This window comes from Scyliorhinus canicula, chromosome 15 (genome assembly GCF_902713615.1).
Source record: "Scyliorhinus canicula chromosome 15, sScyCan1.1, whole genome shotgun sequence".
Lineage (NCBI taxonomy): Eukaryota > Metazoa > Chordata > Chondrichthyes > Carcharhiniformes > Scyliorhinidae > Scyliorhinus > Scyliorhinus canicula.
The window spans coordinates 65,240,313-65,312,401 of record NC_052160.1 but is presented as its reverse complement, the minus strand read 5'-3'; the positions used below and the strand labels follow the sequence as shown (position 1 = coordinate 65,312,401).

The 72,089-nt window shown below is 48.8% G+C and overlaps 1 protein-coding gene across 1 annotated transcript; it reads right to left on the bottom strand.

The window, feature by feature from the left end:
• Window positions 1-17,649: 17,649 nt before the first annotated feature.
• On the bottom strand, window positions 17,650-59,201 carry gfer (growth factor, augmenter of liver regeneration (ERV1 homolog, S. cerevisiae)). Its single transcript, XM_038819627.1, has 4 exons — window positions 59,008-59,201; window positions 52,347-52,558; window positions 50,875-50,907; window positions 17,650-18,254 (listed from the first exon to the last, which is right to left on the bottom strand). Exons 1-4 carry the CDS (start codon window positions 59,164-59,166, stop codon window positions 18,236-18,238), a joined length of 423 nt encoding a protein of 140 aa, XP_038675555.1. The 5' UTR covers window positions 59,167-59,201; the 3' UTR covers window positions 17,650-18,235.
• Window positions 59,202-72,089: the final 12,888 nt, after the last annotated feature.

The following is a 72,089-nucleotide window of genomic DNA, read 5'->3' as shown; positions in this document are numbered from 1 at the left end:
GAAGGGGTCATTGAGGCCAGCAACAGTCCCTGGAGAGCTCAAGTGGTGGTAGTGAATCCTGGGGAGAAGCTCAGGATGGTCGTTGACTACAGTCAGACCATCAATCAGTACACGCAGCTCGACGCGTACCCCCTCCCGCGTGTATCTGACATGGTCAATCAGATTGTGCAGTATCGAATCTTTTCCACAGTGGACTTGAAGTCCGCCTACCACCAGCTCCCCATCCGCCCGGAGGACCACAAATACACTGTGTTCAAAGCAGATGGTCGCCTCTATCACTTCCTTAGAGTTCCCTTCGGCGTCACCAACGGGGTCTCGGTCTTCCAGCAAGAGATGGACCAAATGGTTGACTGGTGCGGACTGCGGGCCACCTGCAGCCACGATCAGCAGGACCATGACACAGACCTCCAAAAATTTCTCCAGACCGCCAAACTCCTTAATCTCACATACAATAAGGAAAAATGCGTGTTCCACACCAAACGCTTAGCCATCCTTGGCTATGTCATGGAAAATGGAGTCCTAGGGCCCGACCCCGACTGCATATGCCCCCTCCTGGAACACCCTCTTCCCCACTGCCCCAAGGCCCTGAAACAATGCCTGGGAATTTTCTCCTATCAAGCCCAGTGGGTCCCTAATTATCAGGCCAAGGCCTGCCCACTCATTTCCCCCTGGTGGCTGAAGCCCGCCAGGGTTTCAACCGCATCAACGCAGACATCGCCAAGGCCACGATGCACGCGGTCGACGAGTCCCTCCCCTTTCAGGTCGAAAGCGATGCATCGGACATAGCTCTGGCTGCCTCCCTCAAAAATGACAAGATCTTGAGGTGGAGGATCGAGCTCTCCCCCTATAATTATGAAATCTTGTATCACCCGGGTAAGCTCAACGAGCCCCCTGATGCCCTATCCCGCGGTACATTTGCCAGCGCACAAGTGGATTGAATGTGGGTTCTCCACTATGATCTCTGCGAAACGGGGGTCACCCGGTTCTTTCATTTTATCAAGGTCCGCAACCTGCCCTACTCCATTGAGGAGGTCAGGAACGTCACCAGAGACTGCCAAGTCTGCGCAGAGTGCAAGCCGCACTTCTACCGGCCAGATCGAGCGCACCTGGTCAAGGCCTCCCGCCCCTTTGAACGCCTCAGCGTGGACTTCAAAGGGCCCCTCCCCTCCACCGACCGCAACACGTACTTTGTGAACGTGATTGATGAGTACTCCCGGTTACCTTTCGCCATCCCATGCCCCGATATGACTTCTGCCACGGTAATCAAAGCTCTGCACAGCATCTTCACTCTGTTCGGTTTCCACACCTAAATCCACAGCGATCAGGGATCCTCTTTCATGAGCGATGAGCTGCGCCAGTACCTGCTCAGCAAGGGCATTGCCTCGAGCAGGACGATCAGCTACAACCCCCGAGGAAACGGGCAGGTGGAGAGGGAGAATGGGATGGAAGGCTGTCCTACTGGCCCTGCGGTCTAAAAATCTTGCGGTCTCCCGCTGGCAGGAGGTCCTCCCCGATGCGCTCCACTCCATCCTGTCACTCCTCTGCTCCGTGTGAACGTGTGTTTACCTTCCCCAGGAAACCCACCTCCGGGGTCTCGCTCCCAACGTGGCTGACAGTTCCTGGACCCGTCCTCCTCCGGAAGCATGTGCGGACCCATAAGTCGGACCCCTTGGTCGAAAGGTTCCACCTCTTACATGCAAACCGGCAGTATGCCTACTGCGGGTTTCCTTCCGGAACCTAGCACCTGCTGGATCCCCACCCACGACCCCCAACCTGACACTGCCCCCCCCCCCACCCCGGATGCCTCATTCACCCCTGCGCCACTCATCCTCCCTCCAGCGAACCTCACCGCAGCCCCCACCCCAGGAGGATCCGTCCTCACACTGGATCCACTCAGAGGTGGCGAAGACGAGGACAACACGCTCCCGGAGTCGCAGGTGACCAAGTCGGCGCCCACATCACCACCAGGGCTGAGGCGATCACAGAGGAGGATCAAGGCCCCCGACAGATTGACCTTGTAAAATTATTCCACCACGCCCCGCTGGACACTTTTTTTTAAACAGGGGATGAATATGATAGTCGCCACTAGTGGCAGATTATATGTATTACGGTACTGCCCGTATATTAAGGGTACAATGGTACATCACTGCCTGCTGGCTCCGCCCAGCAGGCGGCCTATAAAAGTGTGTGCTCTCCGATGCTGTAGCCATTCTGGTTCCAGCTACAGGAGGCACAACACCTTGCTCAATAAAGCCTCGATTGTTCCACCATTCTCGTCTTGTGGCAATTGATGGTGCATCAAGACTGAGCTGAGGAGAAATGCCTTGACATATTCCTTCATGTATGCCATGGAAGGCAGGTCTGTGGCTCATTGTATGGTGATGCTTCATTCTGAGCTATTATCTTTGGCAGTTTTTCAGCACTGGTTTGTCACTGCCGCCCCTGAAAGAGGTAAAGGTAAGAAATACCTACCTGATTGCACTCACCAATCAGCTCCCACCGCTGCCACATGTTGCTTTCTAAATAGTGACATCGCTTCAACCTCTGCCGCCATCTACCCACTGTTTTTGTTCTGGAGCACTCTGTTCCACTCCGCTGCTTCCTCACATGTCAGCTCCCAATTGTGATAGAACATAGAACATAGAATGATACAGCGCAGTACAGGTCGATGTTGCACCGACATGGAAAAAAACTAAAGGCCATCTAACCTACACTATGCCCTTATCATCCATATGCTTATCCAATAAACTTTTAAATGCCCTCAATGTTGGCGAGTTCACTACTGTTGCAGGTAGGGCATTCCACGGCCTCACCACTCTTTGCGTAAAAAACCCACCTCTGACCTCTGTCCTATATCTATTACCCCTCAATTTAAGGCTATATCCCCTCGTGCTAGCCACCTCCATCCGCGGGAGAAGGCTCTCGCTGTCCACCCTATCTAACCCTCTGATCATTTTGTATGCCTCTATTAAGTCACCTCTTAACCTTCTTCTCTCTAACGAAAACAACCTCAAGTCCATCAGCCTTTCCTCATAAGATTTTCCCTCCATACCAGGCAACATCCTGGTAAATCTCCTCTGCACCCGTTCCAAAGCTTCCACGTCCTTCCTATAATGAGGCGACCAGAACTGTACGCAATACTCCAAATGCGGCCGTACTAGAGTTTTGTACAACTGCAACATGACCTCATGGCTCCGGAACTCAATCCCTCTACCAATAAAGGCCAACACACCATAGGCCTTCTTCACAACCCTATCAACCTGGGTGGCAACTTTCAGGGATCTATGTACATGGACACCGAGATCCCTCTGCTCATCCACACTACCAAGAATTTTACCATTAGCCAAATATTCCGCATTCCTGTTATTCTTTCCAAAGTGAATCACCTCACACTTCTCCACATTAAACTCCATTTGCCACCTCTCAGCCCAGCTCTGCAGCTTATCTATGTCCCTCTGTAACCTGCAACATCCTTCCACACTGTCTACAACTCCACCGACTTTAGTGTCGTCTGCAAATTTACTCACCCATCCTTCTGCTCCCTCTTCTAGGTCATTTATAAAAATGACAAACAGCAACGGCCCCAGAACAGATCCTTGTGGTACGCCACTCGTAACTGAACTCCATTCTGAACATTTCCCATCAACTACCACTCTCTGTCTTCTTTCAACTAGCCAATTTCTGATCCACATCTCTAAATCACCCTCAATCCCCAGCCTCCGTATTTTCTGCAATAGCCGACCGTGGGGAACCTTATCAAACGCTTTACTGAAATCCATATACACCACATCAACTGCTCTACCCTCGTCTACCTGTTCAGTCACCTTCTCAAAGAACTCGATAAGGTTTGTGAGGCATGACCTACCCTTCACAAAACCATGCTGACTATCCCTAATCATATTATTCCTATCTGGATGATTATAAATCGTATCTTTTATAATCCTCTCCAAGACTTTACCCACCACAGACGTTAGGCTCACCGGCCTATAGTTACCGGGGTTATCTCTACTCCCCTTCTTGAACAAAGGGACCACATTTGCTATCCTCCAGTCCTCTGGCACTATTCCTGTAGCCAATGATGACCTAAAAATCAAAGCCAAAGGCTCAGCAATCTCTTCCCTGGCTTCCCAGAGAATCCTAGGATAAATCCCATCAGGCCCCGGGGACTTATCTATTTTCACCTTGTCCAGAATTGCCAACACTTCTTCCCTACACACCTCAATGCCATCTATTCTAATAGCCTGGGTCTCAGCATTCTCCTCCACAATATTATCTTTTTCCTGAGTGAATACTGACGAAAAGTATTCATTTAGTATCTCGCTTATCTCCTCAGCCTCCACACACAACTTCCCACCACTGTCCTTGACTTGCCCTACTCTTACCCTAGTCATTCTTTTATTCCTGACATACCTATAGAAAGCTTTTGGGTTTTCCTTGATCCTACCTGCTAAAGAATTCTCATGTCCCCTCCTTGCTCGTCTTAGCTCTCTCTTTAGATCCTTCCTCGCTTCCTTGTAACTATCAAACGCCCCAACTGAAACTTCACGCCTCATCTTCACATAGGCCTCCTTCTTCCTCTTAACAAGAGATTCCACTTCTTTGGTAAACCACGGTTCCCTCGCTCGACCCCTTCCTCCCTGCCTGACTGGTACGTACTTATCAAGAACATGCAATAGCTGTTCCTTGAACAAGCTCCACATATCCAGTGTGCCCAACCCTTGCAGCCTACTTCTCCAACCTACACATCCTAAGTCATGTCTAATGGCATCATAATTGCCCTTCCCCCAGCTATAACTCTTGCCCTGCGGGGTATACTTATCCCTTTCCATCACTAACGTAAAGGTCACCGAATTGTGGTCACTGTTTCCAAAGTGCTCACCTACCTCCAGATCTAACACCTGGCCTGGTTCATTACCCAAAACCAAATCCAATGTGGCCTCGCCTCTTGTTGGCCTGTCAACATATTGTGTCAGGAAACCCTCCTGCACACATTGTACAAAGAACGACCCATCTAATGTACTCGAACTATATCTTTTCCAGTCAATATTCGGAAAGTTAAAGTCTCCCATAACAACTACCCTGTTACTTTCGCTCTTTTCCAGAATCATCTTCGCCATCCTTTCCGCTACATCCCTAGAACTATTAGGTGGCATATAGAAAACTCCCAACAAGGTGACCTCTCCTTTCCTGTTTCTAACCTCAGCCCATACTACCTCGGAAGAAGATCTTACCAACTACAAGCAAGCATCTAGTAACAATGACTCAACCTTACCCACTACTCACTAAACCCCTCCCCCACTCTCTCTCTCAGTGTTTATGAAGCTCTGCTTCAGCCCAGACTGATCCAGAGCTCAGCACTCAAGTCTTTTTAACTTAATCCATCTCCTAGTTTTCATCCAACTCTAAAGCACTTTCATTTAGCCAAGCAGCACTCACAGTGCAGCCACTCTCAAACAAAAGATAGCACCTCCAACCGTGCAGCATTCCCTTGGTACTGCATAGGAGCATCAGCTTTATTTTTGTACTCAAGCTCTGGAATGGGAATTGAACCATGGCTTTGTGACTCAGAGATGCAAGTGTTGCCAACTGAGCCATGGCTGGTTATCGCGTGCTAGTTAAAGACAGAACAATGCGTACTAATATCCTCACTAACAGCAATCGCATGCAAACACAATCTTCCAGAAGACCGATCCCCCTTCCCACCTCACTTCCAGACCCCACGTAACACTACATCCCTTTAGGATATTTTTCTCTTTTACATCCTGAGATAACCTCAATCACGACACAGGAGAGAAGATAGATGATTCAAAGGCTTTAATCATCTGAGAACTGTACAGCAGCCGAGAATTGTGCTCATCACATGTGGCCTGAGTGAGTCTTATCTTATATACCGTTTCCTGGGGGCGGAGCCAGAGGCGGAGTCCCCCAGGGTTCCAAGCCCTGTCTTAAAGGGCCAATGCATTAAAGGTAAGGTACCATTACATCAGTTACTGATAACATTCATCACATTCACCCCCTGTTTTAAAAAAAACACATGGTCCATCGGGGTGAAGTGGAGTTACAAGTTCAGTCTTGCGGGTGGTTTGACCGTCTGTGCTGACTTTCTCTGCTCTGGTGGTGGTGCCGTGGATCCGGTTGGTATTGATGGTGGTACATCCGGGAGCACGATTGACTGAGCCTTTGCCCGCCTTGGAGCGGGGTGGGGGGGGTATCCGGGATGACTAGGGTGATCGGTGCCGGCGACGGCTGGGGGGCAGGGGGCGCTATGGGAGGGGGGGCGCTGTCAGGGTCGGCGGTCGGTGCGGGGAGGGGAGCGTCGTTAGGAGGGGGGGTCGGTGGGGATAGCGTCAGGGTCGGTGGGCGAGCTAGCGGGGTCGGTGGGAGTGCCAGCGGGTGCCAGGTCTCGCAGGGAGACGGTGTCCTGCCTGCCGTCGGGGTGCTCGACGTAGGCGTATTGAGGGTTTGCGTGTAGCAGTTGGACCCTCTTGACTACGGGGTCGGATTTATGGCTCCTCACGTGCCTCCGGAGTAGAACTGGTCCCGGAGTCATCAGCCAACGTGGAAGCGAGACCCCAGAGGTGGACTTCCTGGGGAAGACAAACAAACGATTGTGAGGGGTCTTGTTCGTGGCCGTATAGAGGAGCGACCTAATGGAATGTAGGGCATCGGGTAGAACCTCCTGCCAGTGGGCAATTGGGAGACTCCTTGACCGTAAGGCTAGGAGGACGGCCTTCCAAACTGTTGCGTTCTCCCTCTCCACTCCCCCTTTTCCCCGCGGGTTATAGCTCGTCGTTCTGCTCGAGGCGATGCCCTTGGTGAGCAGATATCGACGCAGCTCATCGCTCATGAACGATGTACCCCGGTCGCTGTGGATATAAGCGGGGAAACCAAACAGCGTGAAGATGCTGTGCAGTGCCTTGATCACGGAGGCCGAGGTCATATCGGGACAGGGGACAGAGGTCACACCGGGACACGGTGAGGAAATAGATGTTGTGGTTGGTGGATGGGAGGGGCCCTTTGAAGTACACACTTAGTTGCTCAAAGGGCCCAGAGGCCTTTATCAGGTGGGCCCTGTCTGGTCGATAGAATTGCGGTTTGCATTCCGCACAGATCTGGCATGCCTTAGTCATGGCCTTGACCTCCTCTGTGGAGTAGGGCAGGTTGCGGGACTTGATGAAGTGGGCAAGCCGGGTGACCCCCGGGTGGCAGAGGTCATCGTGGATGGCTCTCAGGCGGTCTTTGTGCGCGTTGGCGCACGTGCTGCGGGACAGGGCATCTGAGGGCTTGTTGAGCTTCCCCGGGCGATATTTAATATCGTATGTGTAGGTGGAGAGCTCTATCCTCCACCTCAGAACTTTGTCATTCTTTATTTTGCCCCGTTGTGCGTTATCGAACATAAAGGCGACCGACCGTTGGTCGGTGGCGAGTGTGAACCTCCTACCGGCTAGGTAGTGCCTCCAGTGCCGCACGGCCTCCACTATGTCTTGTGCCTCCTTCTCGACTGCGGAGTGCCGAATTTCCGAGTCGGTGAGGGTTCGGGAGAAGAACGCTACTGGCCTGCCCACCTGGTTGAGGGTAGCAGCCAGGGCGGCATCTGATGCGTCGCTTTCTACTTGGAAGGGAATGGCTTTGTCCACCGCGTGCATGGCGGCCTTGATGATGTCGGCCTTGATATGGTTGAAAGCCGACTGGGCCTCAGCTGTCAGGGGAAAAACTGCAGTCTTAATGAGTGGTCGGGCTTTGTCCGCATATCTGGGGACCCATTGGGCGTAATAGGAGGAAAGCCCCAAGCACCGTTTGAGTGCCTTGAGGCTACGGGGGACGGGGATTTCCTTAAGGGGACGCATGCGGTCGGGGTCTGGGCCCAGGAACCCGTTTTCCACGACGTAGCCGAGGCTGGCTAGCCGGGGTGTGGAGAACACGCATTTCTCTTTGTTGTACGTGAGGTTGAGGGCCCGGGCAGTCTGGAGGAACTTCCTCAGGTTTGCGTCATGGTCCTGCTGGTCATGGCCGCAGATGGGGACATTGTCCAAGTACGGGAAGGTCGCCCGTAAGCCGTACTGGTCCACCATTTGATCCATCGCCCTCTGGAAAATGGAGATTCCGTTTGTAACACCAAAAGGGACCCTGAGGATGTGAAACAGCCGACCGGCTGCTTCAAAAGCCGTGTAGGGGCAGTCCTCTGGGCGGATAGGGAGTTGATGATAGGCCAATTTTAGGTCGACCGTGGAGAATACCCGATACTGGGCGATGTGGGTCACCATTTCTGCTATGCGGGGGAATGGGTAAGCATCGAGTTGCGTAAAGCTGTTTATGGTCTGGCTATAGTCCACTACCATTCGTTGCTTTTCCCCAGAGCGGACTACCAATACTTGAGCCCTCCAAGGGCTGTTGCTAGCCTCTATGACCCCCTCTTTTAGTAGCCGCTGAACCTCTGACTTGATAAAAGTCATGTCTTGGATACTGTACCGGCGACTCCTGGTGGCGACGGGCTTACAGTCGGGAGTGAGGTTCGCGAAGAGTGGGGGGTGGCGCAACTTTGAGTGTCGCCAGGCTGCATACCGTGAGTGGGGGCAGGGGTCCGCCGAACTTCAGTGTCAGGCTCCGGTGGCTGCACTGAAAGTCCAGACCGAGCAGCAGGGGGGCGCAGAGTTGAGGAAAGATGTAAAGTTTAAAATGGGTGTATTCAGCGCCTTGAATTGCGAGGTCAGCGACACAATACTCCGTGATTTGGACAAAATGGGACCCAGAGGCGAGGGCGATAGTTTGGGAGGCGGGGTGGGTGCGCAGGGAGCAGCATCTTACCGTGTCTGGATGGATAAAGCTTTCCGTGCTCCCGGAGTCGAATAGGCAGGGAGTGTCGTGGCCGTTGATTCGCACCCGCATCATCGAGTTATGCAGGGAAGAGGCGAGTGTTACCGTGCCTTGTAGATCCTTCGCCCCGTCTTCTAGGAGCCGCTGCCGGATGTACGAGGACCTGATACCGGACACAAAGGCATCGCGAATATGCAAGTTCATGTGGGTTTCTGCCGTCACTGCTTTATGGTTGCAGTTCCTCGCGAGCACAGTGAGTCTCTCCACGTACTCGTCCAGAGTTTCCCCGAAACGCTGGCTGCAGGTTGAGAGCAAATGTCTGGCGTGTACCTCATTAATCGACTTCACAAAGCGTTTTGTCAGTATCTCAACGCAGCTTCGTAATTTGCAGCGTTTTTGATCGCGGAGGAGAGTCAGTGGCCCACCTGGGCATGTAGTAAACGCAGCTTGTGAGCGCCGTCGACCTCAGTCGCTGAGGAGTCAATATAGTCCACAAAACACCGCAGCCAATATTTAAAAATTTCCGGGGCTTCTGGAAACCGAGCGTCCATGTTGAGTTTCTCCGGCTTTAGAGCGCTGTCTATCTTGATGTATCAGATGATTAAATTGAGATACACAGGAGAGAAGATAGATGTTTCAAAGGCTTTAATTGTCCGAGAACTGTACAGCAGCCGAGAAGTGTGCTCATCACATGTGGCCTGAGTGAGCCTGATCTTTTATACCGTTTCCTGGGGGCGGAGCCAGAGGCGGAGTCCCCCAGGGTTCCAAGCCCGGTCTTAAAGGGCCAATGCATTAAAGGTAAGGTACCATTATATCAGCTACTGATAACATTCATCACACATCCCAACAATTAACCCTTCTTTTTAGACATGCGGGGCGGGATTCTCTTAGCCCACGCCGGGCCGGAGGATCGCCGGGCCAGGCGCGAATCGCATGACGCAGCTCCGACACCAGTCCGTCGATTCTCCAGAGAGTGGAGAATCACCGCCATTGACGCCGGCGCAGTCAGTGCGGCATCGGTTGGGGGCCGCTCAACGCGGCTCCCCCCGGCGATTCTCCACCCAGGATGGGCCGAGCGGCCACACAAAAGATCCGAAAGGTGCCGTCCGCGTGTGGTCTTACCTGGTGGGACCTCGTCAATCATGCATCCGGAGGCGGCCTGGTTGGGGGGGAGGAGGGGGGGGGCGGGGTCTGACCCCAGGCGGGGCCTCTGCTGTGGCCTGGCCTGCGATTGGGGTCTACTGATCGGCAGGCTGGCCTCTCAGGCTGGGGGCCTCTTTTGCTCCGCGCCGGCCCCTGAAGCCCTACGCCATGTTGCGTCGGGGCCGGTGCGGAGAAGGGAGCCACTGCACATGCGCGCATTGGCGCCAGTCGTAGTGTGCATGTGCAGACCCGCGACACCCATTTGACGCTCCAGTGCCATGTTGGCCCCCTGTAGGGGTCAGAATCGCTGCTCTTGAGGGCATGTTGATGCCGTCATGAAACGCGACGGCGTTTATGACGGCGTCAACACTTGGCCTCAGGATCAGAGAATCCCGCCTGCCATTTCTCTCTCTCATTCAAGTTATCCTTTACCATACAGTAGCACAGTGGTTAGCACTGCTGCCTCACAGTGCCAGAGAACCGGGTTCTAATCTGGCCTTGGGTGACACTCTGTTCTCCCCGTGTCTGAATGGGTTTCCTCTGGGTGCTCTGGTTTCCTCCCACAGACCTAAGATCGCAGGTTAGGTGGATTGGCCATGATTGATGGTCGTGGTTATGGGGATAGGGTGGGGGAGTAGGCCTAGGTAGTGTACTCTTTCAGAGGGTCGGTGCCCAATTGGTGAGTCGAATGGCCTCCTTCTGCACTGCAAGGATTCTATAGATATTGATAACTCTTCCTCAGTTAGGGCAGCAAGGTTGCAGAGTGGATTGCACTGTTGCTTCACAGCGCCAGGGTCCCAGGTTCGATTCCTGGCTTGGGTCACTGTCTGTGCGGAATCTGCCCATTCTCCCCATGTCTGCGTGGGTTTCCTCCGGATGCTCCAGTTTTCTTCCACAAGTCCCGAAAAATGTGCTTGTTAGGTGAATTGGACATTCTGAATTCTCCGTCTGTGTACTCGAACAGGCGCCGAATGTGGTGACTCAGGGCTTTTCACAGTAACTTCAATGCAGGGTTAATGTAAGTCTACCTGTGACAATAAAGATTATTATAATAATACATCACCTTGGTCTCCTATTTCCTGAAGCTTCACTTACTGGAGTTAATCTATCAAATCATGCTCCTATCTTCCCTCATATGTCCACTTGTCAACCAACCAGGAAGACTCCTGCTCTTACTAACAGGTCCCTCCATCTCCTTCTGCAATGTCCACTCCCTCTCTGAGTCAGGAACCTTACCATCCATTACCTCATCGTAACAAGCCAACTTGTCTAAATTGCCCCCTAGTGTCCAACGGTTAGGTGGGGTTACACAGATATGGTGGGGGGTGGTCCTAGGTAGGGTGCTCTTTCAGAGGATTGGTGTAGACTCATCGGGCTGAATGGCCTCCTTCTGCACTGGAGTGATTCTATGATTCCATGAAACATAGATCACGGATTGTGCCTCAGTTCCTCTCAGTGAGGGTCAGCTGTCTGTCTTAGACTATAAGACATAGGAGTAGAAGTAGGCCATTGTGCCCATCGAGTCTGCTCTGCCATTCAATGAGGTCATGACTGATCTTAAATGATAATCCTCATGTCCCACACATTTCCTTCACCTCACACTCTTTCCCCTAATTGAACCAACTCCTTATCAACATTCAAACACTGAATCCTCCTCCACACCTCACTTCTTTCCTTCAAGAACTTTGTTCCCGAATGCTCGCCAACACTTTCTTACTGAATCTGCCAATCTGTCACCAGTCTCTATACACTTTGGCCCTGCCATAATGTGGTCTGCTATATATATGTATATATGTGGGTTGGCTAGCTCAGTTGCTGGATGGCTGGTTTCTGATGCAGAGCGAGGCCAACAGCATGGGTTCAATTCCTGTACTGGCTGAGGTTATTCATGAAGGCCTCACAATCTCAACCTTGCCCCTCACCTGAGATACGATGACCCTCAGATTAAATCAGCAGCAGTCAGCTCTCCCCCTCAAAGGGGAAAGCAGCCTATGGGATTGTGGTGACATTTTTATATATCCGTGATCCGGGTGTAACACAGACCCCAAATGTTTCATTCTGCAAATGCAGCCTCAACAGACTAGGAACGCAGGAAACCACTTAAAAAATAAACATTTAAAGCAGCCATTTATTAATTTTGTTGATTTTACGCAGCACCTTATTCATTCATTTTGGTGCACGAGGACTGGAAACTGTAAGTATGTGCGCACAATATTGGTCCTGACATTGGTGGGACCAAATTGAGTGTTAGGCACCAATGATGAAACAATGTTGCCTTCACTTACAATGTGCTCTTGAGATATACAGCACACGCATTACATTATAACAGGATCTCAGGTCGCCACATTACCAGAAGGATGTGGATGCCTTAGAGAGGGTGCAGAGGAGGTTCACCAGGATGCTGCCTGGTATGGAGGGTGCTAGCTATGAATAAAGGTTGAGTAGATTAGGATTGTTTTCGTTGGAAAGACAGAGGTTGAGGGGGGACCTGATTGAGGTCTACAAAATTATGAGAGGTATGGACAGGGTGGATAGCAACAAGCTTTTTCCAAGAGTGGGGGTGTCAATTACAAGGGGTCACGATTTCAAGGTGAGAGGGGGAAAGTTTAAGGGAGATGTGCGTGGAAAGTTTTTTACGCAGAGGGTGGTGGGTGCCTGGAACGCTTTGCCAGCGGAGGTGGTAGAGGCGGGCACGATAGCATCATTTAAGATGCATCTAGACAGATATATGATCGGGCGGGAAACAGAGGGAAGTAGATCCTTGGAAAATAGGCGACAGGTTTAGAAAAAGGATCTGGATCGGCGCAGGCTGAGAGGGCCGAAGGGCCTGTTCCTGTGCTATAATTTTCTTTGTTCTTTAAAAGAATCACTATACTTAATAATGAAATGTCACCCAAATTCATGCTGCTCTCCGCATGCCCTATCTGTCTCAGCACTCATATACCAGACCATTCCTTGACAACACATGAGGTTTCGATGGCCACATGGCTCTCCTTCAGTTCCTAGTCTCTATGTTCCCTTATGTACCCTCTACCATCATCTCATATCCCTGGAAAAAGCAACTGTCTATTTCTTGCATAAGTCTTCTCACGCACCAACCCAAAATCAGTGGAGTAAAAATCAGATGGATGTAGAAAGAGTGAGTGTTACACACTGCTGGTCTGACACTCTGGAAATGAAGAGATGAAAGTGCCACCCCCAACCCTTTCATTTCAAGTAATTAAACAACATGTCATTTCCATCCTTAGAATCATAGAATCCCAACAGTGCAGAAGGCGACCGTTCAAACCCATCGAGTCTGCACCGACCTTCCGAAAGAGCATCCTCCCGAGGCCCACCCTATCCCCATAACCCAGTCACCCCACCTAACCTTTTGAACATTAAGGGGCAATTTAGCACGGTCAATCCACCTAATTTGCTGTCAGGCAGCAGTGTTAACCACTGTGCCACCGTGTAGTAAAACAATAGGAAGAACAAGAATATCTATTTATACTGTGTACTGTGGAGATATAATTGTCATTAAGTGTCAATAGAGGACCACTTCCTCACTGAAAAAAGCATTATGGGCAAATGGAGACATTAGGGATGCTTGACTCCTTGTCACAAACTAATTGGAAAATAAATTATTTCAAGAGCAACTTAGAAGGCTGCTGGCACAGTTGCCAAATGACACAACCATGAGAAATAACATTAAAAAATTAAATGGAATGTATAATCAGTCTTTGCCAATTTTGGTATCCATTTTATGTGGGCAATTTTCCTGATTTATTTTTGAAGTAATTCAACTAAAATATTTCCAGTGTCTGACATCTCGCAAAGATGCAAATACCAGAGAATGTTCAAGCATGCATTCTCATAAATTCAGTTTAAGATTGGTGTGGTATTTTGTATTATAGCCTAATGCTGTTTCAGTTGAAGATGATCCAGGCAAGTGGCAAGTGAGTGAGATTTGCAAGTTTGCTGTTGCTGGCAGTGCTTGAATGAGTGTCATGTCAAATCTCTGAGTCTTGCCAAATCGGCTGACTAAAGATAGAAAGGTTAAAATGAGTCAGGGATGTGGAGGTTTATGACAATTGGCTGTGGGTCTGGAGCTACATATAGGCCAGACCAACTGAGGATGGCAGATGGCCTTCCCGAAAGGACAGTAGTGAACCGGATGTTTTTTTATGATGGTGTCTTGATCACCATTAATGAAACTAGATTTATATTCCACATTTATGAACTGAGTTTAAATTCTACCAGTTACCATATATGGTGGGATTTGAACCTGTGTCCTCAGCGCATAAGCATGGGCCTCAGGATTACCAGGCTAGTGATTCATTAGGAGCAGGAGTAGGCCATTCGGCCCCTCGAGTCTGCTCCTCATTTATTAAGATCATGGCTGATCTGATGGCGGCCTCAACTCCACCTTCTGCCTCTCCCTGATAACCTTTGACTCCCTTGTTAGCCAAGAATCTATCTACCTCTGCCTTAAAAAAAATCAATGACCCTTCATCCGCCAAAAAAGATCGCCTCACCTCCATCTTAAATGGGAGACCCCTCCCCCGTTTATTTTTAAAGTGTCCCCCAGTTCTAGTCTACCACAAGGGGAAACATCCTCTCAGCATCAGCCAAGTTCCCTCAGGACTTTTATGTTTCAATAAGATCACCTCTCATTTTCTAAACTCCAATTGATACAGGCCCAACCTATACAACTTTTTCTGAATAGAATACACCCACCCATCCCAGGTATCGATCAGCCATTATGTCCACCCTTGTGACGCTCGGCCTTCCAAAAAGGCTCAATGCCCATGTGGTAAACACCACTGGTAACACATTGAATATATTATGGTACTGCCACTGTATGGGGGCAGCAGGGTAGCATGGTGGTTAGCATAAATGCTTCACAGCTCCAGGGTCCCAGGTTCGATTCCCGGCTGGGTCACTGTCTGTGTGGAGTCTGCACGTCCTCCCCCTGTGTGCGTGGGTTTCCTCCGGGTGCTCCGGTTTCCTCCCACAGTCCAAAGATGTGCGGGTTAGGTGGATTGGCCATGCTAAATTGCCCGTAGTGTCCTAATAAAAGTAAGGTTAAGGGGGGGGGTTGTTGGGTTACGGGTATAGGGTGGATACGTGGGTTTGAGTAGGGTGATCATGGCTCGGCACAACATTGAGGGCCGAAGGGCCTGTTCTGTGCTGTACTGTTCTATGTTCTATGTTCTATTACAGGTAACACAGTAAATCCCAGCCTGCTGGCTCCTCCCAGCAGGTGGTGTATAAAAGTGTGTGCTCTCCTGCGCTGCTCCCATTCTGGTTCCAGCTGTAGGAGGCACATCTTGTGCAATAAAGCCTCGATTGTTTCACCATTCTCGTCTCGTGGTAATTGACGGTACATCAGCCCAATTGCCAAAAAGTCTTATTTTCCCCCATTTTTAATATTTGTAAAGTGGAATATTCAAAGAAAATAACAAAAAAAAAAAATCTTTTTTAATGTCCCGAATATTTTTCTCTAGGGTTGCACAAAGCAGTGCCCTGGAGATTGATCTTCAATTCCTGGAGACTCTAGGCCAATCCGGAAAGGTTGGCAATCCTGGTGGTGAACTAAAATGAAGAACATAGGTCTCAAAAGTGGGAACAGGTGGTGCAAGAAGAGAGCATGAGGCTAGATTATCAGTTAACATGAAAGGGAACACAAAAGCCTTTTACAAGCAGATGAAGGTAGGTAAAGGAAGGGTTGGGCCAATTAGGGACCAAAAGGATCTTCTTGTGGAAGTAGACGATGCCACCTCAAAAGACGAGCAATAAAGGAAAAGGGAGAAAATATATTGGGTTGGTTAAAAAGAAGTAACATCCTCAAAGTAGAAGTCACCCAGTCCAAATGGGATGAGATTTAGGTAGCTGAGAGACCCAAGAGCGGAAATTGTGAAGACTCGGGCCACAATCTCCCAATCCTCTTTGGATGTGGAGGTATCAAAGGAAGAGAAGATAGGTAAAGCTGGCAGGCCAGTCAGACTGCTATCTGTCGTAAGGAAGCTGTTAGACATAATGGCTTTGATATTCACTGGGAGGGAATAGAGCTGGCAATTTTACAGTTCAGAAAGCCTTATTTCCCTCTGTTCCTCCTAAATTTAAAGGAAGGACCTGATTAACATTTCTGTCTCTGTTTCCTGGTTGCAGCCAGCTTGGTTGAGAGGCCATTGAATGGGTAAGCCTTTGGGACCAGGCCCCAGCTGGAGAGCGGGAGATGGGTGTTGAGGGGGTGTGTGGTTGTGGTTGGGGAGGGGGAGAGAAATTGGAGGTTGGAGCTGAGATCAGATGCCCGGGGGGGGGGGGGGGGGGGGGGGTGATGTGTGTGTGTGTGTGTGTGGGGGGGGGGGGGGGGGGGGGGGGCTGGGGGGGGGAGGTGATGGAAAGTGGTGAGAGGAGATTGATCAAAAAGTCAGGGGAAGTGAGGGAGATATGTAAGGTCAGGGGTGCTCAAATGGATAGGCTAAGGGATTGGGTGTTGAGGAACAATGTCAAGACAAAAGTGGAGGCCAGGGAGGGAGGTCAGAAAGTCTGCAGGTAAGAAAAGTTAGGGGAGAGATGGACAACGCGGGGGGGGGGGGGGGGGGGGGGGGGGGGGGGGGGGGGGGTGAGAGCAGAAATCCCAGTGGGGTGGGGGATAGAAACCAGAATAACTTGCTGGGGTTGCTTCTCCCCTTGTCTGCATGGGTCTCAGTCCCACAACCCGAAGATGTGCAGGGTACGTGGATTGACCACACTAAATTGCCCCTTGGTTGGGAAAAAATGAATTGCGTACTCTAAATTTATTTATTTTATAACTTGCAGGGGATAAGATAAATGGGAAAAGTCAGATGGGGAGAGACTGGAAAGCTTGAGGGAAATTGGAAGGATTCAGTTGAGATTGAAGGTCACAGTTTGAGAGTGCTGAGGAGGGAGCGAGGGACCAGAAAGGTGGTGAGGTGTGGAGAAGGCTGTGCCATGGGAAGATCGTGGCTTGAGGATTGTCTGATTTCAAAGGTCGGGGTCAGACAACCATGGGAGTAATTTACAGGAAGCTTTAGAGGGAGGCAAAGGAAGCATTCCTGATCACCTGGCCCACAAGCAGTGCTTAAAAGGCAAGTGCCTATTGGATCTAGCAGTCACCATCTCTCCAGGGATCAGGTCTGGAGAGATCTTGCCCATTGGAGGGGTGGGGTGTGATGCGGGGTTCCAGAGATCTAAAGAAGTTTGGGAGGGGGTGTTATAGGGTGGGTCCTGAAAGCCAGTGGGAGTCTGATGGGGCGGCTCGAGAGATCAGGGCAGCCTTCCAAAATGGTGCCCCGATCTGCAAGGAGTCGTTCCTGCAGTGCAGGATGGCTGCCTAAGTGTGGCCTTGATGGGGAGCAACTCCCCAAGATCATAAATACGGCAAAGTGCCATTGAAGAGCAAAGCTGTTCTCGACACTGCAGCCGCCGAGAAACACCCGCCAAACGCACCCGAAAACAACTTTAACTTTTTTCCGCTGAATGGTGCCCTCAGTCATTCTTTTGGGTGAATTGCGTCCGAGGATGGAGAAATTCTCTTTACAGCCGAGAAGGTCAACAGGAGAGTTGATAAAGGTGTGAATGATTTTGATTGGAGTAAATAAGAAGAATCTGTTTCCAGTGGCAGAAGGTTGGATAACCAGGGAACACAGATTTAAAATGATTGGCAACAGAAGCAGAGACAAGTTGAGGAAACATCTTTTTACCAGTGAGTCGATGTGATCCGGAACGCCTGAAAATGGAGGAAGATTAGATAGTAACATTCAAAAGAGAATGTGACAAATACATGAAGGAAAATAAAATACAGGACTATACGGAAAGAGCAGAGACATGGGTTGAATAAGATAGGTCTACCAAGGATCTAGCTCAGACATGATGAACCAAAAGTTATTTTTCTAAGCTATATTTATGATTCAATGTCAGATAAAGGTTTTTTGAGATTACACACAGATCATATTAATATTTCTGTCCATGTAGCAGACATTTTTAACTGTGATTGACAAGAGGAGAATGTTTTCAGTCCATCCTGATTGATCCATCTCAGGGAATTAACGTCACGGTAACCAGTTGCTCTTTAATCGATTCCCGAGGTTTCAGCCAGGTTACTCTGCCTGGAGTTCGATTCACGTGCTCAACACTCTTGTGTTTGAAGAAGAGTTTCCCCAAATAATTACCCTTGTCACTTTCAAGCTGGCTCCTCTTGTTCCGGAATAAAAGCAAAATACTGCAGGTGGGGAAATCTGAAATAAAAACGGAAAATGCTGGAAAAACCTCAGCCGGTCTGGCAGCATCTGTGGAGAGAGAAACAGAGTTAGCGGGGTTGGGATGGAGTGTAGAAATTCCAGAGGTTGGAACGGCCATAAGGGTGGAAATGCCCACACGAGTCCCAAAGCAGATTTTACGATTGTGGGATTTCCCAGATTGATTGTCCTCACCCCCTGCCAATGATATAACGGGAAACTTGATCATAATTTGAATAGATTTAAATGCCATTGCCAGATCTTTATGCCTGATAGTTCCCCCCCACTGCCGTTGTATTGTCTGTTTGTGGGGGGACGTTCCATGTTGGGGGGAAAGGGTTGTGTGGGAGAGGGTGGGGGGGTTCTACTTTTATTCATTTTCATCTTTAAAAAGGGCACCCCCATCTTTTGAAAACCTAAGTTTCTGGCAGGGTGTGCTCTTATGTAGAATCCCTACAGTGTGGAAGGAGACCATTCGGCCCATCACGTCTGCACCGGCCCTTGCTCTGACGGAGCACCCCAACCAGGTTCACCCTCCTGCCCTAACCTTTGGACGCTAAAGGGAAATTTAGCATGGCCAATCCAACTAACCTGCACATCTTTGGACTGTGGGAGGAAACCGAAGCACCTGGTGGAAACCCACGCAGGCACAAGGAGAACTCCACACAGACAGTGATCCAAGGCTGGAATCGAACCCGGGTCCCTGGCACTGTGAGGCAGCAGTGCTAAGAACTATGCCGCCATGCCGCCCTTCCACCAGCGTATTGTCGTGAGACATGCTGCTTAACCTTTTTTTGCCTAAATGGCTAAAAGTACATTGGAGGAAACCTTTGCCACAGAATGCAGTTGAGCCCAAAACATTGTGTTTCTGAGACTAAACATAACGCAGGATTCTTGGACTGTCATATTAGCAGAACTGGCTCCAACCGTGGATCGATTTAGCAACTGTGGAGGGGCTAGCACCGGCGCCATGTGGAACACAATTGATTCCAATGAAAAGCGGTGCGGGATTCACCGTGATTAACACTCAGGACACTGACAAGCTGTAGCATATACATACTTCACTCCCCACACACACCATCCCAGCCAACAAGATGCGTTGTGCTGGAGCGCGCCTATACAACTGATGGGTCGGCTGGGGCCAGTGGCCCTAAGTTCACAGTGGGCTGTTAGCGGTGTGTGCAGCTGCATGGCTGCCTTTCCAGCTGCAGCAATAATGTTCCGTGCAAATCCACCCCGACCCCACTGGCCATCTCCTGGCCACCACCCCTCGCTACTCCACCCCGACCCCGGTAGGGCGAGCCCTCTGCACCAATGGCAACTCACACTCCCAGGTACCGTAATACCCCTAGTCATACTACCACACTATGTTTGAAAAAAAAAAAAAATTTCCATTCTTTAATCAGAACTGGGATGTCTGACACTGGCAATTGGCCACTTGACTCTTTGTTGCACCTCTCCTGATGTTTGAATGTCCCCTTTTTTATTCCGAATGTTCAGAGCTGGGTGCAGTATTCAGGGTGCAGTCTGATGTGAGTGCTCCGAGATTTGAATTGATCTTTGCCTCCTCTGAGTTCTAAAAGGAACAACTTGCTTTTTAAAAGCACTTTTCTGCGATCCCAAAATGTCAGGAAGCACTGCAGGAACAATGGAGCACATCTGAAGTACGCTCGCTGTTCTACTCTAAGGAAATACAACAACCCTATTCTACTTAGAGTATGATGTGGCCTGCTGCTGAGAAACCACCCCCTCCACCCTCTGGCCACGTTTCAGCCTCACTGGGGGCGGGGAAGGGGAGGGGAGAGGTTCACATACCGAGTGGAAAATTCCAGTGGCACATGTGGAGATTGGCCTTAATAACTACAGAATGCTTTGGACAAGATATGCAACTTAGCCATCCACCAGCTGTGATTCAGCGGGGAGCAATCTCGCTTCTGAATCACAAGGTTCTAGGTTGGAATCTCTCAATCAAAAATAGATTTCTGGTCATCATCACATTGCTGTTTGAGAGCCCCCGTGATGCACAAATTGCCACATCCCCTACAGTAAAAGAGTGACTAACTTCAAAAGTGCATCATTGGCTGCAAAAGCACTTTGAGATGTCCAGTGGTCATGATAAGTGCTGTATAAGTGCAAGACTTTCTTTTTTTATCTGGCTTGATAACACCTCAAGTAGACTAGTGTCGAATTTTACTTTATAAGGCTCTGGCTTTTACTATTTTAAAAGCTGTTGTGTGTACATCGGGTCAAGTCGCACTGAGTTTCTGAAGACGTCATTGATATCAGTTAAAAACAATGAGGCTAGTTGGATTTGCAAACTAATTATCTGCATGTTGTATAGTTAAGACTTGGATATCGTGTTCTCCTGAAGAGAACAGACAATTATATCTAATTTAATTATATTTATTCCATGTTTTAGCATGCAGTATTGTGAAAATTTGTCCCACTGTTAGTTACATAACGTTAGAAGCTTTTTGTGATGATTTCACAACTGGTTATAATACTATTGTAGGCAAAAATTGTTTCAATTAATAACAGCAGAAAAGGATATTTTATCTTTTGTTAGAATGTTTAACCGTAATTTAGGTTTGTGAAAAGAACCATTTTATTTTTCTGTCAAGGGAAGTGAGGAATAAAATGGCCTCATCTTGAGGGGGTATCAAAGCCTCGAAGGAAGAATACTCATTCTTGCTCATACTTACACTTGTAGCCAATCCCCTGTCAAGAGAAAATAGTATAATTGTTTCCACTGACAGTATAGGTTGGTTTGCCAGTGTTGAAAAAGAGTCAAGACCATAAACTCTAACGGCTGAGTCACTAGCAGGGTAGGGATTCAACTTTGCTTTGGTTGGAGATTATCTGCTTGATGTCAAGTGTCTGGGTGATTGCTTCATGAACACAATTCAACCATTTAGCTCCGTATCACAGCCATGGCCTGTAACTTCCAGCCATGGGCTGAGAGTCTGTGGCACCTAAGAGCAATGTATAACTTCAGATTCTGTAGCTCGATTTGTCACTCCCAGCTCTGTGGGAGTACGTCATGTGTTCAAGTTCCATTCCATGATCTCCACGCTTAGTCTTGGCTGGCATTGGTTTGGCATACTGGGCTAAATCGCTGGCTTTTAAAGCAGGCCAGCAGCATGGTTCAATTCCCATACCAGCCTCCCCGAACAGGCGCCGAAATGTGGCGACTAGGGGCTTTTCACAGTAACTTCATTGAAGCCTACTCGTGACAATAAGCAATTTTCATTTCATTTCATTTATTCATTTCAATTTATTGCGAGGTAGTGTTGGGTTTGAACTTTGAACCTGAGACCCTGCTTGACTGCAAAGGAGGGGAAGGCATATAATTACTCAACTTGTACAGGATACAGCAATTCCCACAAGTGAATTATAATTATGAGGCCTCACAGGAAGTCTGGTGATTGCCATTCAGTGATGACAATGATAATTATGTACCTTTCCCGGGTGAATATAAACTATCTCACTTTTCCAGTGTCCTAGCCAACATTTATCCCTCAATCAACAATAGCAAATTGTCAATGTACTGCCTTTTATGTAATAAACCACCCCGGACTGCCACACAGGGGTATTATAAAACAAAATATCACAGAGTTATTGGAGAAGGTAACCAAAACACTTGGTCAAAGAGGTAGGTTTTAAGGACGTCTAATAATAATATGAGGAAAATGAAATAGCAAGGTTTAAGAACATTCCAGAGCTTCGGGCTCAGGCAGCTGAAGGCACAGCCACCATCAAGAATATATCAACTAGACACTTATCCCATTGCTATTATTGAGACATTGGTCTGCATATCTCGGCTGTACTTTTGTAATTACCTATTAAGTGCTTTGGGACATCCTGAAGACACGAAAGATGTTATATGATTGCAAACACTGTCTTCCTTGCTACATCAATCGTAGAAAACTGCAATCAATGAGAATTAAAGGACGCGATTCTCCAGTTTCGTTGCGCTCTTGCACAAGTGTAACGAGGCCGGTGAATAGCGGGAGGGGCCATAAATTAGATCAGCACCCGGGCGCCAAACAATTTGTGATGCAACCGATCCACTCTCACAGGAGAAATCGGGATCTCGCATGGCTAGAAACAAATTATCACCACTTAGACCCCATTTCCATACAATTAACGAGAGTGACCCCATATCTAATGGCCCCCCATCATTCAGCGGCCTCCCCACCTTGGGATGGAGGGGCAGCTGGTTCAAGCACCAGCTGCCCTGCAACATATTGTTCTGCCAGGCCTGGTGGTGCTCCAGGTGGAGCCTAGTGGTTCCTCAGCTCTGCAGCGTCCGCCAGCCTCCGCATTGGTGACCGCCTTGTCCTCGGCCACACAAGTCACCTCCAGGATCCGCTCCTCAAAGAAGCTGAAGATTCTTTTCTCCGGCATCCCACCGCCAGTCTGGGCCCTCTCCCACCGATTATGGGGGAGCTTTTCCTGAGGAGACACAGAGAGGGCATCGTTAGCCACACGTGTGGTTTACAGTGGTGGGAGAGGGGATGTGAAGACGGGGTTGGGGAGGTGTTATTGGGAAGTGGGGGTGGATGCTCCCTTAGGGTTGGTTTCTACTCACTCGTGCTGTTTGGCGTAGGTCGTTGACCTTCTTCCTGCACTGGAGGCCAGTCCTCCTGGTCACGCTGCCCGAGCTTACAGCTGCCGCCACCTCATCCCAGGCAGCACTGGCTGCCCTGTGGCTGATCCTCCGGGACCCTCGGGGAATAGGACATCCCTCCTGGTCTCCATCGCCTCCAGGAGTCTCCCTAGGTAGCGTCCCCGAATCTTGGGGCCGGTCTCCTGAATGCCATTATTGCAAGCTGGCTGGCCTTGGCTGAGCATGTGCAGCTAAAATAATAATAATAATCTTTTATTGTCACAAGTAGGCTTACATTAACACTGCAATGAAGTTACTGTGAAAAGCCGCTATCGCCACATTTCGGCACCTGTTACAGTTCTCACGACAGAACGTGTTTCGAGATTGTGGGAGGAAACCGGAACACTCGGAGGAAACCCACGCAGACACGGGGAGAATATACAGACTCTGCACAGACGGTGACCCAAGCCGGGAATTGAACCTGGGACCCTGGAGCTGTGAAGCAACAGTGCTACCCACTGTGATACCATGCTGCCCAGCTTTTGTGCTGCTCAATCTTGTTAGGGGCTGGCGAGCGAGGTGCCAGCGAGTCACCTGGCGAGCCGTTATTTGCGGCGAGAAGCCCGTGAGGCTTCATTCAGTGGACAAATTAACATTAAATTGCGCTGCCGGCCTCGCTGGGCCGAGAGGCAGTAAGCTCATGGCAATTCCCGCTCGCTACCACACTTAGAAATTTTTCCGGGCAAACGCGCCCAAAATCTATATTAAGGGCCCATAACTTCCAGCTTGCGACAGAAAGCCACGGTGTTAAGATTCTTTTACTCCACACAGACTGGTCTCGGATGCCACTGATAACTGTGGGTGTCTCTCTCCTACAGGAATATCTCGGGCTGGAGCATCCCTCCTGTCTTAATATACACCAGTATATCATGGTGCAGACACACACTGATGGACACACACAGGGACCAATCAACATGTACAAACACCGCAGCCAATCACCAGTTAGAATACACACACTATAAAGGCAGAGGGCACCACGGTTCCTGCTCATTCTGGGTGCTGCCTCTGAGTGTAACAAGAACTCATCCAGCCCAGCACAGACTTACAACACGTGCTGAGAGAATCAACTGGTTCGGACAAGGCTTAGGTCTCTAGTTTAAGTTAGCATCATTTAGATCAACAGTCATCGTGTGTTAGTTAGTTAGAAGTAGTTAATAAAATTGAGTTGAACCTTCATCAGTGTTGGAAGTGTCTGTTCATCTCTCAAGTCTACACTAGCCAACACTTCACCTCCCCGATGAACAGAACAAGTTCTATGCCCGCTTTGAACAGTCAGCCAATACATCAGTGCAACCCGCCCCAACAGCCCTGGACACACCCACACCCACTAGTACAGCCTCAGAGGTAAGAGCTGCCTTCTTGAAAGTGAACCCGTGGAAAGCAACGGGCCCCCGACGGAGTCCCTGGGCGAGCACTCAGAGCCTGCGCAGACCAGCTGGCGAGTGTATTCGCAGACATCTTCAACAACTCACTCTTCCGCTCCGAGGTCCCCACCTCCTTCAAGAAGACCATCATAATACCAGTACCAAAAGAAGAACAAGATAGCCTGCCTCAACAACTACCAATCAGTGGCTTTGACGTCTGTCATCATGAAATGCTTCGAGTGGCTAGTCATGAGACGGATCAACTCCAGCCTCCCAGACGGTCTCGATCCATTGCAGTTCGCCTGTCACCGGGACCACAGCAGATGCTATCTCCCTGGCTCTACAATCAACACTCGAACACCTCGACAACAAGGACACCTATGTGAGACTACAGCTCTGCCTTCAACACCATTATTCCGGCAAGACTAATAATCAAACTGTTGGTTAGCCTTGGACTTGACCCCTCCCTGTGCAGTTCGATCCTTGACTTCCTGACCAACAGACCACAATCTGTCAGGATGGGCAACAGCACTTCCTCCACAGTAGTCCTCAACACCGGAGCCCGCAAGGATGTGTGCTCAGCCCTCTATTGTGGTCGCTATATACACATGACGGTGTGGCAGGATTTAACTCCAACTCAATTTATAGGTTTGCGGATGATACGTATCTCAAACAATGATGTATCAGGCTACAGGAGGGAGATAGATCACTTGGTTGCATGGTGTACCGAAAACAACTTCTCTAAATGTCAGAAAGACCAAGGAACTGATCATCGACTTCAGGAAGCATAGCACGAACACCCGGCCCCCCCCCCCCCCTCCCCACCCCCTACATCAATGGCTCCGAAGTGGAGATGGTCGATAGCTTTAAGTTCCTGGGTGTCACCATCACCAACAGTCCCTCCTAGTCCACTCACATTGATGCAACAGTCAGGAAAGCCCAACAACGTCTCTACTTCCTATGGAAGCTAAAGAAATTCGGCATGCCTGTATCGGCTCTCAAAAACTTCTACAGATGTGCCATAGAGAGCATCCTATCCGGCTGCATCATAGCTTGGTATGGCAGCTGCTCGGCCCAGGATCACAAGAAACTGCAGAGTGTGGTGAACTCAGCCCACGCATCACACAAGCTTGGATCCTCACATTGATTCTGCACACACCTCCCGCTGCCTCAGGAAGGCAGACAGCATTATCAGAGACCCCTCCCACCCAGGCATCTGTGGCTTCTTCCAGACCCTTCCATCAGGCAGAAGGTACAGAAGTCTGAAGACCCGCACATCCAGACATAGGAACAGCTTCTTCCCCACAGCTACTAGACTCCTCAATGACTCTCCCTCGGACTGATCTGTTCCCTGTAAGAAAACTATTCACGATGCCCTATGTTGCTCTTGCTCATGTATTGTTTGGCCCCTTGTTCCGCACTGTAACCAATCGCTGTTTGTCGATGTACCATTTGTCAATGTACTCTTTCGGTGATTCTTTTTTGTCTCCTATGTACGTACTGTGTATGTTCCCTTGGCCGCAGAAAAATACTTTTCACTGTACTTTGGTACATGTGACAATAAATCAAATCAAATCAAATCAACTGTCTATAAAATGTCTGTTTTTCCACTTGAAATTGGCCATGTTGTATCAGGTTTAATATAATGTTCCGTGTATCCTATGGAGTTCATCCAAATGATGGATTTGCTACATCTTACAACGGGCCGCCAATTCTAAAAGGACAAAAATGCGCATTTACCTGCACTCGGACATCACGACGAACCTTACTTTCAGTGCGGAAGCCTCAGGCCTCCAGTGCCCTGGTCTGCAGAGGCTCCAGCGTGGTGCAGGAGGAGTGCAGACTTAGGGCCAAAGAACAAAGAACAGTACAGCACAAGAACAGGCCCTTCGGCCCTCCAGGCCTTCGCCGATCACGTGTCCTATCTAGACCAACTTCCTGTTTCCTTCTATACCCCAACTGTTCATGTGTCTGTCTAGATAAGTCTTAAAGATCGCTAACGTATCTGCCTCAACCACCTCACTTGGCAATGCATTCCAGGCCGCCACCACCATACATCTCCACTGAACCTTTCCCCCTCACCTTGAACTTGTGCCCCCTTGTAATTGTCATTTCCGCCCTGGTAAAAAGCCTCCAACTGTTCACCCTATCTATATCCCTCATAATTTTATAAACTTGGATCAGGTCACCCCTCAGCCTCAGTCTTTCGAGGGAGAATAATTCCAGTTTATACAATCTCTCCTCATAGCTAATACCCTCCATACCAGGCAACACCTGGTAAACCCAAAGCCTCCACATAGTGTTGTGACCAGAAATGGACACAGTATTCCAAATGTGGCCTAACTAATGTTCTATATAACTGTAACATAATTTGCGAACTTTTATACTCGATGCCCTGTCCGATGAAGGCAAGCATGCCATATGCTTTCTTTACCATAATTTCCACCTGTCCTTTTAAGGATCTGTGGCATGCACGCCTAGATCTCTGTATGTGTCTATCCTCCTGATGTTTCTGCCATTTACTTTATAGCTCCCACCTGAATTGGACCTCACAAAATGCTTCACCTCGCGTTTGTCCGGGTTAAATTCCATCTGCCATTTCTCCGCCCAATTTTGCAGCCTATCTAAATCCTGCTTAATTCTCTGACAATCTTCATCACTATCCGCAACTTCTGCAATCTTAGCTGGTCTGATTAGCAAGTTTGCGGATGATACTATGTTTTCTTCCAAGGCATTTATATATATTACAACCAGCAGAGGTTCCAGTACTGATCCCTGTGGAACACCACTAGTTACAGACCTCTATTCGACTGCTACACTCTGTCTTAAATGGCCAAGCCAGCTCTGAATCCATCTAGTTCACCTCCGACCCTGTGTGATTTAATCTTTTGCACCAGCCTGCCATGAGGGACCTTGTCAAATGCTTTACTAAAATCCATGTAAACAACATCCCCAGCCCTTCCCTCATCAATCATTTTTGTCACCTCCTCAAAAAATTCAATTAAATTAGTGTGACATGACTTCCCTCACACAAAACCATGCTTTATGTTGCTAATAAGACCATTCACTTCCAAATTGGATTGGATTTGTTCATTGTCACATGTACCAAGGTACAATGAAAAGTATTTTTCTGTGAGCAGCTCAAACAGATCATTTAGTATATGAGAAATAAAATAAAAGAAAAAGAAAATACAAAGTAGGGCAACGCAAGGTCCACAGTGTAAATACATAGGCACTGGCAATGGGTGAAGCATACAAGAGTGTAGTATTAATCAGGTCAGTCCATAAGAGGGTTTTTTAGGAGTCTGGTAACAGCAGGGAAGAAGCTGTTTTTGAATCTGTTCGTGCGTGTTCTCAGATTTTTGTATCTCCTGCCAATGGAAGAAGTGGGAAGAGTGAGCAAGCTCGGTGGGAGGGGTCTTTGATTATGATGCCCACTTTCCCCACGCAGAGGGAGGTGTAGATAGAGTCAATGGAAGGGAGGCAGGTACGTGTGATGGATTGGGCTGTGTTCACGACTCTCTGAAGTTTCTTGCGGTCTTGGGCCGAGCAGTTGCCATACCAGGCTGTGATGCAGCCAGATAGGATGCTTTCTCTAGTGCAGCTGTAAAAGTTGGTAAGAGTCAGTGTGGACATGCTGGATTTCCTTAGTTTCCTGAGGAAGTATAGACACTGTTGAGTCTTCTTGATGATAGCACGGTGTGGGTGGACTAGGATAGATTTTAGGTGATGTGCACCCCTAGGAATTTGAATCTGTTAACTATCTCCATCTCAGCCCCGTTGATGCAGACAGGGGTGTGTACAGTGCTTTGCTTCCTGAATCTATCCTGAGGGATAGATTGTTGTCATTGCACCACTCCACTAGGTTCTCTATATCCCTCCTGTGTTCTGACTCATCGTTATTCGAGATCTGACCCACTATGGTCATGTCGTCAGCAAACTTGTAGATGGAGTTGGAACCAAATTTTGCCACGCAAATGTGCATAGATCCTATCTCTGAGAATCTATTCCAACAATTTCACTATCACTGCGTCAAGCTCACTGGCCTATAATTACCCGGGTTATCCTTGTAACCTTTCTTAAATAATGGGGCAACATTGGCTATTTTCCAATCCTCTGGGACCTCACCTGTGGCCAATGAGGACACAAAGATTTCTGTTAGAGGCCCAGCAATTTCATCTCTCGTCTCCCTCAGTAATCTGCGATAGATGCCATCTGGCCCTGGGGTTTGTCTACCTTAATGCTTTTTAACACACTTAGCACTTCCTCCCTCATAATAACAACTTGTTCTAAAGTGTTTACATATCCCTCTGAGACACCACCAATCAACGTGTCCCTGTCCTTTGTGAATACCAATGCAAAATACTCATTAAGGATCTCACCTACTTCCTTTGGTTCTACCCATAATTTCCCTCCTTTATCCTTGAGTGGACCTACTCTTTCTCTAGCTACCCTCTTGTTCCTCATACAATGTCTTGGGATTCTCTTTAATCTTGTCTGCTAAGGATATTTCATGACTCCTTTTTGCCCTCCTAACTCTCTGCTTGAGCTCTTTTCTACTTTCCCTGTATTCTTCAAGTGCTTCATCTGTTTTTAGTTGCCTAGGCCACATTTAATGAAATGAAATGAAATGTATGCATCCTTTTTCTTTTTGACTAGATTTGCAATTTTCCTGGTCATCCACGGTCCTTGAATCCTGCCTTTCCTTTTCATCGGCACATGCCTGTCCTGCACTCCCATTAACTGATCCTTAAAAGACTCCCACATGCCAAATGTGGATTTACTCTCTCACAGCCTCTCCCAAACAACAGCCTCCAAATTCTGCTTAATCTGCTTGTAGTTAGCCTTCTCCCAATTGAGCCCCTTAACCCTAGGACAACACTCGTCCTCTTCCACGAGTATCTGAAAGCTAACGGAATTGTGGTCACTATTCGCCACACATTCCCCCATTGCAACTTTGATGACCTGGCCAGGCTCGCTCCCTAGTACTGGTCCAGTATGGCCCCCTCTCTAGTCAGACTATCCACATCTTGTTCCAATAAAACTTCCTGGACACTCTTAGCGAATTCCTCACCATCTTTGGGCTTCCCCCTAGCCCTTAGGGCTTTCCAGTCAATATGAGGAAAATTAAAGTCTCCCACTACAACAACCCTATTATTTCTACATCTATCCAGAATCTACTTACATATCTGTTCTTCAACTTCCCATGGGCTGTTGGGAAGCCTGTAGTACACCCCCATCATAGTGACTGCCCCTTTCCTGTTTCTGTGTTCCACCCATAGTGCCTCGTTACTTGATTCTTCCAAGATGTTCTCCCTCTGTAGAGCTGCAATATGTTCTCTAACCAGTATTGTAACTCCCCCACCTCTTTTACCTTCCACTCTGTCTAGCCTAAAACACCTATATCCTGGAATATTTAGCTGCCAATCCAGTCCCTTTTTTAACCAAGACTCCATTACCGCAACCACATCCAACTTCCGAGCAATGAATCAAGGCTCTAAGACCATCTGTCTTACCTGTTATACTCCGTGCATTGAAGCAGGTACACTCCAGATTTCCAGGTCCACTGAGTTCGACCTCTCCCAGCCTACCCTTCCTCTTAGCCAGCCTGGCCCTGGTACCATGCTCATCTCCAGTCTCTGCACTTGCTGATTTGCTGTCCTGATTCCCACCCCAGGTTGGGAACGTCCATTGAGGGCAGGCATTTAAAATGCAGAATTTGATTGAACCCATCCGGGCAACATGTTTAACAAGTGTAAATATATACAGAAGATTTTTTTTAACAGTTCTTTTTCTCTTTCTTTTAAACAGGCATTTCCGTTGTTATTGGTACTTTTAAAGTGATTTTTAATTTTATTTTTTATGACTAAAGGTGATTTATTTATAAGTGAGCATAGATATTGTTATTTGTTTCCAATCTGCAAAAGCAATTAAATCTGAACAGTATTGTTATATATGTTTACATGTGGAATGCATAAAAATGTTTATGTTTTTATTTAGATTGTGGTCATCGGGTTTTTTGCTGTAACTGTCCTTGCAACAGCTGATAATTTTTTGATTTGTGTTTATAGAATCACTGCAGTGCAGAAGAAAACCATCGACCCATCGAGTTTGCACTGACACTCCGAAAGAGCACCCTACCCAGACCAACACCCCCCTTCTATCTCCATAACCCAACCTACCTTTGTGCACTAAGGGGCAATTTTGTAATGCTAATCTACTTAACCTGCACATCTTTGGACACGGGCAGGAAACCAAAGCACCCGGAGGAAACATGGTGGTATGGTGGCACAGTAGTTAGCACTGCTGCCTCACAATGCCAGGGACCTTGCTTCAATTCCAACCTTGAGTAACTGTGTGTGTGGAGTTTATACGTTCTCCCCATGTCTACGTGGGTTTCCTCCGGGAACTCAGTTTTCCCCCACAGTCCAAAGATGTGCGGGTTAGGTGGACTGGCCATGATAAATTTCCCCCTACTGTCCAGGCCTGTACAGGTTAGGTTCTGGGGACAGGGTGTGAGAGTGAGCCTAGGCAGGGTATTCTTTCAGAGGATTGGTACAGATGCGTTGGGCCAAATGGCCTCATTCTGTAGGAATTCTATGGTTCTATTCCATGGTTCTAGGAAACCCATGCAGACACAGGGAGAATGTGCAAACACCACACAGTCACCCAAGGTATGAATTGAACATGGGTTAAGGCATTGTGAGGCAGCAGTGCGAACCATTGTGTTATCCGTGTTATTATGTTTCTGCCTTGTTTACTTCAATTATCTTATTCATTTATAATTATCTCATAATTAAATGTGTTTTGATGTTTCAATAAGACATTTGTAGAAGCTAGCAAAGTTTAATGCGAAACATTTATTAACAAAAATAATATTCTAAATACTAAACTTTGAAACCAGGTAACATTCAACTTAACTTTTTTTTTAAATTTAGAGTACCCAATTCATTTTTTCCGATTAAGGGGTAATTTAGCATGCGACCCAGGGCCGGGATCGAATCTGGGACCTCGGCGCAGTGAGGCAGCAGTGCTAACCACTGTGCCACCGTGCTGCCCAACCAACTTAATTTATAACTTTTATCAGCTAAACAGGGGCAGCACGGTGGCATAGTAGGTTAGCACTGTGGCCTCACGGCGCCGAGGTCCCAGGTTCGATCCCAGCTCTGGGTCACTGTCTGTGTGGAGTTTGCACATTCTCCCCGTTTTTGCGTGGGTTTCCCCCCCACAACCCAAAACAATGTGCACGCTAGGTGGATTGGCCATGCTAAATTGCCCCTTAATTGGAAAAAAATGAATTGGGTAGTGTAAATTTAAAAAAACACTTTATCAGCTGAACAATTACATTTTCTGTAACAACATCCTCAACGTTTTCAAATTTCTTGCAATAAAATATATCTTCTCACTTAAACACAATGGTCAATAAAATATATTTTTCCACGTAAACACAACGGTTTTGTCCATTTGTGAAGGGAAAGAGATGGCGAGGAGGGGGTGAAAAAGGGGAGAGAGGGGGAAGGGGAGAGAGTACGAAAGCAGCTGATGCTGAAGTGCAGTATCCTGTCACACATCTCTTCTGACATTGTTTTGGGATATCCTTTGCCTGTACACTTTTAGGGGTGGGTAATTGATTTGCTTCCTTGCCAGGTGGAGATGTAGCCTAGCTCTTCTCTCATTACCCCTGCACCTATGCCAAAGCCTCAAAAGAAATTCAAGGATTTTAAGAAACCAAGTTATTAGGGGCTATTAGGGGCTGTTTAGCACACTGGGCTAAATCGCTGGCTTGGAAAGCAGACCAAGGCAGATCAGCAGCATGGTTCGATTCCCCGAACAGGCGCCAGAATGTGGCGACTAGGGGCCTTTCACAGTAACTTCATTGAAGCCTACACGTGACAATAAGCGACTTTCATTTCATTCATTCATTTCATATTAGTGCGATTGCCCAGTAGCGGTGAAGCATGACTACAGATTTTGAATCTGCACTAGATTCTGCAGTACCAGTCAGAGAAATAGTTCGCATTAGCTCACAAGAAGCTTGCATACATCAACTAAGGCATTAAACTTTGTTAAAGCATTTGAAGTAATCATTAAGGATGAACATGAAATCAGGGAGACTCTTAAACAACACATTTTAAAATACATTGAAAAATCCAAATGTACTTTAGCATTGAATCAGCTAGTAGGACAGGCGTGCTAACATCAGCGTACTTGAAGGGGTCGAAACCACCAGTATCGAGGCGATGATCATCCAAAACCAACTCCACCCGCCAATATGCTTACAATGTCAGAGTTTCAATTGCCAAGCAATCCTTCTTCACCCAGCTCAAAGGAGGATCCCAAACACGAGGAGGACAAAGGAAGCTCTTCAAGTACACCTTGAAGGCTTCCCTCAAGAAACGGAGCATCGACCTCAATGACTGGGAGACCGCTGTTCAGAACAGACCTACATGGAGGAACCTCCTGATTCAAAGGACGCAATTCTTCGAGAGCACCCGATGGCAAGAGGTGGGCCAGAAAAGGAGCCTGAGAAAGGAATACCCGCAACCTAGAGTCCAAGGACTGATTTCACCTTTTGAAAATTCCTGCCAAGTGAGTGATTGAAGATGGGGCTCATCAGCCATGCAAGGTTCCACAGAGCCCATGACCAGTAACAGAGTATCTTAGGTGGACAAGCATGCTCGTTAGCAAGTGATCGTTGAAGATTACATATACTTCAAACCCATTCTATCCATTGTAGTTCCTTTAATGGAATAACGTCCTTATGACAAACCAAAGTTTTAAAAAAATACATTAATAGGATGAGAACAGAGGGACCCGGAAGTGTAGACGATTTTAGTTTAGACGGGCAGCATGGTCGGCGCAGGCTTGGAGGGCCGAAGGGCCTGTTCCTGTGCTGTACGTTTCTTTGTTCTTTCTTTGTTCTTTCACTTTCTGTGATGCCAAACTCACTTTATACAGTACCTTTTTAATGGAACTAACAGCCTCATGACAAACCAAATTTTAACAAAATAAAAATATATCTTCCTTTCACTTTATTTGCATTTTAAACATATTTATAAATGCTAAACACTAATAAAATAAAGCATTAACCCATCAAAAAAATGGCACACGATGTCTCCTGTCTCTGCTCAATAATCCTGGACCGAGAAAAGAAAGTGCAAATAAAGAAGTGTAATAACTCACCCAACACTTGGGCAAGCCGGTCAAGTTAACGGTGTCCCTAGACTTTTCCTCTGTCTATTCAGCGCAATGGATTAAGGAAAGCAGGTGAGAAAAAAACTGCACCAGGAGATGGCACGTGGCACGTATGCCCGTGTGTGTACACTTTCGGCTGGTCGTGCCACACATATGTGGCAGACAATCAACTTAAGCCCCAAAACAGACAGCGAGTTATGGGACATCTGGTTACGGTTCGTCGAGAGGTAGAAAAAAAGGGAGGACCATCTCTCCCCTGTCCGGAACACTAATTCCCTTTTCAAGATTGCCAATCTGTTTCCACTATCTTTTTAGGCGGTGCATTCCAGATTGTAATAACTGCTGCGCAAACATTTTTCTCACTTCTCCCTCTAATTCCAGCCAATAATCTTAAAAACAATTTCTTCTAAATACAGATTCCTCCAACCCCAGAAACAGCTTCTCCTTATTAACGCCATCAAAATCCCTCATAATTTTGAGCATCTCCATTAAATTTCCCCTTAGCCTTCTCTGATCTCAGGACATCAATCCCCTCATCACGAGTAATTTCTGCACAATTGAAGTCTCTCATCCCTGATAAATGACAATCAATCTCCTATGCAGGTCCTCGACAGAGATATCTCGGGATGACTCATCAGTACTCTTTCGGAAGTATTTGTAACATGGCGCTGAAATTTCTTGCATGCCTTGAATTGTAATCCACAATTGCCTGAGGGCTTTGTAAGGTTAAAGTGAATGCACTGCAATGTGATCGATTGCAAAAACAGGATTTATGAAAGAGTAATTTGCAATTTGGTCTATAGACATGGGGAACATTAGACAATGAGTGAGGTGTTAATAACCAAATATATTCAGTGCATAGAGGGGCTTACATTGGTCTAGACAGGCAATAGGCTTGCCATCCAGATTCGTTTATGAATAATACATTGAACAATGCATGCCCGCACTGTAGAAAAAACTGTTTTTATCAGTAATATTGGCAGTCACTGCTTTTACTTAGTGGAAAACACGAATCAGTGGCATGTAACAGTTAAAATCCTATCTCTTTTGAAAACATTGTGACTATCTTACCTACCCACTGGCTATTTATCTTACTTTAACCCTCAAGCTACACAAGGCTACTGTTGACAACCCTGCTTTCTGCTGTTAAAACATATTCACTCCAAGTTAAAAAAACAGAATTACTGTCATCTAAGCTGTTTGAAGCAATTAATGAAAATTAATTGGCAAGATAAGATCCCTGACATCAAAGTTCCTAAAAGAGTTGACATTACTGATGATGGAGAGTAGACTGTTGAGGCAGTAATTGACCGAGTTGGATGTGCTCTGCTTTTTGTGTATAGGACATACCTGGGCGAATTTCCACATTGCCGGGTAGCTGGCAGTACAAGCTGTACTGGAACACTTTGCTTAGGGGCTTGGCAATTTGTGGAATGCAAGTCTTCAGTACTATCTCCAGAATGTCAGGGCCCATAGCCTTTGCAATATCCTGAGTGTGGAATGTCAGTGTGGCATTGTCAGCGTAAAGCTCTCTGATGTGTACTTGGGGCACATTTGGCCTGGATCTCAGGTGAACGGCGTGGACGGCTTTCCGCCAGTTCCGGTATGTAAGTAGACACCCTCTGGAGGTGGTCTGAAGGCAAATGACAGCAGTGAAGAGAAGAATATGTCAAAGTGTGTTGGTGCCAGAACAAAACCCTGTCTGACCCCACTGTGGATGGTTTTGATGGTGCCCTGTTGTGGCTGACCTCACCCATCATGTTGTCTTGGAAACAGGACATCACATTGAGCAGCTTCAGTGAGCAGCGTAAATAGATTGCCTCTGCTCATATGGTCGATTGCCTTGGTGCGATCGATGTCTGCAATATATATTGGGCGCGATTCTCCCAAAACGGGAGAAATCGTAAAGCTGGCGTCAAACCCGGGCGGGTTTGACGCCAGCGCGCCCCTTCCCGACCGGGAACCGATTCTGGTCCCCGGTCGGGGCTAGCAGCCCGACGCCGTAGGCTCCGGCATGACGGGCTTAACGAATATCGTTAAGCCCGCTTGCCGGAGTTAGCGCCGGCTGACGCGTCATATGACGTCAGCCGCGCATTGGAAGACTCCAACCCGCGCATGCGCGGATGACGTCATCGCGTATTTGCGCGAAACCCGCGCATGCGCGGGCCGGGTTGCCCCTCAGCCGCCCCGCGAATGGATACTGCGGGGCGGCGGAAGGAGAAAGAGTGCGCGGGCATTGGGCCCGCTGCCCGCGATCGGTGGGCACCGATCGCGGGCCCATGGCACCCTTGGCACGGCCGTGGTACTGCCGTGCCAATCGGTGCCATGGTTATGAAAAGCGAGTTTGTGACGCCGTTTTTACGAACGGCCAGACCAGGTGGGCGAAATTCTCCGCACCCGCGGAAATTCGTAAAACCGTCGTAAAAATCGGGAGCGTTTTACGACGGTCGAGAAGGCTTCATTTCCCGACGGATTCACTTCCTGGAAATGGGCTAGTAGCGCGGCCGCGTCAATTACGTGCGTGATGACGACGGAACGCGACGACGACACGATCACGCCCACGTGACGCCGCCCGACGCCGTAAAAAGGCACGGGCGACCACAGAATCTGTCGGGCAGGATGTCGGAGCCGAGGCGAGCTGCTCCTCGCTTTGCAGATGCTGACGTCGAGGCGCTGCTCGATGCCGTGGAGCAGAGGAGGGGCATCATCCGCCCGCGGAGAGGGCATCGCCAACCTGCCAGCGCGGTACGCCAGGCCTGGCGTGACGTGGCTGCTGCCGTCAGTGCTGTGGAGCAGACCCCTCGCTCAGCTGAGCAATGTAGGAAGAAGCTACACGACCTCACCAGGTCTGCCAGGGTAAGTGCCATGAGGGTGCCCCCTAGTCACAACCATCCCTCCCCCTTAACTTAAGCACCCCCCCCCCCCCCCCCCCCCCCCGGCACGGGAGGGGGGGGAGAGAGAGGGATTGGGGCAGAGTTATTTGAGGATGGTTCACAAAGTTGTCGCAGACCCAGCGCTCTGGCCCCGAGGAGAGATGCAATCGTCTTATGACAACTTGCCCCCCCCAAACTGTGCCAGTATCTGAACGGACTGCTGATACCTACCGTTTTGTAATGATCTACCTATGTTCCCTCCCCCAACAGGCCAAGTCCGCTCATAACCACCGTGAGCGGCACAAGACTGGAGGGGGTTCGCCCAACCTGCACCCCCTCAGCACCTTTGAACAGAGGGCCCTGGACCTTGTTGGGGGGTCTGCCACCCGCGATATCGCGCAATGCGAGGTTGGCGGAACTGCAGCAAGTGAGACAACCCTCCCTGACAAACACTCACCCCTCCCCCATCCTCTGTCCCTTCACACACCCTGCCCACTGGGACACCTCCCCCATCCTCTGTCCCTTCACACACCCTGCCCACTGGGACACCTCCCCCATCCTCTGTCCCTTCACACACCCTGCCCACTGGGACACCTCCCCCATCCTCTGTCCCTTCACACACCCTGCCCACTGGGACCGTCCAGCGGCCTGCCGAGCAAATCGAAATAACCCGTCTCATTCTCTTCCCTAGGACGTGATGCCGTACGACCAGGGCCGTCTGCCTCCAGACGGAGACAGGAATCTGCCGCCACCTCACCCGGGGCCTCACAACAGAGGGTGCCCGATCAGCGGGGAGCCCCATCCACCCCAACCCAATCTGCGGACCAGGACGCACAGAGGGTTCGAAGTCCACCACCACCACCAGAAATGGCCAGGGACAACCCTCCTGTCGCTGAGCAGCCCCACACCCTGGAGGAGGCCCTAAACATTGAGAGCGTCGGGCTTGCGGCACTGCTTTCTCCCACCACATCCATCACCCCAGAGACACACACCCCGGCGGGCCTATTTAGTGATGAGTCTCCTGGGGCACAGTCTGGTTGGCACATCACAGCTGAGCAGGTACAGCAGGTGGAGGTCGGAGCAACAGAGGGCCCGGACTCGCGGAGGCCAGACCAGGCCCAGGATGCAGCTGGCTCCCAGACGTTTTCTGAGTTCCTGGAGTTTATCAACCCACCCGCACAGCCGATGTCTCAGGAAACCCAGGGAAACAATGGCGGGAGGAGGGCAGCCTTCCTGGCTCTGCAGACACTGTTAGAGGAGTCGAACCGCGTCCAAGAGCTGGGAGTGGTGCCGCTCATGGCAGAGACCCAGTCCGACACCGCACGGGTGGCATCCGCGGTGGAGGCAATGGGTCAGGTTATGCAAGACGTTGGGGTTAATGTGCACGCGTCATCCTCGGCCCTGGACAGGGTTGCCCTCTCACAGGCAGCAATGTGCCAGAGCCAAAACGACATTGCCGGCGCCCTGCGGGCCATGGCCGTGTCTCAGCAGGTCATGGCCCAGTCCCAGCACGCCATGGCACAGTCCCAGCAGTCGATAGCACAGTCGCAGCAGTCTGTCGCGGAGACCATCAACCGCCTGACACATGTGCTGGATGGCGTCGTGCACACACAGGTTGAGGTCGCACAGTCCCTGGTGGGAATGTTTAACTCCCTGGACTCCGTCTCTGCAAACCTTCGGATCCTGGTGGATACCGTTGCAGGCCTCCAGGACTGGCAGCGCCAGGTGTCGGTGGTGCGACGGGGCACCTCCCCGCTCGCACCTCTGTCCCAAAGTGAGGCCCGGGGGCCACCGGGCTCCCCGAGGGAGGAGGAGGTTTCGGGGCCCGTCCCATTAACTCCATCACGGGACGTCCCGGAATTCTCGGCCTCCCCCCGTCCCATCCCTGGTGCATCGGGTGGGCAGCAGGCAGAGCAGGGTGGCACAATGTCACCCGAGACGCCCGCAGAGCAGCCTGGCCCATCAAGGCCTGGTCGCCCCAGGAAACGCTTAGCCAAGGAAAAACGAGTCGAGGGGGGCGATTCGCAGCAATCCTCCTCCACTCCTGCTGTATCATCTGGGGAGTCACTTAGACGTAGTGGTAGGGCCCGTAAGGCAACTAAGATAGACACTGAGTAAGTTGGCACGGGTGAAGGGCACAGTTTAGTTGTAGGGGCTAGGGCACCTGTAAATAATTGTTAATATTAAATGCACTGTTCCACCTTACTTGTAATACCGTGTGATTGTTCCACAGCCACAGGAATCGTGATGGTGACCGAGTGTCGCTGGGGGTGACGGGTGGTGAAACCTCGGTGCCAGGTGTGCAGTCCCTGCCCCTACCCCCTCCCACAGCTAGCCCATGCGGGCACGTGATGGAGTGTCAGTGACGAACTCAGCGGCCACCAAGGTGGATGGTTCAGCTATTGCCATGGGTCAGACTCTCTCTAATGATTCTGAGCTCACAGCTCTTCGCAGAGCGGGCTGTCATCATTCCACATTGCACTGATCACACCCGCTGACACAGCCATCAATGTTGTGCCATTCCGTCTGTACCCAGTGATAAGCGTCATGTCGAAGTGGAGCAGTGTACACTGATGGGGGGGGGGTTGTGGTGGTGGCAGTTGTGTGGTGACCCTCTGCATGACTAGCGATGCAGGTGGTGGTTTGGTGTTCATCGGGGACGTCACATGCGATGCGTGAAGCGTGCTGCCACCAGGGCGTCGCGTGCCCGCCGTCCTTGCCGGGTCCGTCGTGCCGCCTCCTGGACATCACCAGCACCTGGGTCGTGTCTGCGTTCTGCGCCCGCCACTCCGCAGGCCTCCTCCTCCTCTGTGCTGGCACCACTGCCACTAGCTTCTCCCTCCGCCTCCTGCAGCAGGTCATCTCCCCTCTGCATCGCGATGTTGTGCAGCGCACAGCAGACCACTACAATGCAAGCGACCCTGTCGGGCTGGTACTGCAGGGCCCCTCCGGAGCGGTCCAGGCACCTGAATCTCATCTTCAGGAGGCCAAGGCAGCGCTCCACCACACCCCTGGTTGCTGCATGGGCCTCGTTGTATCGTGTTTCCGCATTGGTCTGAGGCCTCCGTATAGGCGTCATCAGCCAAGACCTCAGCGGATAACCCGTCGCCTAGCAACCAGCCCCTCAGCCGGGGGGGACGTCCCTCAAACATCGCAGGGATGAACGACTGCGCTAGTATGTAGGAGTCATGCACACTCCCTGGGAACCTTGCACAGACGTTCATGAACCTCATGTGGGGGTCGCATACCACCTGGACATTAATGGAGTATGTCCCCCTCCTGTTTGTGAACACTTCCTTGTCCACAGCAGGCGGGCGCATGGGGACGTGAACACAGTCGATTGACCCCTGAACCCTCAGTATCCCGGCCACACTGGCAAATCCACGGGCTCGTGAGTCTTGACTTGCTTGGTCCTCGGGAAAGGTGATGTAGCGGTCCGCGATGGCATAGAGGGCGTCGGTCACATTCCGTATGCACCTGTGCACCGATGACTGGGAGATCCCGGAGACGTCCCCGCTCGGAGACTGGAAGGAGCCGGTAGCATAGAAGTTCAGAGCGACCGTCACCTTGATGGCAACCGGGATCGCGTGTCCTCCCCCCGTTCCACGTGGGGCGAGGTGCGACAGGAGTTGGCAGATATGTATCACCGTCTGCCTACTCAGCCGGAGTCTTCTCCTGCAGGTGATATCCGTCATTGTTAGGAAAGAGACCCGGACACGGTACACCCTCGGCTTTGGTCGTCGCCTCTGGCGCCGTGGCTGCACCCTCACTCTCTCCTCTTCCTCTTCCTCCTCCTCCTCCTCCTCCCCCCCCCCCCATGCTGCTCGACGACTGGCAAATCCTCGGCCCTTCCCTCTGCTGCTGCAGCTGGCCCTGCAGCCACTGCGGGTTGTGGGTGTGGATGCTGCTGCATCTCCAAATCCAGTAGAGCGGCCCCAACCACTGCGCAGAACATCGCCGTTCTGTTCCCATACATCGTGCTAACCTACAGAAGGGTGGTGGGGGCAGAGAAACGGGACATGTTAGACGGAGGTTAGTCGACACCTCGGCAGCCGCCAGCCATGGGATACCAGTGTGTCCCGGTGGCCTGGTCGCGCTGCTGACACGTGGTCAGCCTAACCCCTGGTCAGTTTCTGCATCCAACGGCCAGTAAACTATGGCCTCCTCACGGGTGCGTCAGTGGCCTGTGTCCGGAAGCCACAGGGGAACCAGCGGCCGTGTCCTCGTGACCGGCACGCCATGGCATGCTGGCAGACATTTTGTTACGGGGTTGGACGGCTCACTCTCTACCTAACCCCCCCCCCTCCGTCGCCCCCCACTGCCTCCCCCGTCGCCCCCACTGCCTCCCCCGTCGCCCCCCACTGCCTCCCCCGTCGCCCCCACTGCCTCCCCCGTCGCCCCACACTCCCCCCGCTCTGGACCCCCTCCCGTTCTCAGGGATGCCTTCCCCGTTGTGGCCAGACTCGAGCGGTGCGCTGAGCGGTGCGCTGAGCGGTGCGCAGAGTGGTGCCCTGACCTCCTCCAAGCTGTCGTCAGCCAGGCCGACTGGTTGACGAATTTAAAAAGCAGGTGTGTTTCACGACGTGCAAACAGGGCGCCATGACGTCGGGACTTCGGCCCATCCGGGCCGGTGAATAGCGGGGGGGGGGCTATCAGTGGCGATTCTGGTCGTGTCAGGGGCGGGAAGGAGGCGTTTGTCGGGAATGGCGACTCCGACATTTTGCGGGGTTCGGAGAATAGCGGGAGGGCGTTGGAACAGCGTCGCCGTAAAAATTTCCGACGCCCGCTATTCTCCGAACCGTCGTGAGACCGGAGAATCTCGTCCGGTGTGTTTGCCGTTCGTAAAAACGGCGTAAAGGGCTGGGAACTCGGCCCATCGGACAGCTGTGAATCGCTGCCGGCCGTAAAAAAACGGCGGCAGCGATTCGGGTCGGGAGTTGGGCGGGGGGGTGGGGGAGAATAGCGGGAGGGCGGGAAAAATGTCGGGAAGGCCCTCCCGCTATTCTCCGACCCGTCGTGGGGGTCGGAGAATTTCGCTCATTGTGTCTCCTTTGCTCTCAGTATTTCACTTGCAGCCGATCATGAGAAGATCAAGTCAATTGTGGATCTTCTAGTTCTGGGAGTCGAGATAAAAGCGTTCGGCTGGAATCTGCAGTATGACAAGAGCAACATGGGCAAATGAGGATGTAGCTAATCAAATAGATTCGGGAGAACAAGTGGATGTGGTGTTTTTGGACTTTCAGGAGGCTTTTGATGAGCTTCCTCATAAGAGGTGAGTGGGAAAAGTAAAAGCATTTGGGATGTGGCATATTATATTAGCATGGATCATGAATTGGTTGACACACAGGAAACACAGTGGGAATAAATGGGTCATTTTCCTATTGGCAGGCAGTGAATGGTGGGGTAGCACAGAGATCAGTGCTTGTGCTCCAGCAGTTTACAATATATATATATAAATGACATGGATGAGGAAACCAAATGTAAAATTTCCAAGTTTGCTGACGACACAAAGCTGGGTAGAACTGCGAGGAGGATTCAAGGTGATTTAGACAAGTTGAATGAGTGGGCGAACACGTAGTGGGATGAACAGGCTAAATTCAGGGAGGATGTTTTCCCTGGTTGGAGAATCTAGAACCGGGGGACAGTCTCAGGATACGGGGTAGACCGTTTAGGACTGAGATGAGGAACAATTTCTTCACTCAGTGGTGAACCCGTGGAATTCTCTACTGCAGAGGTCTGTGGAGGCCAAGTCACTGAATGTTTTCAAGAAAGTGATAGCTATTTTTAAAGATTTTAATGGCATCAAGGGATATGGGGAGAAAGTGGGAATATGGCATTGAGATCGAAGGGCAACAGTGATCATATTTAATGAAGGAGCAGGCTCGAAGGGCCGAAAGGCCTATTCCTGTTCTTGGTTTCTATGTCAAATATAGAAGATCGTCAGGGCATGGCACCAAAGCCGTTTTAAATGTTTTTCTTGGGATCTGATCATCACTGATAAGATCAGCAATTGTTCGCATCAGAAAACCATGGTCAACCATCTTAAGGACCGCATGGTGGCACAGTGGTTAGCACTGCTGCCTCAGCACCAGAGAGCTGTGTTCAATTCCGGCCTTGGGCGACTGTCTGCGTGGAGTTTCAATGCTCTCCGTGTCTCCCTGCTGCTCCTGTTTCCTCCTGCAGTCCAAAGATGTGCAGATTAGGTGGATTGGCCATATCCATGCGTGGGGTTACGGGGATAGGGAAGGGGAATGGGCCTTGGCAGAGTGCTCTTTCAGAGGCTCGGTGCAGACTCGATAGACCGAATGGTCTGCTTCTGCAATGCAAGGATTCTATAGATTCTTGAATGGCTGCAGTCCAGGTGGTATAAGGACAGCTACAGTGCTCTTAGGGAAGGCGTTCCAGATTTCTGATCCAACGACAGTAGAGGAACGGCGATATAGTTCCAAGTGGGTTGGAGGAGGAAACTTGCAGGTGGTGGTGTTGCTGTGCATCTGCTGCCCATGTTGTAGAGTTCATGGTTTGGAAGATGTTGTTGAAGGAGCCTTGGTCAGTTGCTGCAGGATATCTTGTAGATGGGAAACACTGCTGCCACTGTACCCTGGTGGTGGAGAGGGTGCAGGAGATGGATGCCATTGACCAGGTGGAATCAAAGAGCGGGCATGTGGAGAGATGGGACATTGGTGAAAGATGGGAGTTCAAGGTTAAACAGCAGGGAACTTTAGAGGAAATGGTCTAGAAGAGGGCATAGCAGCAGCAGTTGTTTGATGGTCTCAAACTTAGTGACAAAGAAGTCATGGGGTCAGATCTTCTGGTTTCCGGATCGTGGAAACTGGATGTATGACGGAGTGTGCGCATCATGACCGCATGGAAGACCTGACATGCAGACCTATGTGGGAATTACCCAGCAACTTTCAGCTTCCGATGTGCAATTCTTCTGTTCCCCAGCACCTCCCACAAACGTTACCAACTCTGAGGGTTGGAGGCTTCGGACAATTTCCTGGTACGTACCCACCCAGGAAACGTTAGACAAATTAAAACCTAGGCTAACATCTGCATAACTTTGCAACTGACCCCCACAATCAACAACTACCTGCCCCACCCCACCCAGCTGACCCAACCTGACCACCCGCCGATGCAACAACCTCCCCCCCCCCCCCCCCCCCCGACTTTAACAGCATTTTCTAAATCTGCAACCTCGACAAGTAGGAGGCGAACACTACCAGCGGCAAGTTCTCCTCCCAGCAACACCACCCTGACTTGGAAATATATTGCTGTTCTTTTAGTCTCAACCGATCAAAATCCTCAAACGCACTGTGCTACCGTGGGCGGTACAGTCCGAAGATGTGCAGGTTAGGAGGATTGGCCATGCTAAATTGGCCTTAGTGTACAAAACGATTACAGGAATAAGGTGGAGGCTAAAGTAGGGTTCTCTTTCCAAGGCCGTTGCAGACTCAATGTTCACAGTTTCCTTCTGCACTGTAAATTCTATGACTATCCAACACCAATGAGTGCACCTTCACCACACTGAATGCACATTTCCAACTGTTTCTAGGGTAATTAGGGTAATGGGCAGGACGGTAGCATTGTGGATAGCACAATGGCTTCACAGCTCCCAGGTTCGATTCCGGCTTGGGTCACTGTCTGTGCGGAGTCTGCACATCCTCCCCGTGTATGCGTGGGTTTCCTCCGGGTGCTCCGGTTTCCTCCCACAGTCCAAAGATGTGCAGGTTAGGTGGATTGGCCATGATAAATTGCCCTTAGTGTCCAAAATTGCCCTTAGTGTTGGGTGGGGTTATTGGGATAGGGGGAGGTGTTGACCTTGGGTAGAGTGCTCTTTCCAAGAGCCGGTGCAGACTCGATGGGCCAAATGGCCTCCTTCTGCACTGTAAATTCTATGATAATTAGGGATGGGCAATAAATGCTGGCCTTGCCAGCAACGTTCTCATCTCACAAAAATAAAAAACCATACTCAAGTTGAGGCCTAATCAGCGTTCCATAAAGATTTGGCATAAACCCCTTATGGAGGCTACAGACCTCCATTTTCTAAAGAACAAATGCAGAATTATTGCCATTAAACAGTCCTATCACTTTGTCCTGCCATCTTCAAGGATTTGTGCCTGCATTTCACCTGGTGTGTTGCTACTCTCTCTTTAAAAATGTACTATTTATTTATATAGGCTCTCCTAATTTTTCCTCAAAAATGCATCACTTTGCACTTCCCAGTATTAAATTTCATCTGCCACATGCCTGGCTATTCCACAAGTCTGTGTTCTCCTGACGTCCTTCAACAAGCTTCCTCAATTTGTTGCATCTGCAAATGTGTGCCACCTGCAAATCTTGAAATTGTAGCCGCGTATGCCCATATCCAGGTCAATAATATATTAAAAAGAACAATGGCTTTATCCCTGGGGCGGGGTACCACTACTCGCTCCAGCCTGATAAACAGTTCATTATCATAGTCATATCAACAATTTTGTATTCACGCTGCCACTGCCTCTGTAATTCCTCTCCCTTCTGTTAACAAGTCTATGGCGTGGCACTTTATCAAACAACTTTAGTAAATCCGTAATGACTGCACTACCTTCCATCAACAAGACTCGATAATGTAACTTCCAAAATGGCTTCCTCCTTTGTACTCTTAAATCATCTTTATCAAACCTCTCACAGTGAATAAATTGTTTTTCAATCACTGAAAAAAAGTTTCCAACTGATGCAATCTTTTTCTTTTCCCCTCAAGGGGAGACTTTTTTAAAAAAATTATCTAGTTATGGTGAAGACTGTTACAGGAAAAGAGTTTTGATGCTGGTTGAGTAAGCTGTCATCTTTTACAGGTGTGGAGATGCCAACTCAAAACATTTTCTTGCCATTAATGAGGAAATAAATTCACAGGTTTCAATATATATCAAACTTTGTATCATCGTTGGGTTAAAATGCCTAATAGCGGTGGGGGTCGGTGGGGAGAAGAGGAGAGAAGCTTCATTTCATGAGCTGCAGTGGTTAACTGGAATTAGGTGCAACTCGTTTCAACCAAGGGACAAGATTCTTACATCAAGGACTTGCTGAACGGGATATTTATTCAATGGCTGGAACCAAGTAAATAATGATCAGCAACAAAATGATGAAGCGTTCAATGAATTCCTAACATATAAAAGGGATATAAATAAGAAATATTTTTGTTCATTTTCCCTAATTAAACATCCGAAATCACACAATTGAGAGGATCGATCGTGACATGTTCAAGAAGCTCAACAAAAAAGGGGCAATTCAGTCATTATTTTATTGCCCGTCATTCCTGGTCCCTTTTAATTGTTTAAGTTAGGTCCCCTGTTCATTGGTGGTGGTATAGCTGCTACAGAAGCATTTGCGTGGGTGAAACAAAACAATTACAGTAACCGAATTACAAAACACATTTACATCCATTCTATAAATTGCTTTGTAGAAAATTAATTTAATCAGCAATGCTTCACGAGTGAACAATAGTTACACAATAAAACTTCCTACATGGATGCCGCTTTGTACCTTCATTGCCAGTCCTCTCCCTTGTGAATATATTCTGCTTTCCAGCTACTGAAAAGACGTTTCCAACTGATATACATTAACTTATTTTTCCTCTCAAATGGAGATTTTATTTTTAATTATCTATTTAACATGAGGATGGTGACAACAAAGGAGCTATTAATGCTGGTTTAAGTGAGCTGTCTCTCACCTTCCTCTGATGATGAGGAGGCGCGAACTCAGAACGTTCTCTTGCCATTTATGAAGAAATAAATTGACAGGCTTCGACACTGTGTGTCAAAATTTTGAAGCTCTCTGCCTAGCAACACTTCAGCAGAACCTTCACCACAGACTTGAGTGTTTAAGAAGGCCCACCACCACCTTCGTCGTGCAAACTAGGGATAGGCAATTCTGGTGATGCACATATCATGAGAATGAACTTTTAAATTTTTTTACAGAAAACCAGGCCATGTTCCCAGGTCACATTTTAATTGCATTCTATACTATTTTTAAATTTAAATACAGTAATTTTAACAAAATAACTGCAATATTGGATTAATAGTGTTCCTTTATACATTCAAGGTACAAAGTTTGGATAATGATGTTTTTTTAATTTGAAAGGCAGCAGGCCTTCAATATGGCTGCTCCTGCTGGCAATGTTAGGTGCACTTCTCCCCATGGGTCTCACACCCACAATCCAAAAGATGTGCAGGGTAGGTGGATTGGCCACACTAAATTGCCTCTTAATTGGGAAAAAAAAAGAATTGGGTACTCTAAATTCATATTAAAAAACATTAGGTGCACTTTAGGCTTCTGCATTTGTCCTATTCCGTGAGGCTGTGCCATGCGAGGGCAAAACATGAGAGAATTTTCCCTGGTTCTCCCAAGACAATATATCAAAAAAGGGCTGCATCAAATTTGTTACTATCTTTGAGGTTGCATGTGATTAATTTGCAATGTTACTGCATCTGCTTTCTTCAGAGAGCAGGAAATAAAAATCATTGAGATTATTAGTCCTTGAGCAAGAAGTTGCATTGATTGTAAAGTCAAATTAACCTACCAATTTTTAAGATTCCATAAATGCAAAGTGAAAGGGATGGAATCCTCCCTTCCCTTGACACAAATAAAGGAAACATCTCATGATTTATAACCTCATTTTTAAAGATTTCAGAATGTTATGCCCGGTTTGGTGACAAGTGTGTTAGTGGGGTGGCCCATGGATTTACACAGGGACCTACCCTCTTCCTGCCCTACCTTGCAGTCTCAATCCAAGGCAGGTAGATTCACAAAGGATATCAGGCTGCTTTACCTTGAACTCAGTAGACAGTCAAGTTCTTACCAGGTGAACCTGACAGGATTTGCATTGGGCTAATTGGTGACAAGAGACAGAAAAATGCAAAATAAAACAGCTGACGCACTCTGTCAGCAACATGAAATTCACCAAGGGAGAAGCTGCCAGATACCTTGGGAGATTAGTCAACTCGTCGCTCAGCTTGTCCAACAGTGCAAGATGGGAATAAACAAAACAGAGCTCGGAGTTATACTGTTGAGTCCCTTCAGTTGAAAGCCTGATTTATGATCAAGCTGCACATGTTTACCACTCTAACTGGCACATTATGATAGGGTGATGCAGAAGTGGGGGGAGGGGGAAAGAGAGAGAAGAGACTGGTCTCCTAAGTCATAAAGAGGAGCTGATCTTCAGCTTCAAAAGGAGTCCGATCCTTAGGACGTATGCAACATGCCGAGCAGGGCAGAGCAAATAAAACCAAATAATACCTCCAGATAGGCCCATGTAATACAGGACATGTGGGAACAGCTACAGGGTTAGGAAGGGAAAACAGGAAATATACTGAAGATGGTCAAAGGTTGGTGCTGAGGCACAGGTGTTGGGTCATCTAAGAAACAGCTAACTGCTGTGTGAGGGAGCGGGTAGAGGCGGCATTTTAAAAGAGTCAGATCAAATGATAACAGTCTGGCTGACCAGCAAGTGATTCAAAGTTAATAATTTAGTGTATAAAATTTAAACTCAGCATTACTTCAAATATTTACATCTGCCCAGCACCTCTCCCATCGAAATCTCAGAAAGCTGTCTCATTCAACTTGATTGTAAGTTCTTGTCAGTAGAACACTTAAAAACCTTCCATTTGCTGAGACAGATCTTGGAACTGAAGCAACGCAGGGTAATATTGACGTGCTGGTCATTGTAGTCTGAGTTTCCCTTGTGTCACATGGTACAGAGTCTGATGTGATGGTTTCATTATTGCATGCGCTCCTGGAGCAATGCCAGTCTTAAAGCCAGCAGGCATTTGAGCGTGTGCTATTTCTGTTCATTTTTTTCTTACAAAATGACAAATCCTGAAGTGCACAGGTAAGGAACCCTTTAAAAATCTCAAACCTCTTTAGATCATACCTACAAAATACAGTACATTAAAGTAGATACAATCCTGTGTAATGTAGCAGTAATGGGAATGCTGTGTGCATCAGCAGCCACATGCACCATTTGGATTTTAACTCTTCAAAATTAGTGCAATATGGTTTACCGTGCCTCCTTAAACATTCGCTACTCTCTGACCAAAAATCTTGTCATAGATTTCTACCACAGGTTAATCTTCAATGCGGGCACGCAAGATACACAACAGTGAAAATGATTTTCATGTTGATGACAGAGTTAAAAACAGGATAATTCAGTGGTGGGAACCTATTTCAAAACAGTAACAATATTAAGGAGCTCAGGATTGCCAAACTTCTTTCGGTATTTTAGCAATTCTGAAACCAGAGGCACCTTATCTCTTTAGAGGATTTTCCAGCCTGAAAAAAAAATGAATTTGAGAACAGCTCTTCTCACCCAACGCAAGTGGCATGATCAGGGTGAAAACCAATGTACAGCAAGCTCCCATAATCTGATCACCTGATTTGAAATGAAAGAGCATCACATTTATTTTCCTTTCAATATATCAGATTGCAATAGTTAGTCAAACTCCTTCATGGTTAAATTGATTCCACAGAATATTCAAATTCCTTTGATATCACTATATCCAATGGTAATTGCATACGGTGATGGTGGTACAGTCCAGGCCACATGGTGCTTTATCATACATGACTAACCCGACTATGTCTTACTGTTTACATCATTGGTGAATTCACAAGAAATGGGCAGATTGTATTCTGAACAGTAACCCACGGTACTAACAATCAGCACATTCACATCTCATTACATGTTTCATGCCCTGATTCAGAAATGGTACTCAATCTTCAGACTTGAGCTAATTCATCCGGGCACTGCACATAGGCTAACAGAACACAGCTCACAGTAAAAAATACTAACCAAATGAGCAAAATAATTACAAACCATAAATACCCTTTAAACCTTTGAGCAGTTGAAACACTGTTCTCAAATATTACAAAAGGTGTTCATATCTCTGCACTTCTTCAAAATATTAATTTGAAACTTTATTTCTGTGCTGCATCCACAGTTGGGTGGTCATAATGATCTGACTAGAATCAGTCTTTTGTGGGGTGACAACTGTTTGCACTTCTTCCCCGAAATTAAACTTTACAACAGGCCCACTGAGGAACTTGCGAACAAATATAACTATGACCATTTAAGGAAATGAATCTTTCATGATGGTTGACAACCAGGTTATTCAAACTCTGAATATTTGCAGATACTCTACAATCAGGTTGTATCTGGTTGCATTTGTACAAAGTTAGTGCAAAAGAATTATTGCAACTCTTCAGAGTTTTAATTTAGTCCTTCATTCCTTTGTTCAGATTTAATCCCGCAATGTTCTCAAGTGTGTCACAGCCACCTCCAGAAGCCTTCAGCTGCCGAGACCAGCTTATTAATAGCTGAAGGCTTCTAGAAGCATAGCCTGAGAGACTAAGAACTGTTGACAGTTCCAACACGAGGCATATTTTCAACACATATTCTTCAAGCGGTATAATTGCTTATTAAAGCTTAGTGTCTTGGCTTTCCTTTCCATGTAGTTTCTAAACTATTAACATGGAGTTGGTGCGATGGGTGACAGATTGTGCATGAATTACACATTTTGCATATTGCAGTGTATGTACAATGTCACAAAACTGATATTTACACTCTGATCACCATTTCTAATTGATAATTCAACACTGACCCCAATGCTTAATCAATTATGTCCGGTACCAGACTTGAAAATACATTAGTACAGCTGTAACAGTACTTGTGCTAAAGCACCAAGTACTAAACTATCTTCTTTGGATACTGTACTGGATGACATGTAGATTTAATTTATCTTGTTTGCGAAAGTTTTGCTAAATAGCACAGAGATCAGTACTATAATCGCCAGAAATTTCACAAATTTACTAATTAATTTGATTTTTTAAAATTCCCTCAGTCAGACATACTGAAAGCTAATTAGCCCAAGGTTTATTGTGATTCCCCCATGACAATGTGGCTCAATGTTACCCGGTTGATATCAAAATGAACAAGATGTTGGAAATTATCACCAGTTCATCTGGATGGAGACAGTCTGAAAGATCAGTGACACCTGGCAAAATTCTCCATTTTCTTGCAACTCTGAGGAGGGAGATGCAGAACCAAAACATTCACTTCTCAGATGCAAAATTGGTTTGTGGATTAAAATTTAAAATCCCTTTTGCCTCAACCGTCTGTTAGTTAGAACACAATCAGGAACAAGCAAAAAGCTTCCCTCCACACAAACAGATCATTATCCTGAAGCAACTGCACCCCCTAGAGGATGTCCCAGGCGAGGGAGCATGTTGAGAAAGTATCTATTTCAATTTGGCTATTGAGAGGTGAGGGTGTAGAAATATGCACGGAAAATTAAGCTAGCATGTACTGCAATTTCCAAATAATCAAATCCGGGTAACAACTCATATGCAAAGACAGAGGGAAAAGTACAAAATAGCACAGAGTGGAATTAAAACATGTGAAGTTTAAACATCAATCACATGAACCATCCTTCCATCCATCCCTCCATCGTTCATCCACCTTGGAGCAATCGAACTCTGGTTTTCCTACACGCTTGCTAATATCATTATGGAGAAGGCACATCCACTGTGAAAATTTATACCTGTTGCTGGTGTCTGGAGGCATTGTCTTCAGTCTACAGTAGTGGATTAAAAACACAGGATTAGCATCAAGACAGGATTCCAACAAGTTTTTCCCAAATGTTTCACTGTGCAAAATGCATTTATCTTATTTTGTCTTGACATTGCTACATTGCACAGGGACGAGGGCTTGCTGACAGGCCCAGGAAAGGAAATCACCTTTTTGCAGGTGGATAGCAGTGTTCACGTCGACAATCTAAAAACAAAACAGTCACATTGCCTCCCCGCTGCCACCTAACTCGCAGCCGGCCTCTCCATCCACTCAATTTAACACCAATGCTTAACTCCTCAGTCCACGCATGACCACAGACTTTGACTGAGGGCCTGCTGCAGCCTGCTCCCTCCATTCAAATCCATTATTGTCTGCACCCCAAGGTCAGCCTCACCCAACACACTGGCCATCCCACGTCTTGACTTTGGGGCTGACCTAAAATTCAGTTTTGAGGTACAGCCTCTAATCGCTAAATGCCATCCATCCAGCTAGTTAGACTGAACTCGTGGCCCAGCAACTCCATCATCCTCAGATCCTTCCCCAGCATCAGCTGAACGCTTCCCGCCAACTGGACTTTTCAATAAACTTATTGTACTGCAAACATTTCATATATTAAACAATTATACATAGTGTACGACCACATTGTTCAGGCTAGAAGTGTTATGGGTTCAAGTCGCCTTGTGTGCCAAACTGGAGTGGCAGCTACAGCATTTAGCAATTGGTTTCAGTGCCATTTCTGTTCCAGGAAGGAAAAGAGAAAAACAGCCCTGATTCTTTTCGCCATCCAGCGGCCTCTGCTGTTTGAGCCTGTTGTCATCAGGGAAGGTCAAGAATGAGCTCAGCTCAGGATACTTATCCATAAATAATAACCACGTGGCATTTTCCAGCTGCCCTTCAGCAAAGGAGGGAATGAGTGAAAACCGGAGTGAGAAATAATCCAAGGTTGCAAAAATTGATATGCTGGCAAGTCCATCTTTGTTTTTCCATTTAATAAATTGGATCGAGGTTTCGGTCCAGCAAGTTTTGCCAAAGTTTTTTAAACCTCCAAATGGCACAGCAGGAGTGTGGATACGAAAATGAAAAAGAGACATTTTAACTTATTTTAAACTTAGATAAAAAGATAAGGGAGGGCGAGATGGGCAGGAAAGGCATAATAAAAAAAGTTAAAACTCCAAAAAAAAGGGCAAGTGCGTGAACTGAATTATAGATAGCAGAACAAAACAGGGATAGTTTCAAGTTATTTCTAATTTTTCTTTTGCGGGGGGGGGGGTTATTTTTATAGGATTAAAGCTCCAATACAGATTTACTATTGCTGCTTGGGTAGCTTGGATGCAATTTTAATCCAGGTTAGCTCAGAGAGAAATGAGCCTTCAACAGTCAGTTGAAGGATTCTCCCAGTAGCCAATTGACAAAATAAAAGGCAAATTAAAAATACGCACTGACCTGTCTCTCAAGTCTGCTGCACATTCCTCACAAGGGAAGAACTTTGAAAACAAAGAAATAAACTGTTTCATGTCCTCCTGCTGATTATTGGTAGGCTTGTCTGGGTAATACGCTGCCATTGTGTGGAGGAAAGACCAGGTACTTCTTCCCAATTCTTCACGGTCCAAAGGGCATTCGACAGGACGCTCTTTATCTAGATCTTCTGCAACATCCTGTAGTTGAATAATTATAGTGAATCTAAAAAATTATAAATCTTAAGAATGACGCAAACACTTTGTATTTAGACACGAGCAATGTCACAAGCATTCCATTGCAGCGCACACTGTGCCACATTCAACTTTTTAAAAACCTGCCATACCCTTGCAACGACTATTTTTTAAAAACAAAAACAAGTACTGCATTGTAAAGTCGCATTTTTCCAAAGGGAAGTGCATGATAAAATAGAACTGAGTCAGCATGGCTTCGTCAAGCGAAGGCCATGTCTGACAAATCTGTTCGTTCTTTGAGGAGGTAACTAGGAAGTTAGACAAAGCAGAACCAGTGGATGTGATGTATTTAGATTATCCAGAAGGCCTTTGGCAAGGTGCCGCATAGGAGACTTAAATAAGTTAAGAGCCCATGGTGTTAAGGGTAAAATCCTGGCATGGATAGAGGATTGGCTGACTGGTAGAAGGCAGAGAGTGGGATAAAGGGGTCTTTTTCAGAATGGCAACCAGTGACTAGTGGTGTGCCTCAGGGGTCTTTGCTGGGACCACAACTTTTCACAATATACATTAATGATCTGGAAGAAGGAATTGAAGGCACTGTTGCTGTTTTCAGATTATACAAAGATCTGTAGAGGGACAGGTAGTATTGAGGAAGCAGGGGGCTGCAGAAGGACTTGGACAGGCTAGGAGAGTGGGCAAAGAAGTGGCAGATGGAATACAACGTGGAAAAGTGTGAGGTTATGCACTTTGGAAGGAGGAACGGAGGCACAGACTATTTTCTAAATGGGAAATGCTTAGGAAATCAGAAGCACAAAGGGACTTGGGAGTCCTTGTTCACGATTCTCTTAAGGTAAATGTACAGGTTCAGTCGGCAGTTAAGAAGGCAAATGCAATGTTATCATTTATGTCGAGACGTCAAGAGCACAAGACCAGGGAGGTACTTCTGAGTCTGTATAAGGCTCTGGTCAGACCCCCATTTGGAGTATTGTGAGCAGTTTCGGGCCCCGTATCTAAGGAAGGATGTGCTGGCCTTGGAAAGAGTCCAGAAGAGGTTCACAAGAATGATCCCTGGAATGAAGAGCTTGTCGTATGAGTAACAGTTGAGGACTCTGGGTCTGTAATCGTTGGTGTTTATAAGGGGGGATTTTATTGAAACTTACAGGATACTGCGAGGCCTGGATAGAGTGCATGTGGGGAGGTTGTTTCCACTTGTAGGAAAAACTAGAACCAGAGTACACAATCTTAGACTAAAGGGACAATCCTTTAAAACAGAGATGAGGAGGAATTTCTTCAGCCAGAGGGTGGTGAATCTGTGAAACTCTTTGTCGCAGAAGGCTGTGGAGGTCAAATCACCGAGTGTCTTTAAGACAGAGATAGATAGGTTCTTGATTAATAAGGGGATCAGGGGTTATGGCGAGAAGGCAGGAGAATGGGAATGAGAAAAATATCAGCCATGATTGAATGGCGGAGCAGACTAGATGGGCCGAGTGGCCTAATTCTGCTCCTATTTTTTATGGCCTTAAGTATTGGATTAGGGTAAGTTCAGTGGTTTGTTTTAAAAATTCAAATCAATGTTGTTCATTAATTTACTAAAGGTCTTGCGTTGGCATCGCACTTTAGGAAGGCAGTCTATGGAGTGCAGAGAAGATTTACTAGAAATGCATCAGGGCTGTGGGACTTCAATTATGTGGAGAGATTATAGAAGCTGGGAATGTTCTCTTTAGAGCACGGAGTGTTAAGGGGAGATTTAGTAGGAGGTGGTTTGATAAGAATTAATGAAGATTAACTATTTTCAGTGTTGGTAACCAGAGGACAAAGCTTGCAGGTAATTGCAAAATAATCAGAGTTGAGAAAACTGGTTTTCTGGCTGAGTTTGCACTACCCACAAATGTAGTTGAAATACCGGTGACCCCCAAAGCCAGTGACATCCCAGGCAGCTGCAGTCCCCAAACTCCAGCCAGAAAGTGCATCACAAACAACAAACCCTAGGAGCAATAGCAAGTGTTGGAAACTCTTAGGGAGCATTCATAAATGAAGGAGAAATGGAATTTTGTCAGGGAGCATCTGTAAATGAAGGAGAAATGGGGATTGCAGCTCTGAAGGGTGGCGAGGGCACAATAGAGTGACGAGTGAGAGGCAGTGGAGGGAATAGGGAAGAGGCAGAAAAGACAGCTCCCTGAATTGCAGGTAGTAAGAGTGACAATGCGTAGGTGAAAAGTAGGCCAAGAAAATAAGTGCACGCCAATGTTGTCAGCAGTCAGAGAAACCGCACCGATGGAGAAAGTGTGCGATAACCCACATGCTGGCAAAAACCTGTATTTTATTTTGTCCAAGCACAAAGTGGACTGGGGAGAATTTTGAAAGAGGGTTCATTGATTCCTTTAATTCATTTTCAGAATAAGGGTTTATTGCTCATCCTCAACTGCCCTTGAGAAGGTGGTGGTGAGCTGCTTCTTGAATCGCTGCAGTCCCTGTAGTGTAGATACACCCACAGTGCTGTTAGAGAGGGAGTTCCAAGATTTTGATCCAGCAATAGTGAAAGAACGGAGATATATTTCCAAGTCAGGATGGTGAGTGGCTTGGAGGGGAACGGGCCTCATGATAAGTGCGAATCAAATCCACATGTGCCAATCGGCACATCCAAAACAAAATCATAGTGGCATTAAGTGATTTTCTGTGAACTCTTTAATTTAGTAGTTACAAAGCATACTGTGCATAAGAAGAAGATCCATTTGACAAACAGTCAAGAATCAGCCAATTGGATAATGAAAAATCTATCTGCTTTCTAATTGGTGTGGACATGTTGTGCAATCATATAGGGGAAGGGAAGGTGTATGAAGATCACTTGCATCACTTTTACTTCCAATTCAGAAGGTTGTGGGTTCAATAAAGTTGCAGGTTCAATAAGGTTGCCTATTTTCACCTTGGTAACATTGCCTGATTCCACCCCTTCCTCGGGCGCTCCGGTTTCCTCCCACAAGTCCGGAAAGATCTGCTTGATAGGTGAATTGGACATTCTGCATTCTCCCTCAGTGCACCTGAACAAGTGCCGTACTGTGGCAACGAGGGGATTTTCACAGTATCTTCATTGCAGTGTCAATATAAGCCTACTTGTGACACTAATAAAGATCATCACTGCTAAAACCGTTACACTGAGATTTGACTTTCAATGCCACGCATAATTTACACCCACCATCCCATTCACCCCTCATCAACCTACATTAAGCAACCCTGCGATTTTATGATTCTCATCCTTGTTTTCAAATCCTTCCATGGCCTCACCCCTTCCTATCTCAATAACTTCCAAGGCACTCCTCCAATTCTGGCCTTGAGATTCCTGATTTTACTCGCCCCACCACCAATGCATGTCTCATCAGTTGCCGGGGCCCTAGCTAAAAAACAGTTTGTAGCAGACACCAAAGACGATGCATTTAGTCTTTCCAATATGTCAATTGGGGGAAATTGCTACTCATTCAGTTCTGAATGTCAGCTAACTTGGAGACCGTGGTGCAGTTGGGTCAGGCAGCCGTAACGTAGAGCAGTGTGGCAACAGTGTAAACGCGAAAATTGACATTGTTTTCTGATGATGTCACCAATGTGCTGTTAATGAAGAGGAGCAACCCCCAGCAGTCCGGAATTCCCTGTCTGAACCAGCTCGTTCCTCCTTTAAGACGTACTTACATATTTGACCAAACTTTGGGTCATCTTCCTTAATATTGCCTAAAGTGGCTCAATATAATTTAAGACCCTGATTACTCAAATGAAATTCAGTGAAATACAAGCCAAAATTATGTAGCCTGTCTTTGTAATTTAACTATTTCAGCCTGGTATCATATAGGTGAAGTCATATTGGACTTGAAACGTTAACTCTGGTTCTCTCTCCACAGATGCCGCCAGACCTGCTGGGTTTATCCAGCACTTTTTTTTCATATTATTTGGGTGAATCTGTACTGCGCCCGCTGGCATTCAGTGCTCAAAACTGAATATAGTATTCCAGATCGGTTCAGTATCTCTAGGTGGAAAGAAATAGCCTTTATTAGACGAAGTTGGTGACTTGGAAATGCTGCTTTAGATTTTGTCAGGTAGCGAGTTAGCTAACCTAGTAGTTATTTTAAAGAGCTGGAGCAGGCAGAAGGAGTTAAATGTCTGCTCGGTGTACAGTAAGATTTTATGAATTTGCCCACAGCAACTCCAATTCTTGTGTACAATGAATGCCTACTTAACATGACGGCGGAGATATTTGACTAAATTGTGTACTTAGTTTAAAAAGAATTCTGCTGAACAATGGCATAAGTAATGGAAAGAAAATTATAATTTGATTATGTATTATAATTGAATATGTAAAAGTGGGAAAGGTGGAAACTGGAGGCACGGTTGATGAAATGTCCCAGTTCAAGGCGAGAGCGGAAATGGTATCGTAACCAATAATCGACATACTGGAAAGAGACATGAGGAAAGGGGACTGGAACATAGAATGCTCCATATATCCCACAAAAAGACAGGCCTAGCTACGACCCTGGGGGTTCTCACAACAATATTTTTTATTCAAGGAAGGAGCGGAATTAAAAGTTCAATGACAGAACAAGCTCAGAGCAGGTAGGTGAGAATGGTGAACAAGCGCAGAACAGAATGGTGATGGATGGGGGACAGGCAGAGCTTCCATTAAAGGAGCAAACCGAGAGCTCTCCAACTGCCCTGGTGAGAGATGGATGTGCAAGAGATTGAAAAGGAGACAGCTCAGGTCAGGAAACTGTTAGAGTGAGTGAAAGAGTTGCAGATTAGGTGGGAAGAGGCTGCACACAGAGAGAAAATAACTGAGTCGAGATAGGAAGTATTGGGTTCTGGGAGGCGAGAACTAGCTGAACAGTGAGTCACCAGAACCTGTTTTTGGATCCCGGGGAGGTAGAAGGGGGCTGTTTGGGGTTAGGGGTCAATGACTTTGGAAGATCATCAGAGGAGGTGACATCAGTGACAGTCTTGGAAATATCAGGGGTGGCGGAGGCACAGTTCAGGAAGAGATAGGATGAAGCGTCAGAGAGATGGCGTTCAGACTCTGCTTGGTGGAGGACAGTTTGCCTGATAACAGCAGATGTAACGACAGTGACAGGATTAGACCCAAGAGAATGGAGTGTTGCAAATTCAGAAATAGATCGGTAAGAGCAAATGCGAGGAGACGAAATAAGGAGTCAATGTTATGCCTTCATAATGGTAAGATCGAGAGAGGGTAAGAGGCTAGGTGGAGGGATCCACTTAGAATGAGAATTGTGAATATTTCTGGCTAAAGTGGTGATGGGTGTGACAAGTGATGGAGGAGAGCTCAGTAGCATGCCAGGTTTGAAATTCATTAATAAACAGGATGAACACGAGGCCTTTGCTGAGGACAGATTGTTCTGGGGTGGAGTGAGGAAGGTCAGAGGGATTTGTGAAAACATGGCAAGCGATGAAACTGGAAGAAGGGATGGGAAAAGAGAATCTGGAACAACATGGCATCCATAACTTGTTGAAGCTTGTAATCCTTAACAGCTGAAAAGGTAAAAAGCTTTTTGTTAAAGCTGTCAGCTGAATCAAAAGACAAAATGGAACTGTTGACCAGGATAACTTTTGAGATGAGTGAGTCAGTGCCACTGGAGTGAGAGAGTGACACTGTAAGCTTGGCAGTGGATGACGTTGGATCTCGGGATGCGGCGAGGGCAGCGGTTTGTGGATAGCCAAATAACTTGGGTGATATTTGTAATTGTGGGTGAATACAAAAAGACACATCAGGGGAGGCAAATGCAGCAGGTTTGATTGAAAACTGAGAGAATTGTGGAATCGGACATTGTCCAAACTCCTGGATTTCCCTTTAACTAGTTGCCTTGGTCAAGATTCCATTTCTCAGATCAGCTGGCTTATCTTTCGCACATATGCAGTTTCTCCCTCTGCCTCCTCTCCCTCTACCCATGCATAGCCCCTCCCTCATGCCATGCACCCTCCCCATGCACAGTCCCTGCCCCTCCCTTCCCTCCCCCTCAAGCCATACACCCTCCCCCTCCCCTCCTTCTACCCATGCACAGCCCCTCCCTCATGCCATACACCCTCCCCTTGCACAGCCCCTCCCTCATGCCATACACCCTCCCCATGCACAGCCCCTCCCTCATGCCATACACCCTCCCCATGCACAGCCCCTCCCTCATGCCATACACCCTTCCCATGCACAGCCCCTCCCTCATGCCATACACCCTCCACATGCACAGCCCCTCCCTCATGCCATACACCCTCCTCCATGCCATACACCCTCCCCATGCACAACCTTCTCCTCATGCAATACACCTTCCCTCTCCCTCATGCCATACCCCCTCCCCTTGCAGTGACCCCCTCCACCTGCAGACCCTCTCCTGCTCCTCTCTCCCCCACCTTCCGCCACTATCTCCCCACCTCCACTTCCTCCTCTCGGCGCCCACACTCTCCTCTCTTACCGCGGACACCACCTGCTTCTTCTGCTCGCGAATCCACGTCTTGAAGTCCACACAGGCCCGGCACGGTCTCTTTGGCTTCTCCCCGCCGCTGCCGGGATCGCCGCCATTTCCCGCGGGGAAGGGAAACCCGCCCAAGGGCCCCGGCCTGGGCGCCGCCATCTTGGACCGCGCGGCATTCTGGGAGCCTCCGGCTCCACTTCTTATTCCCCAATCACACACACAGCAGGAGATCCATACTAGCCAATCACTAATCTCACTGCAAGATCCACTCCTCTTATCCACCAATCACAATGCGGGATCCACTCATCATGCCCACCAACCCAATTTCAGGGACCATTCCACTCTCTCCTCAATCTGAGTCTGTGATCCAATTTTCACACCCACCTATCACAGTGCAGAATCCACTCCTCAAGATCACTAAATCCAGTGCAGGATCCACTCCTTTACTCCTTAATCCTTATATAGGATTCACTTGCATGCCCATCAATCCCAGTACAGGGTCCACTCCTTACACTCCCCAGTCGACACACAGGATCCATTTCTCACACTCCCCAATCAGCATGCAGGATCCATTTCTCACACTCCCCAATCGGCATGCAGGATCCATTTCTCACACTCCCCAATCGGCATGCAGGATCCATTTCTCACACTCCCCAATCGGCATGCAGGATCCATTTCTCACACTCCCCAATTGACATGCAGGATCCATTCCTCACACTCTCCAATCGCATGTTGGATCTATTCCTTAAACTCCCCAGTCGACACACAGGATCCATTCCTTACACTCCCCAGTAGACTCACAGGATCCATTCCTCGCACTCCCCAGTCGACACTCAGGATCCATTCCACACACTCCCCAATACGCGGGACCCATTCCTCACACACCAGTTGTTTTTCAATTTACATACAGCAGCACTTCTATTTTGCTATCATTCAGAGTTCAATCTCCAACTGGTTGCCTTTTACCTGATGTTTCATGTTTGAACCACAAGGGGTCACGCCTGCCTTTCAAAGTCATTTCGCACAATTTCACAGACAATTGTGAATAAGGAAGATATTTAGCCCTTCTTGGTTCCTCCAATCAGAAATAACCCAACCTCCCACCATTGCTGCCGATAAATAGTTCTCTTAGATTATTCCAAGGTTTCTAATCCGTGAGGCAAATACTGCAGATCCTGGAAATCTGAAATGTTAACAGAAAATGCTAGAAATGTTCAGCATGAGTGGAAGGTCCATTGAGAGCATAGTTACGACCATATGAGGAGGGGTAAAAATTACTCCCCCATTCTACCACTCCAGGTCTCACCATAACAGGTTTTATTTGAGAATTTATAGAGGCTGGGGTTAGCACTGCTAACCAACTGTGATTGTGGTTAGCACTGCTGTCTCACAGCGCTAGGTTATATCCTCAAAGTTGAATTTGGGGAAAAGCAAGTATTTTGTTGTGTCTTCTCCAGTGGGGATTGGAGTGGGTGGATTGCTGTTTTGGGTGGCAACAACCCATTTCAGGTATTTGAGGGTGCAGGTGGCCCAGGATTGGGCGTGGCCTCATAATCTAAACTTTACGAGTTTGGTTTGGAGGGTGAAGCGGATTTATTTATTTTTTTATAAATTTAGATTACCCAATTATTTTTTCCAATTAAGGGGTAATTCAGCGTGGCCAATCCACCTACTCTGCACATTTTTGGGTTGTGGAGGCGAAACCCACGCAGACACGGGGAGAATATGCAAACTCCACACGGACAGTGACCCAGAGCCGGGATCGAACCTGGGACCTCAGCGCCGTGAGGCGGTTGTGCTAACCACTAGGCCACCGTGCTGCCCTGAAGGGGATTTATTGAGGTGGGACAGTCTTCCCTGTCGCTGGCAGGTTGGGTGCAGGCAGTTAAGATTAACATTTTGCCGCGGTTTCTACCCTTAATTCAGTACCACCTGGTCTTTTTGCTGAAGTTTTTTTTAAGGGGGGTGAACAGATTGGTTTTGTTGTGTGTTTGGAGCAGGGCAGGTGGCCAGGATAAAGAAGGCGACGGGCAGTACGGTGGCACAGTGGTTAGGACTGCTGCCTCACGGCGCTGAGGTCCCAGGTTCGATCCTGGCTCTGGGTCACTGTCCGTGTGGAGATTGCACATTCTCCCCGTGTCTGCTTGGGTTTCGCCCCCACAACCCAAAGATGTGCAGGTTAGGTGGTTTGGACATGCTAAATTGCCTCTTATTTGGAAAAAATGAATTAGGTACTCTAAATTATTTTTTTTTTTAAAAGATAAGGAAGGCGGCACTTCAGAGGGGCCGGCAGTTAGGGAGGTTGGACCTTCCGAACTTACTGCATAAGACTGGGTAGTGAACACGGAGTATGTGCGGGACTGGAGTAGGGAAGTGGAGGCTTTATGGTTGAGGATGGAGATGGGTTCTTGTTGGTGGTCGGGTTTGTGAGCGCTGGCAACGGCGCCACTTCCGTTTGCCCAAGGGACGTATTCGGAAAGTCCTGTGGTCGTTGCCACGTTGAGGATTTGGAGGCAATTTTGGCAACACTCCAGGTTGGAAGCGGGGTCGAGGCTAATGCCGATCTGGGGAACCATGGATTTGAGCCGGCGAGGATGGATGCGAAGTTTCGGGGATGGGAAGAGAGAGGGGTAAAGGAGATGAAGGATTTGTTTTGGAGGATCAATTCCCAAGCTTGGAGGAGTTGAGGGGGAAATTTGGGTTACAGTGTGAGGAGGGATTTGGATATAAGCAAGTGCAGGACTTTGAGAAAAAGGACTTTCCGACCTTTCCAATAACACATTGAGGAGGGGCTGTTGGTAATAGGGTTGGAAGGTGGGGCATCGCGAGTGAGAGGAAACAAGCCTGCAGATAACTGAAGGCCGAAATTGATACACCATCAATAACACACGACGAGAGATGAACGTAACTGAGGCTTTAATACACTAAACAGCAAGCCTCCTGCCTCTGGACCCGAACAGGGTCTGGAGGCGGAGACTTGCCACCTTTATACATAAGCCCGAGAGGAGGAGCCACAGGCAGAGTCAGCCTGGACAAGCTCAGGCATGCACAATACAATACCGTGGTTTACCACATTCACCCCCTGTTTAAAAAAAGTCCAGCAGGGGTGAAGTGGTCTTAAAGGTCAAGTCTGTCGGGGGACTTCACCTTCCGCCATGATCACCTCAGTCCCGGCTGTGGTGTGGGTACCGGCGTCGAGACCTGCGCGTCCGGGAGCGTGTTGTCTTCTTCTTCTTCACCCAGATGTTGAGTCGGCGAAGGGGGGTGGGGGGGGGGGGGGGGGGGGGCGAAGGTGGTGGTGCTTGACTCCGGTGGGCCTGCGGGTGTTAGTTCGTGAGGGAGGTGGGCACGGGTGGGGGAAGACGGTGCAGGGTGCGGGGTGGTGGTGATGGTCACTGGGGAACCTGCAGGTGCCAAATCCTGAAGGGAGACCGTGTTGGTGTGCCACATAGGCATATTGTGGGTTTGCCTGGAGCAGCAGGACCTTCTTGATGAGGGGGTCGGTTTTATGGCTCCTCGCATGCTTCCGGAGGAGGATGGGCCCTGGGACTGTGAGTCACGAGGGGAGAGAGACCCCTGAGGTGGACTTCCTAGGAAAGTCATGAGGAGTCTCGTTGGTGGCGGTGACACAGGAGCGACCGGATGGAGTGGAGCGCATCGGGAAGGACCTCCTGCCAGCGGGAGACTGGGAGACTTCTACACCGTAGGGCTAGAAGGACGGCCTTCCAGACTGTCGCGTTCTCCCTCTCCACCTGTCTATTTCCCCGGGAGTTATAGCTGGTCGTCCTGCTGGAGGCGATGCCTTTTTAATAGGAACTGACGCAAGTCGTCGCTCATAAAGGAGGAGCCCCGATCGCTGTGGATGTAGGCGGGGAACCTGAACAGGGTGAAAAGGCTGTGCAGGGCCTTGATGACGGTGACAGAGGTCATGTCAGGGCATGGGATGGCGAAGGGGAAACTTCAGTACTCGTCAACGATGTTGAGGAAGTACGCGTTGCGGTCAGTGGAGGGGAGGGGCCCTTTGAAGTCGATGCTGAGGCACTCAAAGGGGCGGGAGGCCTTTACAAGGTGCGCTCTGTCTGGCCGATAGAAGTGTGGTTTGCACTCCGGGCAGACCTGGCAGTCCCTGGTCACGGTACCTGACCTCCTCGATGGAGTAAGGCAGGTTGCGAGCCTTGATGAAGTGGAAAAAGCGGGTGACCCCCAGGTGACAGAGGAAATTGTGGAGGGCCTGGAATCAGTCTACCTGTGCACTGGCACATGTACCGCGGGAGAGGGCATCTGGGGGCTCATTGAGCTTCCCGGGTTGATACAAGATATCATAGCTGTACGTGGAGAGCTCGATCCTCCACCTCAGAATATGTCATTCTTAATCTTGCCCCGCTGGGTGTTATTGAACATGAAGGCAACCGACCGTTGGTCAGTGAGGAGAGTGAATCGTCTGCCGGCCAGGTAATGCCTCCAATGTCTCAAAGCTTCTACGATGGCTTGGGCTTCCTTTACGACGGAGGAGTGTCGAATTTCGGAGGCATGGAGGGTACGGGAGAAGAAAGCGATGGGCCTGCCTATCTGGTTGAGAGTAGCGGTCAGAGCAAAGTCCGACGCATTGCTCTCAACCTGGAATGGAATGGACTCATCCACAGCGTGCATCGCGGCTTTGGCAATATCTGCCTTGGTGCGGTTGAAGGTCAGTCGGGTCTCAGCCGTCAGGGGATAAATGGTGGATTTGATCAGTGGACGGGCCTTGTTCGCAAAGTTGGGGACCCACTGGTCAGAGTAAGAGAAGAACCCCAGGCATCCCTTCAGGGCCTTGGGGCAGTGGGGGAGGGGGAGTTCCAGGAGGGGGCGCATGCGGTCGGCGTCGGGCCCGAGGACTCCATGTTCCATGACGTAGCCGAGGATGGCTAGGCAGGTTGTGCGGAAGACGCATTTTTCTCTATTATAGGTTAGGTTCAGGAGTTTAGCGGTGTGGAGGAAGCGCCGCAGGTCCTCGTCATGGTCCTGCTCGTCATGACCGCAGATGGTGACATTGTCCAAGTACGGGAACGTGGCCTGCAGCCTGTACTGGTCAACCATTCGGTCCCGTTGGTGACGCCGAAGGTGACCCTGAGGAAGTGGTAGAGGCGGCCATCTGCCTCGAAGGCAGTGTATTGGCGGTCCTCTGGACGGATAGGGAGCTGGTGGTATGCGGACTTCAAGTCGACTGTGGAGAAGACTCGATACTGTGCAGTCTGATTGGCCATGTCAGATATGCGGGGGAGGGGTACGCATCGAGCTGCGTGTACCGGTTAATGGTCTGGCTGTAATCGCTGACCATCCGGTGCTTCTCCCCAGTCTTGACGACCACCACTTGGGCTCTCCAGGGGCTGTTACTAGCCTCAATGATCCCCTCTCGAGGAGCCGCTGGACCTCCAACCTGATAAAGGCCCTGTCCTGGGCACTGTAGCGCCTGCTTCTGATGATGACGGGCTTTCAGTCCAGGGTGAGGTTTGCGAAGAGGGAGGGTGGGGCGGCCTTAAGGGTCACAAGACTACAGACGGTGAGGGGGGGGGGGGGGGGCAGGGGTCCGCCGAACTTTAAGGTAAGGCTCTGGAGATGGTACTGGAAGTCGAGCCCCAGTAATAGGGCAGCGCAGAGATGGGGGAGGATGCAACGCTTAAAGTTAGTGTACTCTACGCCTTGTACAGTAAGAGCCGCGACACAGTACCCCCAGATTTCTACGGAATGTGATCCGAGCCAGGAAGATTTTCTGGGTCGCGGGTAAAATTGGGAGGGAGCAGCGCCTTACCGTATCTGGGTGGATGAAGCTGTCTGTGCTCCCAGAGTCGAAAAGGCAGGCCGTCTCGTGCCCGTTGATCCGGACAGTCATCGTTGACTTCACCAGATGGTGCGGCCAGGACTGGTTGAGCGTGATGGAGGCAAGCTTTGGAATGCAGTTGGTAGGCCGGTCGGAGGTAGCGGCAGCCAGCGGATGGGAGGCTGCGGAGTTGTCCCAAGATGGCGGCCCCCATGAGTCGTACGTGGAGGGTGGCAACGGCGATAGCGTCCAAGATGGCGGCCCCCGCGGGTCGCACGTGGCGGCCAAAATTGAAGATGGATGCAAAGATGGCGGCGCCCATGAGTCGCACATGGTGGGTGGCGCGGCAGCTGGGGGCAGCCCCGATAGGCAGCAGGCAGCGCTGCTGGGCCTAGAAGATTTAGTGGGGGATCGAGCCTGGCAGGCTTTTGCAAAGTGGCCCTTCTTCCCACAGCCGTTACAAGCTGCGTTCCGTACCGGGCAGCATTATCTGAGGTGATTACTCTGTCCGCAGAAGTACCACCTCGGGCCTCTGGCGTTGGCGGGCCGCTGCACGGCGCAGGCTTGCACCGCACCCGGGTCGGTTGATGGCTGCGTCCACGGAGCCCAAGAGGGTGCCGCGCGGTCGGAGGTATAGGCCCCCATGTTCTGGGAGGCTACCTCCAGCGAGTTGGAGAGTTGTACTGTCTCTGGGAGGCCGAGTGTCCCCCCTTCTAGTAATCGCTGGCGGATCTAGTTAGAGTTCATGCCCGCGACATAAGCAGCAGCTCCACGTGCTGGGTAGCCGATATCGCCCGGCAGTCACAGTCCCGGCAGAGTGTGCGTAAGGCACGCAGGAATTCTGCAAGTGATTCCCCAGGGCATTGCCGTCTCGTGGAGAGGAGGTGCCTAGCATACACCTCGTTAACGGATTTCATGTATTGTCCTTTAAGCAGCGTTATTGCCTCTGCGTACGAGGGGGCATCCCTGATGAGGAGAAAGACTCTTGGGCTCACTGTGCATGGAGAAACTGCTTCTTCTGGAGGTCTGTGAAGTCTTCGTTGAAGGATCTGAGGTACGCTTCGAAGCAGCTTAGCCAATGTTCAAACGTTTCTGTAGCGTCGGCTACCTGTGGGTCCAGCTCCAAGCGATCAGGCTTGAGTGATGAGTTCATCTTTAGGAGTTTAGTGTATTAAATTGATACACCATCAATAACACACGACGAGTGATGAATGTAACTGAGGCTTTAATACACTAAACAGCAAGCCTCCTGCCTCTGGACTCAAACTGGGTCCGGAGGCGGAGACTTGCCACCTTCATACATAAGCCCGAGGGGAGGAGCCACAGGCGGAGCCAGCCTGGACAAGCCCAGGCATGCTCAATACAATATAATGCCATACAATGCAATACCGTGGTTTACCACAGAGGTGAAACAAAGAACTTTTGACCGAAAGATGGTGGGTGGAACGAGCGCAGTAGACTCAGCAACTCTCCAGCAACATCTCGGTGATTTGTGGGAGGACTTTGGAGGAGATTAAGGTGTCTATGGACGGGCTTAATGCCAAGTGGGAGGAGGGGTTGGGAATGGTGCTAGAGGAGGGACTATGGTGTGAGGTGCTGCAGAGGGTGAATGCCTCAACCTCATGCACAAGGCTGGGTTGCTACAGTTGAAGGTGGTTCACAGGGCGCATTTGACAAAGTCAAGCTGTTTGAGGCGGGACTGGAGTAGGAAGGTGGAGGCTTTATGGTTGAAGATGGAGATGGGTTACAGTAGTATCAGCTTTTCAACATCAACTCACTTGTACATTGGGTGCCTGTCCCTTTAAATACCATGAGTGTGGGGCCCATTTTGCTTAGAGCCTGGCACTTGATCTTTGTTGAGTGATGCACAAATTCATTTAATGGACTTGGCATGATCTAAATTCAGAATCTAGTGACACACCAGCCAGTGGGTCTGTGACATCAGCATAGCAACAAATCAGTTAGTTCCACTAACCACAGGGTACCACACCAGAAGTAACCCGGTCTCAATGTACACCCACAAAAATGTGCATGACTTACATGTGGAAACCTGATTCTTACTCTTTATATGATTTATATTATTTACCTATAATTCAATCGCTGGGTGAAATGTCACCCCTCAAATATAAAGATGACCAACTAGCATTTTTATATATCCTGCCAGAAAGTAGAAGTTATCAATTAGTAAGTAAGTTACTTGCCCCATTCACACATGCCACAGATCGCCTGTAGAGGGCACTGCTGTTAAGGATCCTAAATTACTACACTGCATGAGTAATCTATAAGCATGACGAAAGGCTTCATCACTCACCACAAAATCTGGGCATTGTATGTCATCAACGCAGCTTCCTAATTTACCCATATTTAAGTTCAATTATACAGCTCCCAATGAACAAATTCACCCACGGGACTTGTCCACATTGCACGCGACCGGTTATGATAATACGAGCGAATCAAATTGAGAGTCCAAATTGATTCAAATTCGTGACTTGTATACTAAGCTCGTGTCAGTTTGCATCATTCTGTGTTGACATGCCCGCACACACGCACATTGCTCCCTTACCATTCTGCACACCAGCATAAAACATTCCTTTGTCTATACTTTATCAAAGGTTTTATTTTCATGGCCGAGAACTAAGTACATATGTTGGACTGAACTTGCCAAAGCCCAGCTGCTAAGTGGTGTAAGGCTTCCGAATAGTCCGCCCAATTGTGCTATTTTTTTGATCATTGTGTCTTAGGGCAATGGGAGAGATTTGTTTGTTAAAGTTTCACCATTTTAGAACCATAGAATTCGTACAGTGCAGAAGGGGCCATTTGGCCATCAAGTCTGCACCGGCCCCTGAAAGAGCACCCTAACTAGGTCCACTCCTCCTCCCTATCCCTGTAACCCCACCTAACCTACATACATCCTTGGATATTAAAGGACAATTTTATAGATGCACGATCAAGACAAAGGACTCAGATTGGTACAAATGTGGCTTTATTACAGTCAGATGTGTGGCCTCATACTGCAGCTGGCGAAATGGCTGATCAGGAGGAGGTCACGCATATTTATACGGTTCCTTGTGGGCGGAGCTAGCCGGCAGGGGCTACTGGCGAACCTGTAGTGCAGGTCCTACCGTACATCCCTAATACAAGTGCACAGTGGTTCACCACATTCACCCCCTGTGAAAAATGAGTCCGGCAGGGGTGGCGTGGAACTATATACAGATTTACAAATAATTTACAGTGGGGAGGTGAAAAACAAATATGTCCATTTTGGTAGTCCGGTGCCCGTCAGAGGTTAAGTCGGTCCGGTGGTTTGACGGTTTGCTGGGAGTGACGTAACGGTGGTGGCAACGTCGGTGCTGGCGTCGCCAACATCGGTGCTGGCGATGTTGGTGCTGGCCAGTAGACGGATGACTCCGGGAGTGTGCCGAAATCTTCCTCGTCCTCTAGCGGGGCAGGGGAAGGATGGTGGGGCTAATGTTGAGAGCGCCGGGGGAGGGGAGGGTGGCGCGTGGGTGGGGAAGTGTGTGGGAGTGGAGCCAGGTCCCTGAGTGAGACCGTATCCTGGCGACCATTGGGGAACTCCACATAGGCATACTGGGGGTTGGCGTAGAGCAAGTGTACCCTGTCCACCAAGGGGTCCGCCTTGTGGAGTCGGACATGCCTACGTAGAAGGACCGGTCCTGGAGCTGCGAGCCAAGTCGGGAGCGACACCCCGGATGTGGACTTCCTGGGGAAGGTAAAAACACGTTCATGGGGTGTGTTATTTGTGGCGGTGCACAATAGAGACCGTATGGAATGGAGTGCTTCAGGGAGGACCAGCTGCCAGCGAGAGGCTGGGAGGTTTCTGGACCATAGGGCCAGCTGGACGGCCCTCCAAAACGTCCCGTTCTCCCTCTCTACCTGCCCGTTTCCCCGGGTGTTGTAGCTGGTCGTCCTGCTGGAGGCGATACCCCTGCTGAGCAGGAACTGACGCAGCTCATTGCTCATGAATGAGGATCCCCTGTCACTGTGGATGTAGTCGGGGGAACTGAACAGAGCGAATATGGAATCGAGGGCTTTGATGACGGTGGCATATGTCATATCGGGGCATGGGATGGCGAAGGGGAACCTGGAGAATTCATCGACCACACTAAGGATATATTTGTTGCGGTCGGTGCAGGGGAGGGGCCCTTTGAAGTCCACGCTGAGGCGTTCAAAGGGGCGGGACGCTTTCACCAGGCGCACACAGTCCGGCCGGTAGAAGTGCGGCTTGCACTCCGCACAGACCTGGCAGTCTTTGGTGACTGTCCATACGTCCTCGACGGAGTAGGGCAGATTGCGGGCTTTGACGAGGTGGTACAATTGAGTGACCCCTGGGTGACAAAGGCTGTCGTGCAGGGCACGGAGTTGGACTACTTGTGCGCTGGCACATGTACCTCGGGAGAGGGCGTCTGGGGGCTCGTTGAGCTTGCCGGGGCGATACAAAATCTCGTAATTATAGGTGGAGAGCTCGATTCTCCACCGCAAGATTTTATCATTTTTGATCTTGCCCCGCTGTGTGTTATTTAACATGAGTGAATCTCCTGCCGTCCAGGTAATGCCTCCAATGCCGCACAGCTTCAACGATAGCCTGGGCCTCTTTTTCAACAAATGAGTGCCGAATTTCAGAGGCATGAAGGGTGCGGGAAAAGAATGCCACGGGTCTGCCTGCCTGGTTTAGAGTGGCAGCGAGGGCGACATCTGAAGCGTTGCTTTCTACTTGAAAGGGCAGTGTCTCATCTACTGTGTGCATCCCGGCCTTGGCTACGTCTGCTCTAATACGGGCGAATGCATGTTGTGCCTCGGCCGTGAGGGGAAATTGGGTGGACTGTATGAGTGGGTGGGTCTTGTCCGCATAGTTTGGGACCCACTGGGCGTAGTAGGAGAAGAACCCAAGGCAGCGTTTGAGGGCGGTCGGTATCGGGCCCCAGGAGTCCGTTTTAGACTACATAGCCGAGGATGGCTAGACGGGTTGTGCGGAACACGCACTTCTCCTTGTTGTATGTAAGATTGAGGAGAGTGGCGGTGCGGAGAAATTTAGAGAGGTTGGCGCCGTGGTCCTGTTGGTCATGGCCGCAGATGGTGACATTGTCCAGGTACGGAAACGCGGCCCGCAGACCGTACCTGTTGACCATTCGGTCCATCTCCCTTTGGAAGACCGAGACCCGACTGTCTGCCTCGAAGGCAGTGTAGGGACGGTCCGATTTACGGATGGGGAGCTGGTGGTAGGCGGATTTCAAGTCAATTGTTGAGAAGACCCGGTACTGTGCAATCTGATTAACCATATCAGATATGCGTGGGAGGGGGTACGCGTCGAGCTGCGTGTACCGATTGATGGTCTGGCTGTAGTCCACGACCATTCTGTGTTTCTCCCCGGTTTTAACCACTACCACTTGGGCTCTCCAAGGGCTGTTGCTGGCCTCGATAATACCCTCCCGAAGCAGCCGCTGGACCTCGGACCTGATGAAGGCCTAGTCCTGGGCGCTTTACCGTCTGCTACTGATGGCGACGGGCTTGCAATCCGCAGTTGGATTGGCAAAGAGGGAGGGGGGTCAACCTTGAGGGTCGTGAGGCCCCAAACAGTGAGTGGGAGTAGGGGCCCGCCGAATGTGAGGGTGAGGCTCTGGATATTACACTGAAAATCCAGACCCAGCAATAGTGCAGAGCAGAGATTGGGGACGACGTAGAGGCGGAAACCGCTGAATTCTACGCCCTGGACAGTGAGATTGACTACACAGAACCCTCGGATCGAGACAGAGTAGGATCTGGAGGCCAGGGCGATCCTTTGGTTGGCAGGGTGGACCGCGAGAGAGCAGCGCCTTACCGTGTCTGGGTGAATGAAGCTTTCGGTGCTCCCGGAGTCCAGCAGGCAAGAGGTCGCGTGGCCGTTGATTTTCACTGTTGTCGAAGCGGTTGCCAGGTTGTGAGGACGGGACTGGTCCAGTATCATCGAGGCGAGGTCGTCCGAGGATTCAAATGGGGAGCGTCGGCGACCCGGACCCAGCGTTCCAGTCCCGTGGGAGAGACAAAATGGCGGCGTCCGGAGGACCTGTTGGAAACAAGATGGCGGCGTCCATGGAGCACATGTTTTGGGGTGGGGCAAGATGGCAGCACCCACGTGTGCACGTTGTGGGGGGGGGGCAAGATGGCGGCACCCACGGGCCGCACGTGGATCTGGGGTGTGGTATTGTGCGAAGCAAATAATGGCATGATGGGAAAACTAGTCAAGTCTTCTTGGTACAATTGAATTTAAACTGACTTCACATAACCTAAGGCACAGATACAAACAGCCGAGGTCAACTTGACCTGAGAACTGGCTGACTCTCAAACTCTAGGATAAGGCGTGTTCGTCATGAGACTAGAGCAGTCTAAATATATACGATAAGCTAAAAAACTGTCTCTTCCTGTACTTAAACAAATTTGTCCATGTCTTAAAACAAAGACAAGATAATGACATGAGACCCCAGTCCCCTAAAGGTCAGCAAGGAGACGCCATTGTAATGATTATTACTTATGTTTTACTTTTGATCAAATTCCTGACCAAGCTGTATTCATGTTATCTTGATCCTATACTGTATAAAAATCGTCTTATTCTTCTGTGATATTGCAGACTTGGGACGGACGCAGCAGTTTGTACTTGACTGCCTTCCGACTTCAAGTCTCAGCCATACTGCTAGCAGTAAGTTCTAATTCGTAAATAAAGTTCAGTTTTGCTTACCTAATGAACCATGTTTGCATTTTTCTATCACAGTACAGAAGCGGGGAAAATATTGAATACGACAGGGGGGAGAAGATGGCGGCGCCCATTGTGTGTTTGGCTGGGTGGAGGGGGCGATTGCGGGCGCGATAGCAGCGACTGCGCGGGCCTGGCACATAGCTGCGAAGTGACCCTTTTTACCGCAGGATTTGCAAGTGGCGGTGCGGGCTGGGCAGCGTTGGCGGAGATGCTTCTGCTGGCCGCAGAAGTAGCAGCGGGGACCCCCAGGGTGTGTGGCGTGGCGAGCGGCGCAGGGTCCCAGCCCGGGGGGGGGGGGGGTCGTTTGCGGTGTCCAGGAGGGGTGGGCTGTGTGACGAGCAGGGTAGGCTTGGATGTTTTGAGATGCGACCGTCATGGAGAGCGCTAAAGTTTTCTTCTCCGTTAGGTCAAGCGTGGCCCCTTCCAGCAGTCGTTGTCGTATGGGGTTCGATCCAATCCCCATTATGAATGCGTCTCGCATGAGGAGATTGGAATGTTCAGTGGCCGTGACGGCCTGACAGTCACAGTCTCGTACGA

What these genes read in the sequence shown, in the direction of transcription:
- gfer (XM_038819627.1), bottom strand. Translation starts at nt 59,166, where the DNA reads ATGGCGGCGCCCAGGCCGGGGCCCTTGGGCGGGTTTCCCTTCCCCGCG. An exon ending in AGAAGCAGGTGGTGTCCGCG is followed by an intron (nt 52,559 to 59,007) that starts GTAAGAGAGGAG and finishes ATTCAACTACAG; the next exon opens with GATGTTGCAGAAGATCTAGA. An exon ending in GCAGCAGACTTGAGAGACAG is followed by an intron (nt 50,908 to 52,346) that starts GTCAGTGCGTAT and finishes CCACTACTGTAG; the next exon opens with ACTGAAGACAATGCCTCCAG.